The following is a 70,785-nucleotide window of genomic DNA, read 5'->3' as shown; positions in this document are numbered from 1 at the left end:
CATTTCGTCTTTTAGAACGAAGTTCTGCTAGCACTGAATCCTCTCCCCATATAGCGATCAGATCCAGTACCTCCCGTACGCTCCATGCTGGTGCTCTTTTTCGATTATCGGCCTGCATGGTTACCTGTGCTGATGAGCTATCTGTAGTCACCTGTGCTCTCCACACTGGGCAAACAGGAAATGAAATTCAAATGTTCCCGGGGCTTTTACTGTCTACCTGGCCAGTGCATCCGAGTTTAGATTGCTGTCCAGAGCGGTCACAATGATGCACTGTGGGATAGCTCCCGGAGGCCAATACCATCGAATTGCGGCCACACTATCCCTAATTCGAAATGTTAAAATCGATTTTGGCGCTACTCCGCTCGTCGGGGTGGAGTACAGAAATCGATTTAAAGGGCCCTTTATTTCGAAATAAATGGCATCGTTGTGTGGACAGTTGCAGGGTAAATTCGAATTAACGCTGATAAATCCGAATTAAAGTCGTAGTGTAGACCAGCCCTAGGAATCACAGTTCTGATGTCTATCATCCTAAATCAGGGCTGGAAAAGGAAGTGTCACAAACTAGGAAGGGAATTCAAATGAATCTGAAGGCACATTTTGACATTTCTGATCTTATAGCCCTGTTTTCATCTATTGGTAAAATTAATTCCAGTTTTTGTCTAGGCTAGTCCAGATCATTTGTAGATGGGAAGGTGTTCTTTTTTTTTTAATGATGCTGTTGAAACTTTTTAACTACCAGGACTAACTCATGAGATGAGAAGTAAAGCGGGTTTAGCCCCTTTAGTTGAAAATGCGTACTTATTTTCTGGATTTTGAGTCTTCAGATTCTCTGGGATTTCACTTTATGAATGTGAAAGTGTTTTATAATCTGCCCTGGATTGTGGGCTTTTCTCTGTTCCCAAAGGCCATTTGGTCACATACTTAGATATTAGATTAGTGTGACAGGATGTAGCTCAGATTTTTTGAGGGCTTCTTGAGGCAAATGTTCATTTGCCAGAACAGTCTTTTTCTAATTTATTTTTGAGCTTTTTCTACCCCTTGTTGTGTGATTGTTTTCTTTGAACAATGACAATGAACAAACACTGAGGGTGCGAGCTAGATTCAGACTCCCAGAGGCAGACACTGAAATGGAGAATGAAATTCCCGCCTGATCCCTGCAGTGATGTGAGACATAGCCAGGAGGGGGAGACAGGGCCAGTGGAACCACTAGGCGAACTAGGCGGTCGCCTAGGGCACCAAGTGGTTGGGGGCGTCCGAGATTTTTCCTCCCTCTCCTCCCTTCCCCTCACTCAGAGTGCAGCGTGGCTGATTGGGCACCTGGGCCTGATTTAGCCACTCCCATTGGCCTCCAGCAGGCAGAGTCCCTCCCCTGCTCCCCCCTCCTCTTGCCTCAGCGTTGCATCACCAGCACCCTGCAGGAGAGGGGCTGTGGGCTCTGCAGCCTGCCTGTTTTGGCTCCACGTGGAGCCAGCGGTGGGAGCGCCATGGTGGCAAGGGGAATCCGGGTGGCTGTCAGGGAGTGGGGGGCAGGGTTGGATGTGTCGTGAGCTCTGGGGGGCTGTCAGGGGGTGGGGGGAGGGTTGGATGGGTCGGGAGTTCTGCGGGGGCTGTCAGGGGTGGGGGAGGGTTGGATGTGTCGGGAGCTCTGGAGGGGGGGCTGTCAGGGAGGGTTGGATGGATCGGGAGGTCTGGGGGACTGTCAGGGGGCGGAGGGAGAGTTGGATGGGTTGGGAGTTCTGGGGGGGCTGTCAGGGGGCGGGGGAGGGTTGGATGGGTCGGGAGTTCTGGGGGGGCTGTCGGGGCAGGGGGAGGGTTGCATGGATTGGGAGTTCTGGGGGGTGTCTGTCAGGGGGCGGGGAGTGGTTGGATGGGGTGTGGAAGTCCCAGGGGTCTGTCTGGTGGCGGGGGTGTGGATAAGGGTTGGGGCAGCCAGGGGACAGCTAGGGGATCCGGTCCTAGGGGGGCAGTTAGAGTGCGAGGGGGGCTCAGGAGGGGGCAGTCAGGGGAAAAGGAGCAGGGGGGGTTGGGGGTTCTGAGGGGGGCGGAAAGTGGGAGGGAGTGGATGGGGGCAGGGCTCGGATGGGGCTCTCCCCCCGTTCTCTTTGATTGTTGAAATATGGTAACCCTAATAAAGCGGTGTTCTGGCTCGGCAGGGAGGAGCCGCCTTCTGGAGGCACCGGAGAGACAGAGCGTCGGTTTGTGGGGGCGGTGAGCCCCAGCCATGGAGGAGCCGGCACGGCACAGGGGGCAGCAGCCCTGCAAAGATGGTGGCGCGGCTAGTGGGGAGCAGCCGTGCCCTGCGCCCCTCCTCCCCAGGCTGCGGCCTGGCATGCCCCTGTACGGGGAGACTTTGACAAACCAGTAAAGTGCCTAAAACCACTATGGCTTATTCAGGGCTAGTGCAACCATTAAGCAAACTAGGCAACCACCTAGGGCGCCTAGTGGTTGGGGGCGCATAAAAGCAGGCTCAGTTCCAAATCCACGTGGTGCATGGTGCTCGGGGACGAGCAATATTCAGAGCCAAGGGCCCAACTCCAGCAGTACTTGGGGCCGTGTGTCCCCCCCGGCCCCATCTGCAGGCCTGCCAAGACTTCCCCGAGTGTCCCCTGGCCCCGACTTGCTGCCCCACCCCCTGCTCGTCTTTCACTGGTCCCTGGAGTCTCTATCCGGGAGCAGAACCTGTCTGTCTTTGTTTCCGCCATGCTGCTTCCCTGCAACAACTGCTGCTGCAGTGTCCTACTGCCCCCCTTTTCCACTGCCAGGGCAGACTGACTCTGAGCCTGCCTTTCCCCCTCAGACCCTTTCATTTTCCAATGGGTCCCTCCAGCAGCACAGGGGACCCCCCTGCCCGCAGTCACTGCTCCTGCCCCAAGGGGAGGAGGCACACACAGCGCCCTACCATGGGGGAGGCGAGGGAGATTCCAGAACCTGAGAGGGACCCTAGGAGCACATGCAGTGACAGTGGTGGGGGTGAGTGTGCTGCTGGGGGGGCGGGAAAGGGGGGCTCGTATCCCAGAGCTTGCTGCTGCTGGCAGGGAAAGAGCTGGGAGAGTCCTCCTCTCTGGCCCCTGTCCCAGAGCAGCCTGCCTGCGCCCCAAATTCATCCCCAGCTCTGCCTGACCCCAGCGCCCACACCCCTAGCCAGAGCTTTCACCCCCACTGCACTCTCTGCCTGGCCCCTGAGCCCCTCCAGCACCCCAAACACCGTATCCCCAGCCCCAGACAGAGCCCTCACCCCCTACACCACTACTCTCACCCTGAGCCCCTCACACACTCCAAACCCCTTATCTGCAGCCACACCCCACAGCCCTCACCCCTGCACCCCATCCCTCTGCACCCCTCCCATCCCAAAACTCCCTCCCAGAGTCTGCACCCCAATCCCCTGCCCCAGCCTAGGGCTTGCACCCCAAACCTCCTCCCTCACCCAAACTCCCTCCCAGAGCCTTGAGCAGGTGGGGGGCGGAGTTTGGGCAGGAGCGGGTTCTGGGTACCACCAAAATTTCTACAAACATGCCACCCCTGCGAGGACGTGGAGTGAAGGTGAGCTGGGACGGGAGCGAGGACGCGGGGAGGGCCGCCTGCAGTAACGGGGGACGCACAGGGGAACCGCTGCCCACCCCATATCACCTCCACTCTGCCTTCTCCGCTGAGCACACAGCCCCTGCTCTAAGTCTCCTCCAATCAGTGTCGCAAGCCTGGGAGGCGCGCCCGCATGCTCAACAGAGAAGGCGGAGCCGAGGTGAGCTGGGGGGGTGCTCCCTGGGCAGGGTTAGCTACCGCAGAGAGGGAGGGTTCTCCCTGGGCGGGCTTAGCTGCAGAGGGGGAATAGCTGCTACTGGGGGGATTTACCGGGGGGAGTTGGGTTAGCTGCCATGGGGGGGCAGGATTAGCTGGGTGAGAGGGGGGCGCAAGGTGGAAATTTCGCCTAGGGCGTAAAACTTCTTTGCACCGGCCCTGGGCTTATTGTTAAAAGCAACGCTGTCAGCAAGCTGTAAATTATCCATTCAGCAATCTCAACTTGGCCAAGACAGAAGGGGAGGGGGTTTTGGGTGCCACAGAAAGGGCAGCTTGACCCCGCATCCTTCCTGATAAGAATTGTGTTAAAGTTGCTGATACATTCATTTGAAAAGAGCAGGATGTACCCTCAGGAATGTCTATTGGGGTCTCAAGGCTCCAGGTTCTGGAAAGACCCACACCTGCTTAATCAATAATCAGAAGGAACCTCTTGCTCAATCATTAAAACTGCTTACTTAACAAGGTTTCTTAAAGGGACATATCATTCTATTACTAATGGATAAATAAGGGGGGAAAGCTTGAGATAGGGGGACTCCTCTGGGGGACTCTTCGGCACTGGTCTCTCACTCTGGATGCATCTTGTGTTCCCCACTGGCAAATGGGCTGCCACTGTGCCACTCGAGAGCCACACTGAGCTTTGGTAATTATCGAGGGTTGGGGGTGTTTTACTAACCTGTTGCGGACGTGTGTAAGTGCTTGAGACTAGTAAAGTTTAGCTTTAAGTGAAAGCAATCTTGTGTTGTCCTGTTTGTGCCAGCCATCGATCGGTCGCCGGCCGTGTCTACCCTGATTTATTTCCTGACACCTCCTTGCACAGAGAAACAGTTACCAAGAGCTTTGGGTTGAAATAACCCCGGTTAACACCCCCACCCAGGGGCTCCTGCAGGTTGCAGCAGATGCATGCGGTCGGCAGCCCCCATGGGCCCCCCGGCTCCTCACTCACCAGGTTCGGGCTCTGCGGCTCCCGGGCATGTGAGCCACCACCAGGGCGCAGGGCCCTGAGCCTGCTCCGGGAGGGACAATGTAGATCAATCTCTGATAATTTTCATATGACTTTACATTGTGCCTCTTCATATAACCTTGTGGTGGGTCTACCCACGTGTGATCTCTGTTTTCATGGGACTTTGTATCAAAGCCTCATTTAGAAACTTTGCATTGCCCTTGGTATAATATTATAGCCCCTAAGGATAAAATAAGATAGAAGAAAAATTTCTTTTTGCTAGCAATAGAACAAGAGCTCTCCCCCCTCCCCCCCCGCACTCTTAATCAATTGCCCTGTTGAATGAATGAGGTGTGGATGAGCAAGGCATGGAAGGCAGCACCTCCAGACAGCCTCAACTGTTGGAAAGGGGCTGGGAGCCAGACCCAAGGACAATAAAACGTGTCAAGTGGGCTCATTAAAGACAAGCAGACATACCGACAGCCTCGGGGGGGGGGGGGGGCGGGGGGGGGTTAGAAGCAAGCACCTTCTTTTGGAAACACCCTCTTTGCAGCATTGGGACAACACTCAAAAGAAAGCAGCACAAAGGACCAATGGACACAGACACAGAGTTTGAATCTGGTATAGATTTGCATAAGAGGAAAGCTGCTATAAAAGTAAGGTGTCTTGCAGAGGACCCCGGGTCTCGTCTTGTCAACATGGGAGCATCGATCCAGATCGGCAGAAACCCGGCTCCACCCCCTCCCCCATCTAACTCACCTGGCCAGTGAAGTTAAGGGGAGCAACTAATTGGTAACAACAAGACGGAGTGTGTTTGTGTGTGTGTGTGAGTGTAAGTGTAATATATTATATGCATATAATACAGTGTTAATGAATACATGTATTACTAATAAATGTGGCGTTTTGTCTTATTCCCCCTGAAAAGATCCTGTGCAGTACTTTAAGTACAACATTTTGGTGGAGAATGCGAAAGGGGGAGCAAGCATAAAATCCACAGTTATTATAAAACTGGTGTGCACACCGCCAGCTTTAGCAAGCCTGGCACTATAGGAAAAAGAGCGTAAACTTTCAGTTAATTAACCAAACTCTGAAGGATATAGGAGTTTAGGTTTAAATTGTGTTCATGACTAAGCTAAAGAGGAGAATTTAGTGTTTCTCTGATCCGGGAAAGGATTAACCAAACTCTGAAGGATATAGGAGTTTAGGTTTAAATTGTGTTGTAGAGGTACATACACCCTCAGCCATAGCAAGGCGGAGCTAAAGAGGAGAACTTAGTGTTTCTCACTCTGATCCGGGGAAGGATCTAATCCGGGGAAGGATTTGTATAATTGGTGTATAAACCCTCGGTGGTAGCAGACCGAGCAATACAGAGGGAGGCTTAGCGTCTCTCCCTCTGGCCCAGAGTGGGTTAAAAACATAAGATACAAATCTTGTTCTGTTAAACCAAACTCTGAAGAATATAGGAGTTTGGGCAGTGTAGTGTGGTTTATGTTTGTTTGGTTGTTTTGTAAGTAATATTGTGGTAATTTCACAATTTTGAAGAAAATGTTTAAGAAACGGAACCAGGAAGGGTGGGGGCTAGTTAAAAAGCCCACCCTCCTTGCTAAATTTGTAGTGGAACAAGGCTTGTGCCCATGGAAAGAAACTGTCTATTGAAAAAAGCAGGATCGGGCCCAGGCAAGCAATAAATAAAGAAACTGAAAAACAGGTTGGGTACAAAGAGTTAAAACAGCACTCTCAAATCTTACAGCAGCAGTAACATCAGGAGAAGAAACATTTGACACCCCAGAAGGGGGCAGACCTTTGGGACCCCTCTGGAGATTGGGAAGGGGGATATTTGGGTAAATTCCTCCTCCCAGGGCCAAAATGCCATTGAAACAGTTAACAACAGTGCCTGCTTCTGCCTCAGATCTCCAGGCCATGGCAAAATGGCTGGAGATTTTAAAACAGAAATTTTTTTTTCTAAATGAAGTGTTAACGCCCTTTTACTGAAAAAGAAAGGGAGGATTTACACTCACAAAAAATGCACCATTTAATTAGCATTTGTGCAGCCCCAAGTACCAAACACACTGTGGCAGAGACCAAGCAGGTTCTGCCATGGTGGAAGCACTGTGCTAATTTGTTTCCAAGCTTCTATCTTTCAGGCTCTGAACCAAAACATCAAGAAAGCTGGTACCAGCTGAAGAGTTATAAAATACCATGGTTATAGTGTCATGACAAAGTCTGTGTTCAGTGTTCTGTGTTGCATGTTCTGTGTCTGTCTCTAGTGGTGTCCTGTGTTAGCATTGGGTCCAGAGAGAGAGGGGATACTACACTAGACAGGGTAAATGTCTTTTCCTCTCTCTACTTCCCCCATCTCCATCCAACTTATCAATCACCCCGTGTGTCCAAAAGACTTTGGTCCCCAGTGCATCAGGGTTATTTTGTTTTGTTTTGTCAGGTTCTCTAATAATCATTTTGTTGTTAATTTTTGTTCTTAATACATTTGTATTGTTAGTTACATTTGCTTGTATTATTATTCATTCCACACTTTCCTCTATGCACTCTGGTTCTATTTCCCCAAGCCCTGAAGGGTAGTTCTTGGGCCCCCATAACCTGTAAGACCTTGGCCCATAATTGTATGGCCCCATCTTTCAGGTCCCCAGAAACCTCTAAAAACAACTGTTAAAAATAAAAAAATTCTACAACATTTTAGCAACTAAATGTTAGTTTAAGTCCAAATCAGCTTAACCTTGCATAACAACTGTGGTACTCCTACAAAATCTTATTTGTTGTGTGTGCTTAAAAAGGTCCTGACCTCAGTGACTTTTATTGTTTGATGGCTATTGCCGCATCAAACTTGGGCCTCATTTTGTTTGTCAATGTACCCAATTATTGTAATGGTAACGGTTTCGTTGTATTTCCAATTATTATAATTATAATTGTTTGCATTTTTGTTTATGTTATATCTGGTGTTTAGTCAATTGTAATGGTTTTAGTTATATTCACTTGGTTATAATTGTTTGGTTTGTTTGCAACAAATACAAAAGATTTATATGGTGACCACTCAAGAATTGTTCTTGAGAAATCAAAAGGGGGACAATGTAGATCAATCTCTGATAATTTTCATATAACTTTACATTGTGCCTCTTCATATAACCTTGTGGTGGGTCTACCCACGTGTGATCTCTGTTTTCATGGGACTTTGTATCAAAGCCTCATTTAGAAACTTTGCATTGCCCTTGGTATAATATTATAGCCCCTAAGGATAAAATAAGATAGAAGAAAAATTTCTTTTTGCTAGCAGTAGAACAAAAGCTCTCCCCCCCCCCTTAATCAATTGCCCTGTTGAATGAATGAGGTGTGGATGAGCAAGGCATGGAAGGCAGCACCTCCAGACAGCCTCAACTGTTGGAGAGGGGCTGGGAGCCAGACCCAAGGACAATAAAACGTGTCAAGTGGGCTCATTAAAGACAAGCAGACATACCGAAGGCCTGGGGGGGGGGGGGGGGTTAGAAGCAAGCACCTTCTTTTGGAAACATCCTCTTTGCAGCATTGGGACAACACTCAAAAGAAAGCAGCACAAAGGACCAATGGACACAGACACAAAGTTTGAATCTGGTATAGATTTGCATAAGAGGAAAGCTGCTATAAAAGTAAGGTGTCTTGCAGAGGACCCCGGGTCTCGTCTTGTCAACATGGGAGCATCGATCCGGATCGGCAGAAGCCCGGCTCCACCCCCTCCCCCATCTAACTCACCTGGCCAGTGAAGTTAAGGGGAGCAACTAATTGGTAACAACAAGACGGAGTGTGTTTGTGTGTGTGTGTGTGTGAGTGTAAGTGTAATATATTATATGCATATAATACAGTGTTAATGAATACATGTATTACTAATAAATGTGGCGTTTTGCCTTATTCCCCCTGAAAAGATCCTGTGCAGTACTTTACGTACAACAGCAGCGGCGGTGGTGGCTCACGCTCCCAGGAGCTGCAGAGCCTGAGCACGGCAAGTGGGCAGCCGTGGGTCGCATGGGGCGCTGGCGCCCACATGCATCTGCTGCAGCCTTCAGGAGCTCCCAAGGGGAGGAGGGGCACCGGGCTGCAGCCTGGGCAGGATGTGTGGCTGCCAGGGCCGGCTCCAGGCATGAGCTTGGCAAGCTGGTGCTTGGGGTGGCCACTCCGGAGAGGGGTGGCATGTGCAGCTATTCAGCGCGCAATTTGGTGGAGGGTCCCTCACTGCTGCTCAGAGCGAAGGACCTCTGCCGAATTGCCGCTGCAGATCGCGATTGCGCCTTTTGGGGGGGGGGCTGCTTGGGGTGGCAAAAACCCCAGAGCCGGCCCTGGTGGCTGCTCCCCACTAGCCGTGCCACTGCCTTTGCAGGGCTGCTGCCCCCCTGCACCGTGCTGGTTCCTCCACAGCTGGGGCTCACTGCCACCGCTACCGGGATGCTCTGGCTCTCCGGTACCTCCGGAAGGCGGCCCCTCCCTGCCGAGCTGCTGCAGCGGCCCAAGCCCGGCAAAGCCAGTGAGTGGGGTCGGGTCGGGGCCGCTGGAGTGGGGTGGGAGGGCTCATGGGGGGCTTTGCACCCTCCAGGTGAGTTCAGGGGGTGGGGAGGGGGAAACCTGGTCTGGGGAGCAGCCCCTGGCCACGACTGTCCCCTGGGGACTATAAAGGCTCATTGTGATTTGCCCCTCAATGAACTGATGTGCCGGGGGGGGGGGCGCAAGGTGGAAGTTTCACCTAGGGTGCAAAATATCTTTGCACCGACCCTGGGGGGAGAGGGTGGCAGATGGAGAGGAACATAGGTGGGAAAATGCTGGGTTTGCTCTTCAGAGCCGGAGAGGTGAGGCAGAGAACTGTGATCTCGCTGCATCTGAGCCAGAGAGAGACAGGAATTCTCCTGCGAGTGTCCGGTCAAGCTAAGCCTGAATTCGAATGTTGTAAATCCTGCCCAAGAGGAATGTTGTGGGGAGGGGCAGCATCTCCTGATTCTGAGAGGACAGGGTTGGGCAGAGGTGATACCAGACACCTCAGTGTTCCTGGGGAACCAGGGTGCAGTATCCAGCCAGACTCATGAAAGACACCTCCAGCCTCTGCTTAAACCAAAACCCATCAGAAAAAGAAAACTTGCAGAGAGCAGTGAAGGGTGTTGGGAGACACACATAGACCCCTCCTGACAAGGGTGACAAGATTAAGACATCTCCATTAGCATACAGAATGGAGAGCAAAGACAACTCCCCTAGCCTCATCTGCTTGAAAGATGGGACAGGAAGACATCTCAGAGTAGCAGCCGTGTTAGTCTGTATCCGCAAAAAGAAGAACAGGAGGACTTGTGGCACCTTAGAGACTAACAAATTTATTAGAGCATAAGCTTTCGTGGACTACAGCCCACTTCTTCGGATGCATATAGAATGGAACATATATTGAGGAGATATATATACACACATACAGAGAGCATAAATAGGTGGGAGTTGTCTTACCACCTCTGAGAGGCCAATTAATTAAGAGAAAAAAAACTTTTGAAGTGATAATCAAGCTAGCCGAGTACAGACAGACAGTTAGATAACAAGTGTGAGAGATTCAATGTTTGTAATGGCTCAACCATTCCCAGGTGGTAAGACAACTCCCACCTATTTATGCTCTCTGTATGTGTGTATATATATCTCCTCAATATATGTTCCATTCTATATGCATCCGAAGAAGTGGGCTGTAGTCCACGAAAGCTTATGCTCTAATAAATTTGTTAGTCTCTAAGGTGCCACAAGTCCTCCTGTTCTTCTTTTTGCGGATACAGACTAACACGGCTGCTACTCTGAAACCTTTCATTATGCAAGGCACTGCATTTAGCCGTATGGAGTGGAAATCCATCAACCTCATGAAAAAACTCGTACAGATACAGACAGACATCATCTTCCTTTCCAAATGCAAGCAGATGGACATCATACCAAAAGGACTAAAGGTAAAAAATCCATTACAATCTACATATCACACAGACTATGCTGAGAGACTGTGTCACACACTCTCAAAGAAACTGCGAAATCACCTGATCAGCATCCTATACAGCAAACAGGGAAAGATTAAGAATGAGCTCTCAGAACTGGATACTCTCATAAGAAACCAACCTTCCACACAAACTTCCTCATGGATAGACTTTACAAAAACTAGACAAGCCATTTACAAGACAAACTTTGCCTCTCTACAAAGGAAAAAGGACACTAAACTATCTAAACTGCTACATGCCACAAGCAGCCACAACAGTAGTTCCCTTAACCCACCCAGCAATATTGTTAATCTTTCCAGCTATACTCTTAGCCCAGCAGAAGAGTCTGTCCTATCTCGGGGCCTCTCCTTTTGTCCCTCCAGACCCATGAATATGATACAGTTCTGCGGTGACCTAGAATCCTACTTTCGACGTCTCCGACTCAAAGAATATTTCCAACATACCTCTGAACAGCATACTAACCCACAGAATCCTCCCTACCAGCACTCCAAAAAAAAGGATTCTGCGTGGACTCCTCCGGACGGTCGAAACAACAGACTGGATTTCTACATAGAGTGCTTCCGTCGACGTGCAAAGGCTGAAATTGTGGAAAAGCAACATCACTTGCCACATAACCTCAGCCATGCAGAACACAACGCCATCTACAGCCTCAGAAACAACCCTGACATCATAATCAAAAAGGCTGACAAAGGAGGTGCTGTCGTCATCATGAATAAATTGGAATATGACCAGGAGGCTGCTAGACAGCTCTCTAACACCACATTCTACAGGCCATTATCCTCTGATCCCACTGAGGATTACCTAAAGAAACTACACCATCTGCTAAAAAAACTCCCTGACAAAGCACAGGAACAAATCTGTACAGACACATGCCTAGAACCCCGACCAGGGGTATTCTATTTGCTACCCAAGATCCATAAACCTGGATATCCTGGACGCCCCATCATCTCAGGCATTGGCACCCTAACATCAGGCTTGTCTGGTTATGTAGACTCTCTCCTCAGACCCTACGCTACCAGCACTCCCAGCTATCTTCGAGACACCACTGACTTCCTGAGGAAACTACAATCCATCGGTGATCTTCCAGAAAACACCATCCTGGCCACTATGGACGTAGAAGCCCTCTACACCAATATTCCACACAAAGATGGACTACAAGCTATCAGGAACAGTATCCCTGATAATGTCACAGCTAACCTGGTGGCTGAACTTTGTGATTTTGTCCTCACCCACAACTATTTCACATTTGGGGACAATATATACCTTCAAGTCAGCGGCACTGCTATGGGTACCCGCATGGCCCCACAATATGCCAACATTTTTATGGCTGACTTAGAACAACGCTTCCTTAGCTCTCGTCCCCTAACGCCCCTACTCTACTTGCGCTACATTGATGACATCTTCATCATCTGGACCCATGGAAAAGAAGCCCTTGAGGAATTTCACCATGATTTCAATAATTTCCATCCCACCATCAACCTCAGCCTAGATCAATCCACACAAGCGGTCCATTTCCTGGACACTACTGTGCTAATAAGCGATGGTCACATAAATACCACCCTATACCGGAAACCTACTGACCGCTACACTTACCTACATGCCTCCAGCTTCCATCCAGGACACACCACACGATCCATTGTCTACAGCCAAGCTCTAAGATATAACCGCATTTGCTCCAATCCCTCGGATAGAGACAAGCACCTACAAGATCTCTATCAAGCATTCTTAAAACTACAATACCCACCTGCTGAAGTGAAAAACCAGATTGACAGAGCCAGACGAGTACCCAGAAGTCACCTCCTACAAGACAGGCCCAACAAAGAAAATAACAGAACACCACTAGCTGTCACCTTCAGCCCCCAACTAAAACCTCTCCAGCGCATCATCAGAGATCTACAACCTATCCTGAAAGATGATCCTTTACTCTCACAGATCTTGGGAGACAGACCTGTCCTCGCTTACAGACAACCCCCCAACCTAAAGCAAATACTCACCAGCAACCACACATCACTGAACAAAACCACTAACCCAGGAACCTATCCTTGTAACAAACCCCGATGTCAACTCTGTCCACATATCTATTCCAGTGACATCATCATAGGACCTAATCACATCAGCCATACCATCAGGGGCTCGTTCACCTGCACATCTACCAATGTGATATATGCCATCATGTGCCAGCAATGCCCCTCTGCCATGTACATTGGCCAAACCGGACAGTCTCTACGCAAAAGAATTAATGGACACAAATCTGACATCAGGAATCAAAATACTCAAAAACCAGTGGGAGAACACTTTAACCTGTCTGGTCATTCAGTGACAGACCTGCGGGTGGCTATATTACAACAGAAAAACTTCAAAAACAGACTCCAACGAGAAACTGCTGAGCTAGAATTGATATGCAAACTAGACACAATCAACTCCGGTTTAAATAAGGACTGGGAATGGTTGAGCCATTACAAACATTGAATCTCTCACACTTGTTATCTAACTGTCTGTCTGTACTCGGCTAGCTTGATTATCACTTCAAAAGTTTTTTTTTCTCTTAATTAATTGGCCTCTCAGAGGTGGTAAGACAACTCCCACCTATTTATGCTCTCTGTATGTGTGTATATATATCTCCTCAATATATGTTCCATTCTATATGCATCCGAAGAAGTGGGCTGTAGTCCACGAAAGCTTATGCTCTAATAAATTTGTTAGTCTCTAAGGTGCCACAAGTCCTCCTGTTCTTCTTTTTGAAGACATCTCAATTTACATACAGAATGGAGAACAGAGAACCACACTGAATTCTGGGACCAGAAAAAGCAGGGAAGCACTGCATCCTGGGAATCTCTGCTCCAGATGCTAATGAACCTATGCCTGCACACACACCCAGCTCAGCAGTTATCAGACCAATGCTAGTAATGAATCCTTAATTGATATCCAAATACTGAAGCAGCCTAGTTGCATTGTGAGCTCCCTGAAAGAAAACACCACCCATAGCCAAGAGTGATCAGCTCCTATTGTCTAGTCTAAAGAAAACCCTTGAGTCATCAGCTTACCTATAAACAAATCTAGTGTTCTCCCTTGAACCATTGTAATTTCTCTACAGAAATCCCTACTCACCCTCTAGTCAGGGTTCTGATGCTTAGATCCACACTATGCATCAGTTCCACTGGAACTCCATCTCCTGACTGATCCTGCTGGGGGCTCTGCCTGTGTCCAGCATTCAGAACCCTCAGCTACCACCATCATCTGGGAACCCTGACCAGTTCAAGCCTCATGGAGTGGGTGAGACCCCCCCCCTTTCTCTCTCTCTCTGTTTTCCTTTCTACCTTAGGTTTTAACCTTTAATCATGTATGTTATGTTGGTTTAGTCATAATCCATGATGACCAGCATGTACTGAAACCCAGCAATGCTTTTCAGACAGTGGCCCACCAAATCCATGGCTACTCGCTCAACAGCATTTCTACAATGGGTATGGGAATCAACGGGGCCTTGGGCGTCCGTGGGGGAGTAGGTAGCTGACATTCCGGACAGGAACTACAGTAGTTCCTCACCTCCTGGTGCACACCGGGCCAGAAGAACCGCGTCAGAATTTGGGTGAGGGTCTTTTCGCGGCCCAAGTGCCCTGCGGTCGGGATGTCACAGGTGAGTTTCATTATGGCTCGTTGGTGACATTGAGGCATGAGCAGTTGGGTCTGGAGCTCTCCGGTGTGAAGGCCGGCTGCTGAGTGAGTCGGAGGGGGATCCTGGTCACAACACACTGACGTAGGCTCTGGCAGTGCTGCAGCCAGACTAGGTCCGAATAGTGTCCCTCCAGGGGGTCAAGCACCATAGGCTCCTCTGGGTAACTGGCGAGGGGTAGGCTTGGCAGCTCCTCTGGGTAACTGGCGAGGGGTAGTCTTGGCAGTTCCTCTGGGTGACTGGCGGCGGGCAGGCTTGGCAGCTCCTCTGGGTAACTGGCAAGGGGTAGGCTTGGCAGCTCCTCTGGGTAACTGGCGAGGGGTAGTCTTGGCAGTTCCTCTGGGTGACTGGCGGCGGGCAGGCTTGGCAGCTCCTCCAGGCTCTGGTCAGCTTCAGGTGTTGGCAGCTCAGGCCAGTCTTCGGGTCCGCCGCCGGTTGTGGGGTCTCCCAACCAGGACCTAGGCCACAGGCATCTGGCCTCTCTGGCGACTGCTCCTCTAGTGAGCTCTGGGGTTGGGCTTTTATACTTCCTGTCCTGCACCTTGACCTCTGGGGGACGGACGCAGGATTCGCTGGCTCTGCCCACTTTGGTGTCCGGAGAGGCTCCTCCCTCTCCGGGGTGGCAGGGAACCACACCGCCTCGCTAGAGTGCCTAATGACCAGAATCTTTCAAAGCTGTATGAATCCACTGGCCTTGCTTCCGAAGGACCCACTGTGCATAGCTTGGAAAAGATTTCTTATGAAAAAAAATTTAGGGAGTTTGAACAACCCTATAAGCTTAGCCAGCTTGTTGGGGAGACAGTGTTGTTGGAACATTAATGTTTCCATGTTGATTCGCAGTCTGTGTCTCAGGTACGGAGGAAAGATCGGGTTCCTGGTTTTTCAGAGCTGAACAGCCTTATAACTGAATCCACAAGGATGCAGGGGAGAGCAGCAAACTCATCTCTAGACAATTTGAATATGACTTTTAGTTTCTTAGTGGACTTGACATCTGATTCCATGTGGAAGCAGAGGTTGGTAATGGAAGGTCAAAAGAACCTTGAGTCTAACATGCTAGTGAAAATGGCTGGTATCTCTTTAACACAGAGTCCAGCCTTTGAATTGGTAAAGCTTGAGGATCTGAAAACTAGTAAACTAGCTAGTGTCTGTGTTGATATAAATTACCTGGTTGACTGGAGGGAGAAAGACTTGCCATAGCCATTAGCAAAGAGGATTCACCAGTCAGCCAGTGGATTCTGTTACACAAAAGAGTTCAGATTTTGACCCTCAGGAACAGGAGAAAGGGAAAAAGTTTATCATGCTAATAAAGACAGGTTAACCCTAAAATGCCAAAACCCCAGTGCTATTGAGCCAAAGGCATAACAAAAACGATTGTGAATATACACTTGTACTAAATTTGTTGTTAATGTTAATGCTAATGCTAATGCTAACACTATGCAGGGCTTTTTGGAAAAACCCTTGAACATGTTAGGAGTTATACATAGGAACTCATTATGTTGTAAAAGCCTTCATGGTTATAGCCTTCATGGTTTCATTTCATGACAACACATTTTATGTGTAAAAGGCCCGATGATACTGATATTTCACAGTTAGTGCCCGTATCTAATCTTGAAACCGTACACAGCAGAAAAACCACTACAAGCTTGAACTGCTGTGCAAAAGGGGAAAATGAGATACAACACCTCACAGCCTTCATGGCTGAAGGCCAGAGTAGGTGCTCTCTGAAGAACATCAATGGCTATGTTAAGTCAACACACAGACAAAACCCTGGAATCACTCAAGTGTTTCACAAAGTAGGGACTAAGTTCCTGGCTGGGGCCAAAGCATGCCTCAATAACTTGGCCTTACAAAGAATTCATACAAACACAGCTCATATCAATGTTGGAAGGTCCTTAAGGTGTATCCAGGAGCTCTTATTTCGCCTTCCACACCTTTCTCACCTTAGGGGTGTGATGCATGGCTAGAAAGGGTTAAACATCCTGCAAACTAAATAACCCTCAAAAGACATGTGGGGAGATAATGTGTTTTTGTGAATTTACATATGTATGAGTAGGGTCCACAATGTAATCAACAGTCCCTGTCTATGCTGGATTCTGATAGGTCAGAGATCAAAAGAACATCCTATCACGTAAATGAATTGTAAACACGGAATATCTCTGTATTCATCTGTCTTTGCAATGTATAGCAAATAATCTGTGAATGGTGGAGGAACAAGCAAATGGCCTTATGTTAATTCTATAGCTAAGTACCTCCTTCAAAGTTTGCTAATTACCTTTTGTTCCCAGAGGAACTGCAACTTGTCAAGAAGACATGACATTGTAGAAAAGATCCTTGGTCCTGATTCTGTCATCTCAGATCTGCTTAGGCTTCATCAGGGGAAGTTTGAGTCGCAAGACTGAGGTCCCAGTTATGCTGGTACGCCCTGAATATGAGATTTGGACATTGGACTATAATATATGAACTATTTCTGAAAGAACTCTTTGCAACCCCAAAGCTCATCATCTTTGCTAGAAATCTGCACCTCAACACATTAAACTCATGTCTGCGTGTATATTGATCTTTTAACCATACTCTCTCTCTTTTGTTTTGTAATAAATTTTAGTTTAGTTAATAAGAATTGGCTGTAGCGTGTATTTGGTTAAAATCTGAATCATTCTTTAACCTGGGAGGTAATGTATCCGATCCTTTGGGATTGGTAGAATCTTTTGTTTTACACGATGAGATGAGATTTACAGAAATTTTCATCATATTTAACGTGGGTACCTGGATGGAGGGCTGTGGCTGAATCATTTTAAGGAAACTATGTTGTTTGGACTTCTGAGTAACCAGTAAGGTAATAAAGAAGCTGTTTTATGCTGGCTTGCTAAATCTAAGTATTGGAATATCCACCAGCTCGATGAGGATTTTCTGCCCCATTCTTTGCAGTTCACCTTAACTAAGTGACCATAGCTGGCTCCCCACTAGGATCCCGGTCACACCCATCTGCCCATTCTCCCTGCCCACTCTGCATTGAGACCGCACCATTAGGAGAGATGGGTTTCCACAGGGCCTTTTCTTGGAAGCCTGGATTTCCAACCTCTGCTACACAGCATCAGCCTCTGAGAGGGCAGCAGCACTGGCCTGGGACTCAGGAGACCTAAGCTCTATTCCCAACTCTGCCAGCAGCTTGTGGGGTGAGCTTAGAGAAATCTGTGCCTTCCAGAGAGGGAATAAATGGGGAGTGATATCAGCCTCCGAGCATCTGTCCAGGGCAGGAAAAGTGGTTGGGATTAACTAGTGCATCTCCTTTCTGCCTCCTCCCCCTTTTCTAGTCTAGACTGAACCTTAGTGGTTTATTACAATCCCCCGTTAGCAGAGTGATTGTTAGAGTCACTAAAGGCTTGTTTATAATGGCAATTTACTGTGATGCAACTGTCTCGCTCAGGGCTTGGGAAAAAAACACCCCCCTGAGCGCAGCAAGTTGCAGCACTGTAAAGCACCAGTGTACACAGTGCCCCTCGTGGAGGTGGGTTTTTTTAGAGCGCTGGGAGAGCTCTTTCCCAGCACTGCACCGCGACCACACAAGGCATGTTAAAGCACTGCCATGGTCATGGGAGGTCTCTAATAAAGGCTCATGTCACATTGTTCCTTATGAGCCTTACAACAAGTGTGGGCAGATGATCTTTGAGGAACTATGTTTATATACTGGAACATGTGTTTTAATGTCTGAATCAAAGCAGGGGTGAGAAATATGGTTTGCCAGACAAAGGGATACCTACTCATTTGTCTCCCCCATTCATATGAAGCATTGTAGGTGAACACATTGGAGGCCCAGTTTGCATATAGGACCAACAGAAAGACCACACTGGAGAACAAACAATGGGTGCGGGGCACATCAGTTGTTTACTGGACTATAACTGGGGCACAAAAACTGCACCCTGCAATCCTTCAGGCAGCAAACGGGAGAATGCGTTTTGCATTCATGAAAAGGGGGATCCCAACAAAGGTGGCTGGTGACCCTGGAAGAACGCTTTAGCCATGGATTTTACTTGTTAAACTCAGACTGTTATACCTGGTGTTCGATGTGTAACCTGTTGGTCTTATTTCTTCACTCATTATCTCTTAAATCTTAGTTGATAAACTCCTGTTTGTTTTCACTAAAACTATATCTCAGAGCTGTGATGTTATTTTGGGGCTGATCCTCTATTGAATCAAACCAGTTGGTATTGTCCCTTTGGGGCCGGCTTACCTGGGAATTTGAGTGTCCAGTGGAGAGGGGCTGGACACTAGAGAAGGACATGATGGAGAAGCTCCAAGACAAGGTTGTGCCTCGTGTTAACCTGCAAGGCAAAGTAAAGACTGGCAGAGCCTTGGGCAGTTTGTCTGGGGAGTTGAAGGCTGGAGGTGACAGGGAACTGACACCCAGTTCAGCAGAAGGACGTCCCCCTCACACTGAGGCAGGGGGGTAACAAGGAGATTCACAGTCCGGGGATCCCTGAGAAAACGTCATAGCCAGAACCTGCAGTCTATGGATCTCAAGGATGGCAAAATAACACCTCTAAGGGGCTTAAAAAAACAAAAGAAAACAAACAACCGACCCCCGTTCAATGCCGGGGATTCCACAAGCTCCTTTGGAATCTATTCCAGAGCTTAAATACCCGCACGGTTGAAAGTTTTTGTAACCTCTAACCTAAATCTCCCTTTCTGCAGTTTAACACTCTTTACTTCTCCTCCTACCTTCAGTGGCCATGGAGCACAACTGATCCCCAGTCACAACTGATCCCCAGCCCTTAGCATGGCTGCAGAACATCCCCAGTCTGCTTTTCTCAAGACTAATAGACCCACTGCTTTTAACCTTCCTCCACAGGTCGGGTTTTCTAAACCTTTTACCATTTTTGTTGCTCTCCTCAGGACTTGATCCAATTTGTCCTCATCTTTCCTAAGGTGTGGTGCCCAGAACTGGACACAAGACTCGAGCTGAGGCCTCCCTAGGCCCGAGGAGAGCGGGACAACGACCTCCCGCAACTGACATACAACACTCATGTTAATACATGTTAATACACTCCAGAATGATAGCAGCCTTTTCCCCAACTGCATCAATGGGTGACAGCCAGAAAACCTGGGATAGGGTGACCAGACAGCACATGTGAAAAATCAGGACAGAGGGTGGGGGGTAATCGGAGCCTATAAAAGAAAAAGACCCCAAATCGGGACTGTCCCTATAAAATCGGGACATCTGGTCACCCTAACTTCAGAGTCCATTAAAGACCATTTCCCCCTTCCCCCCATTATTGAAGACAAGGGACAGCGGGCGTTTGAGAAATTAAATTCTACTTTATTCTTTTCGAAGCAAGAAATAAAAGCTAAATCCCCCCCGCCGCATCTCCATCCAACGCCCAGCTCCACACGGTGCATTTCATACCCACCCAGTATGTTGCTGCTCCAGCCACACACGCGCCCCAGGGAAAGAGGAACAAGTGAAAGTTGGTAGAAAAGCGCTAACAATAAATGAGAGGCATTTGCCCTCCCTCCTCCTCTCAGCAATGGGAAGACGCTGACCCCTCTCCACATCAATCCTATTGGGACTTCATTGGTAGCCCTTTAGAGTTTCAGGACGACTTCAAAGAGCACTCGTAGGACATTTCCTCTCTATCCGGGACATGTGTAGTGAGTTCACAGTTCTCAGCCTCAGCTCTCAGGCTCGCAAGAACAAACAGTGCCTGTAACAGTGCCTCCATGGGTCACAACTGAAAATTCCAAATTCAGGATAAATTGCTGAGAAATGGGGCAGACACACTGCAAAACTGGTGATTATTCTCCCATGACATATATCAAACCAGCAACAAAAGTAAACTTCTGTTTCACCACACTGGCTAACAAGACATCCAAAAAGCATTGCAGCCCTTATATCACCACCAAAACCTCTGAACTTAAAGATTGCTTATTTACAACCAATTTCATGAAACAGCAGGTTCTTCTGATCCCAAAGGACCAGCCACACACCCAGGTCAATATATAACTCAGATCTTACCCAATAATCACACTGTTGCCAATCCTTTAGTATCTAAAATCTAAAGGCTTATTTATGAAAAAGAAAGAAAGGTGAGAGTTAAAATTTATTAAAGGAATCAAATACATACAATAAATGCAAAGTTCTTGGCTTAGGCTTGTAGCAGTGATGGAATAAACGGCCAGCTGAAAAATCAAGTCTCTGGTGGCTTCTGAATCATTGGAAATCCTCAGTCCTTTGGTTAGAATGCTCCCATTAGTATAAGTCCATAGTCCAGAGGTTTGAGCAGGAAAAAGGCAAAAGGGAGATGTTTCCAGTGCCTTTTATAGCTTCTCTCAAGTGAAGGGAACCCCATTGTTCTCACTGTGAAAAACCACCGTAACAAGAGGTGTTTGGAGTCACATGGGCAAGTCACATGTCCATGCCTGATTTCACTCAGTCACTCACAGTACAGGCCATTACCTATACTTCAGATGGAACGTTCACAGGAAAGTCTGTGCAGCGTAGGTGGGCATCTGCCATTGTGAGTTAAGTGTTCTTTTGATGGGCCACTGAACTTGAATAATTCCTCCAAAATGTACAGGTGAAAAACCTTGTGGGTGTTACCCAGGAGCAAACATTTTTGAAATACAGGTATACAGCCAGTAGTCATAATCTCAAATATAAAAATGGTACATACATACAAATAGCATAATCATATTCAGCAAATCATACCCTCTCCATTGACACCTTACTCAGCACACTTTGTATAAGATTCACTGATTATATAACAATGGTAGCAACAATGATCTACCATGGTCATATTTTAATCAGATAATGTCACAGATCATTTTCATTGTTCAAAGGACAAAATCTCATGACAAAAGCTAGGGAAATGTGAAAAGAAAATCAGAAAGGATCATTCTGGCAAGTGATCATTTGTCTTTTGAAGTCCCCAATAATTCTGAGTTACATCCTGTCAAACTAATTTAATATCAAAATACGTGGCAGAACAGCCTTCACCAGATAGAAGAAAAAAGCCCGCAAACCAGGGTGGGCTACAAACCACTTTCCCATTCATGAAGTGAAATCCAAGAGAATCTTAAGGCTCAAAATCTGGAGAACAATTTTACCCATTTCCTTCTGAACAGGCTAAACCGGCTTTACTCTGCACTGTCGCATTATTTGGCTGTGTTATTGTCACGGCTGTATCCCCACTTTGAACTTTAAGGTACAAATGTTGGGGCCTTCATGAAAACTTCTAAGCTTAACTACCAGCTTAGCTCTGGTCCGCTGCCACCATCCCAAGAATTCCCATCCGTGGGAAGCCTTGAGAAACCTTCACCAATTCCCTGGTGAATACAGTTCCAACCCCCCAGGATCTAAAACAAGGAGAAATTAACCATTCCCCCTCCTTCCTCCCACCAACTCCTGGTGAATACAGATCCAACCCCCTTGGATCTAAAAAAAGGAGAAATCAATCAGGTTCTTAAAAAGAAGGCTTTTAATTAAAGAAAAAGGTAAAAATCATCTCTGTAAAATCAGGATGGAAATTAACCTTACAGGGCAATCAAACTTAAAGAGCTCAGAAGACTCCCCTCTAGTCTTAGGTTCAAAGTACAGCAAACAAAGATAAACACTCTAGTAAAAGGTACATTTACAAATTGAGAAAACAAAGGAAAACTAAGACACCTTGCCTGGCTATTTACTTACAAGTTTGAAATAGGAGAGACTTGTTTAGAAAGATGTGGAGAACCTGGATTGATGTCTGGTCCCACTCAGTCCCGAGAGTGAATGCCCTCCCAAAACAAAGAGCACAAACAAAAGCCTTCTCACCCCCCCAAGATTTGAAAGTATCTTGTCCCCTTATTGGTCCTTTGGTCAGGTGCCAGCCAGGTTACCTGAGCTTCTTAACCCTTTACAGGGAGAAGGATTTTGGAGTCTCTGTCCAGGAGGGATTTTATAGTACTGTACACAGGACAGCTGTTACCCTTCCCTTTATAGTTATGACAGTTAATGATAAAAGTTTTAGCATTATCGTAATGGGGAAAAAAAGAGGAAAAAAAGACAAACCTCACCAAAAACTTCCTATCTACAAATTATCTGGATTTGGCTGGAAAAACCCCAGATGCCACTTCAGCAATAGGGATTGAAGCTCAAACTGTGCTTTGGGGTTCATTTGAATTCCCCCTTCAGGAACGTGACATTTTTGTCTCAAGTGCTCAGGGGCTTGACTGAGGATCAAAGAAATCAAACCCTGATTCCTAAGCATGGTGGAAAAGGACACTGTGGTAAATGACACACATGAAGGTGGAGGGGTAGAATGGGAAAACGATAAACTCTCCATGGCTTGGGCAGAGGCTGTTCAAGAAAAGACGTGTGAGGTTGATGGGGGGAGGAGGGAATCCCCCGGACTCAATCCAACCCTCTGCAATAATACAGAAGGTAAAACACCACATTATTTTACTATCCCTGCTCCAGATCTTTTAGAATCTATTGAATGCTGGTGTATAAGGGAGAAACAACACAAAATAATTAAATGCTTTTCAGCATAATCTGGAGCAATGTGAGGATGTCTGGGAATGAGACAATCTCACTCCATGGGGGCACTTAGTGACTCTAACAATCACTTTGCTAATGGGAGATTGGAATAAACTGCTAAGGGTCAGTTTAGACTAGAAAAAGGGGTGGAGGAACAAAGGAGACACGTTAGATAATCTCAACCAATTTTCCTGCCCTAGACAGAAACTAGGAGGCTGATATGATCACTCCTCATTTATTCCTAGTAGACTCCTGAGTCCCAGGCCAGAGCTCTATCAACTAGGCAATGCTGCTTCCTTCTCAGAGGCTGATGCTGCTGTAGCAGAGGTGGGAAATCCAGGCTTAGAAGAAAAGACCATGTGGAAACCAGGCTCTGATAATGGTGCTGTCTGAATGCAGAGGAGGCAGGGGGAAGGGGCAGAGGGGGTGAGTGATGAGAAGCAGCACCTCGGTACTCCTTGGCTCTCGCTCGCCTCTTATCCCATGATCCCCAAACACTTGATACCCCAGCACCCAGCTCCCCCTGCTTCCCAGCTCCACCAGCCCCAGCCATACAATCCTCAGTGTCCTCCCCAGAACCCATCACCCTGCCCCCTTAACATTTGATCCCCCAGAGACCAATGTCCTGGTGGATTCGGGGAGCGGAGGAGTTACCAGTCCTAGGGACACTCCCTCTGCAGGGGACAGTTCCAGGTCAGTGGGGGAGCCCCGCCCAGGGGCTGGTGGAAGATGGGGAAAGGGGTCTAGACTGAAGGTGGGGCCTGGCCCAAGTGTTTTTCTCCTCATCACCTTAGCAGGGGGATCCCGGCTGGGAGGGGAAGGGAGAGGGGGGAACTTCAGCCCGGCAGAGGGAGCATCTGGAGGAGTTTCTCTCTCCCCCTTCCTCCACCTATAGCCCATCAGCTCAGCAGCCAAGGCTGCAGCAGGGAGGAGGGGCTCATGGGGACTTTGCCACTCTGCCTGGGGTTTGCTTAGGCCAGGCAGAGCCAGTGGGTCACTGACCAGCTGATGTTCGGCTGCTCCTGTATCCTCACCTCAGCCATGGGCAGCTGGATCCTTCGGAGCCAAATGCCCCTGATGTGTTTGGGAAAAAGGAAATGGGTTTGTCACCAGGGCCAGCCCTAGTCAGGGCCCTGAGAGAATTTCCCTGCTGTGAGGAGGAGTCTGTAATGTCCAACAGGGCATTTGCTCCACTTGGAGCATTTTCCATACTGAGAACATCTCAGCAGTCACTTCCCTGCGTTGATTAGCAGATGCCTGATACTCTGGGAACACCAAATGTAGCTTCCCCCGCATTCACGGTCTCTCTGTTTTGCAGTTCACGGATGTGTGAGTTCAGACTGAATCTTTTCCTGCAGTCAAGCTACTGCTAGGGTCTCTCACACCTGGGTGGGTTCTCTGATGTTTAATGAGGTGTGATCGCTGAATGAAACTTTTCTCACAAGCAAGGCATATATGAAGTTATAACCATGATCTTGGGGGGTGGGGGCATACTGAGATTGCTCAGTTAAGGCAAACTGCAAAGAATGGGGCAGTCAATCCTCAAAATTGGTGAATATTCCAGTACTTGGATTCACCAAGCCAGCAACAAGACAGCTTTTACAATACCTTACTGGGCTAACACAGGCCAAAGCACAGCTCCCTTGAAGCAACCTAACCTGGCGCTCCCTCCCAGACAGCCCAGTTAAACATGATGGGGATTACTGAAAATCTTGTTCATTTTATAAAAAGTTCTACCAATCCTAAAGGATCATAGAATCATAGAATATCAGGGTTGGAAGGCATCTCAAGAGGTCATCTAGCCCAACACCCTGCTCAAAGGAGGACCAAATCCCAACTAAATCATCCCACCCAGGGCTTTGTCAAGCCTGATCTTAAAACCCTCTAAGGAAGGAGATTCCACCACCTCCCTAGGTAACCCATTCCAGTGCTTCCCCATCCTCCTAGTGAAAAAGTTTTTCCTAATATCCAACCTAAACTTCCCCCACTGCAGCTTGAGACCATTACTCCTGGTTCTGTCATCAGGTACCACTGAGAACAGTCTGGATCCATCCTCTTTGGAGTCCTCTTTCAGGTAGTTGAAAGCAGCTATCAAGTCCCCTCTCATACTTCTCTTCTGCAGACTAAACAATCCCAGTTCCCTCAGCCTCCCCTCATAAGTCATGTGCTCCAGACCCTAATCATTTTTGTTGCCCTCCGCTGGACTCTTCCCAATTTTTCCACATCCTTCTCGTAGTGTGGGGCCCAAAACTGGACACAGTACTCCAGATGAGGTCTCACCAATGTCGAATAGAGGGGAATGATCACGTCCCTCGATCTGCTGGCAATGCCCCTACTTATACAGCCCAAAATGCCGTTAGCCTTCTTGGCAACAAGGGCACACTGTTGACTCATATCCAGCTTCTCATCCACTGTAACCCCTAGGTCCTTTTCTGCAGAACTGCTGCCTAGCCATTCGGTCCCTAATCTGTAAGACTGAATGGGATTCTTCCGTCCTAAGTGCAGGACTCTGCACTTCTCCTTGTTGAACCTCATCTGGCTTCTTGTGGCCCAATCCTCTAATTTGTCTAGGTCCCTCTGTATCCTATCCCTACCCTCCAGCGTATCTACCACTCCTCCCAGTTTGCTGTCATTTGCAAACTTGCTGAGAGTGCAGTCCACCCCATCCTCCAGACAATTAATTAAGATATTGAACAAAACCGGCCCCAGGACCGACCCTTGGGGCACTCCGCTTGAAACGGGCTGCCAACTACACATGGATCCGTTGATCAATACCCGTTGAGTCCGATGATCTAGCCAGCCTTCTATCCACCGTATAGTCCATTCATCCAGCCCATACCTCTTTAACTTGCTGGCAAGAATACTGTGGGAAACCGTATCAAAAGCTTTGCTAAAGTCAAGAAATAACACATTCACTGCTTTCCCCTCATCCACAGACCCAGTTATCTCCTCATAGAAGGCAATTAGGTTAATCAGGCATGACTTGCCCTTGGTGAATCAATGCTGACTTTTCCTGATCACTCTCCTCTCCTCTAAGTGCTTCAGAATTGATTCCTTGTGGACCTATTCCATGATTTTTCCAGGGACTGAGGTCAGACTGACTGGTCTGTAGTTCCCCAGATCCTCCTCCTTCCCTTTTTAAAAGATGGGCACTACATTAGCCTTTTTCCAGTCATCCGGGACTTCCCCAATCGCCATGAGTTTTCAAACATAATGGCCAAGGGCTCTGCAATCACATCCGCCAACTCCTTTAGTACCTTCGGATGCAGCGCATGTGGCACCATGGACTTGTGCTCGTTCAGTTTTTCTAAATAGTCCCGATCCACTTCTTTTTCCACAGAGGGCTGGTCACCTTCTCCCCATACTGTGCTGCCCAGTGCAGCAGTCTGGGAGCTGTCCTTTTTTGTGAAGACAGAGGCAAAAAAATCATTGAGTACATTCGCTTTTTCCACATCCTCTGTCACTAGGTTGCCTCCCTCATTCAGTAAGGGGCCCACACTTTCCTTGAGTTACTCTTAACATCTCTTGCTAGCTGCAACTCCAAGTGTGATTTGGCCTTCCTGATTTCACTCTTGCATGCCTGAGCAATATTTTTATACTCTTTCCTGGTCATTTGTCCAATCTTCCACTTCTTGTATGTTTCATTTTGCGTTTAAGATCAACAAGGATTTCACTATTAAGCCAAGTGCCTGCCATATTTACTATTCTTTCTACACATCTGGATATTTTTTTCCTGCAACCTCAATAATGATTCTTAAAAATACAGCCAGCTCTCCTGGACTCCTTTCCCCGTCATGAAAAGCAACAGAGGGTCCTGTGGCACCTTTAAGTCTAACAGAAGTATTGGAGCATAAGCTTTCGTGGGTGAATGCCCACTTCATCTTGCGTCTGATGAAGTGGGCATTCACCCACGAAACTAATGCTCCAATACTTCTGTTAGTCTTAAAGGTGCCACAGGACTCTCTGTTGCTTTTTACAGATTCAGATTAACACGGATACCCCTCTATTACTTTCCCCCTCATGTTATTCTCCCAGGGGATCCTGCCCATCAGTTCGCTGAGGGAGTCAAAGTCTGCTTTTCTGAAGTCCGGGGTCTGTATTCTGCTGCTCTCCTTTCTTCCTTGTGTTAGGATCCTGAACTTGACCATCTCAAGCTCACTGCCTCCCAGATTCCCATCCACTTTTGTCTCCCCTACTAATTCTTCCCAGTTTCTGAGCAGCAGGTCTGGAAGAGCTCTGCCCCTAGTTGGTTCCTCCAGCACTTGCACCAGGAAATTGTCTCCTATGCTTTCCAAAAACTTCCTGGATTGTTTGTACACTGCTGTATTGTTCTCCCAGCAGATATCAGGGTGATTAAAGTCTCCCATGAGAACCAGGGCCTGCGATCTAGTAACTTCTGCTAGTTGCCAGAAGAAAGCCTCGTCCACCTCATCCCCCTGGACTGGTGGTCTATAGCAGACTCCGACCACGACATCACCCTTGATGCTCATACTTCTAAACTTAATCCAGAGACTCTCAGGTTTTTCTCCAGTTTCATACCGGAGCTCTTAGCAGTCATATTCCTCTCTTACATACAATGCAACTCCCCCACCTTTTCTGCCCTGCCTGTCCTTCTTGAACAGTTTATATCCATCCATGACAGTACTCCAGTCATGTGAGTTATCCCACCAAGTCTCTGTTATTCCAATGACATCATAGTTCCTTGACTGTGGCAGGACTTCCAGTTCTCCCTACATGTTTCCCAGGCTTCTTGCATTTGTATATAGGCACTAAAGATAACGCGCTGATTGTACCGCTTTCTAAGTCTGAGACAGGAGTCCTCCCGTCTTGCACTCTCCTGCTCGTGCTTCCTCCCAGTATCCCATTTCCCCACTTACCTCAGGGCTTTGGTCTCCTTCCCCCGGTGACTCTAGTTTAAAGCCCTCCTCACTAGGTTAGCCAGCCTGCTTGCAAAGATGATCTTCCCTCTCTTCGTTAGGTGGAGCCCATCTCTGCCTAGTGCTCCTCCTTCTTGGAACACCACCCCATGGTCGAAGAATTCAAAGCCTTCTCTTCGACACCTCCTGCGTAGCCATTCGTTGACTTCCACAATTTGGCGGTCCCTACTCAGGCCTTTTCCCTGCACAGGGAGGATGGACAAGAATACCACTTGCGCCTCAAACTCCTTTATCCTTCTTCCCAGAGTCACGTAGTCTGCAGTTATCTGCTCAAGGTCATTCTTGGCAGTATGATTGCTGCCCACGTGGAGAAGCAGGAAGAGGTAGCGATCCGAGGGCTTGATGAGTCTCGGCAGTCTCTCCGTCACATCGTGAATCCTAGCTCCTGGCAAGCAGCAGACCTCTCGGTTTTCTCGGTTGGGGTGGCAGATAGATGATTCAGTCCCCCTGAGGAGGGAGTCCCCGACCACCACTACCCTCTTCCTTCTCTTGGGAGCGGAGGTTTTGGAACCCTCATCCCTAGGACAGTGCATCTCATGCCTTCCAATCGGTGGAGCCTCCTTCTGCTCCCTTCCCTCAGATGTATCATCTAGTCCACTCTCCACATTAGTACCTGTGGAGAGAACATGAAAACGGTTGTTCACCTGTATCTCCATTGCTGGTACACGGACACTCCTCTTTCTTCTTCTGGAGGTCACATGCTGCCAAATTTCTTCACCATCCCTCTGTCCCCTCTGGGCAGCCTGCTCCAAATCTTCAGAACGTTGTGCCTGTGGAAGCATATCCTGACGTCTGTCCAGGAAATCTTCATTTTCTCGTATGCAACACATGGTCGATACTTGTTTCTCCAGACCTCGAACCTTCTCTTCCAATATGGCGACCAGCTTGCACTTTGTCGCTTCTCTCCTGTGGAAGAAAGACAAATATGGCACAACTTGTGCAGGTTACAACAACTGAATGCTCACCTTCCATAATTGCTTCCTTCTAAGAGCTTCCTCAGCTCTTGCAGCAACTCACAGAAGCCTGCAAGATGCAAGACTCAGTGGGCTCTCCCGAGGTGAACTCCCAGGCAAACTCCCTCTGCTAGCCTCCGCTGTTCACTGCTGACTGCCTTTTTATAACATTCAGGCCCACTCAAGGCCCACCTGAAACAAAGCACTCCCAATTCACACTGTTCAAACAAACAATCAAACACTCAAGCACATGGTCAAACTGACAAACTGTCCCCTGCAACAGACACTCAGAAACTCATCCACACAGCCCCGCAATGCAACACTTAGCGAACCTCCTCTCTGACAGATCCCGCTGTTAGCCTCTGCTGTTTGCCGCATTACTCACCAAGTTAATAAATACTTCAGTTCTTACCCAAATATACATTTACCGCCAATTCATATTAACTAAACTAAGATTTATTAAAAGAAGAAAAGAGAATGAGAGTATTGGTATACATACAGACATGAATAGAGTCCTTAGGTCAGTTTCACTGTAGAGATGGTGCTTTAAAATTGTAAAGAGTCTTTTTCAGAATCCTTTCATAGGTTATAGTCCATGTAAAAATGTTCGATATCAGGGCAGTCCAGATGGGACTGGAGATCTCCATCTTATGACTCAAACTTCCTCTGAATAAAGCTTAACAAGATCGGAGAGAAAAGGATCAGGTCCCAAGAGTTTTCATACAGATTTTTGCAGCCTCTCATCAGCAGGCAGTCCTTGGGAGAACTATTGTTCACTAGGCTTTTGAAGTAACCTTCTATTTCCTAAACATCACCAGTAATTAACTACATGGATTAACATAAGGTAATTTTCCATAAAGAAGTTGGTAGACAGTTTACCACAAACTTTAAAGAGACATGCAATGACATTATTACACCCAAGTTTTATCTACATGTTATTATTCCCTTTTGAACTCTGAATTAACAGAATACAGCCCGAGACAGGAACTGTTTGGTTTCATTGGTAAACTCTAACAAGATAAAGGAAAACATAGACTAGTACAAGTATCAAAGGGTTTAACGTGATAGTCTGGATCTGTAGAAAGCGACAAAGAGTTCTGTGGCACCTTAAAGACTAACAGAAGTATTGGAGCATGATTTCAACAGTTTCCACCCCACCATCAACCTCAGCCTGGACCAATCTACAAGGGAGATCCATTTCCTAGACACCACGGTACAAATAAGTGACAGTCACGTTAACACCATCCCACCCCACCGACCGCTATGCTACCTTCATGCCTCCAGCTTCCATCCCTGACACACCACATGATCCATCGTCTACAGCCAAGCGCTGAGCTATAACCGCATTTGCTCAAACCCCTCAGACACAGACGAACTCCTACAAGATCTTCACCAAGCATTCTCAAAACTAGGATACCCGCACGAGGAAATAAGGAAACAAATCAACAGAGCCAGACGTGTACCCAGAAGCCTCCTGCTGCAGGACAAGGCCAAGAAAGAAACCAACAGAACTCCACTGGCCATCACCTACAGTCCTCATCTAAAACCTCTCCAATGCATAATCATCTACAACTCATCCTGGACAAAGATCCATCACTTTCACAGGCCTTAGGAGAAAGGCCAGTCCTCGCCCACAAACAAACCACCAACCTTAAGCATATTCTCACCAGCAACCACACACCGCACCATGGTAACTCTAACTCAGGAACCAATCCATGCAACAAACCTCAATGCCAACTCTCCCCACATATTTCTACCAGCGATACCATCACAGGACCTAATCACATCAGCCACAACATCACCGGTTCATTCACTTGTACGTTCACCAATGTAACATACACCGTCGTGTGCCAGCAATGCCCCCCTGCTATGTACATCGGCCAAACTGGACAATCCCTACGTAAAAAAATAAATGGACACAAGTCAGATATTAGGAATGGCAATATACAAAAACCTGTAGGAGAACATTTCAACCTCCCTGGACACACAATAGCAAATTTAAAGGGGATCCTGAATCAAAAAAACTTCAGGACCAGACTCCAAAGAGAAACTGCTGAACTTCAGTTCATTTGCAAATTTGACATAATGAGCTCAGGATTAAACAAAGACTGAGAATGACTAGGCAACTACAAAAGCAGTTTCTCCTCCCTTGGTGTTCACACCTCAACTGCTGGAAGATGGCCTCATCCTCCCTGATTGAACTAACCTCGTTATCTCTAGGCAGATTCTTGCCTGCATATTTATACCTGCCTCTAGAAATTTCCACCACATGCATCTGACAAAGTGGGTATTCACCCACAAAAGCTTATGCTCCAATACGTCTGTTAGTCTATAAGGTGCCACAGGACTCTTTGTTGCTTTTTATAGCCTACTACAGTTACCATCTTCTTCCAGGTCTTTAACATAAGTTTACATTTCAAAGCTCAAACTAACATGGACACACTTTTTTAACATGTCTCTAAAGGTTGCACTGGGTCTATTATATGCAAGTTGCTTAACCCTTTCTCTCCCAGTGTCACAGAAGTTTAGCTCCTGTGTGGATTGCTTGATGTTTAGAAAGGGCTGATCTGTTCCTGAAACTTTTCCCACAGTCTAACCACTTATGTGGTCTCTCTCCTGTGTGGATTGCCTGATGTCTAATAAGGTCTGACCTCTGTATGAAACTTTTCCCACAGTCCAAGCACTTATGTGGTTTCTCTCCTGTGTGGATTGCCTGATGTCTAATAAGGTTTGACCTCTTCATGAAACTTTTTCCACAATCCAAGCACTTATGGGGTCTCTCTCCTGTGTGGATTGCCTGATGTTTAGTAAAGTATGACCTCCGTATGAAACTTTTCCCACAGTCCAAGCACTTGTGGGGTCTCTCTCCTGTGTGGATTGCCTGATGTTTAGAAAGGGATGATCTGTTCCTGAAACATTTCCCACAGTCCAAGCACTTGTGTGTTCTCTCTGCTGTGTGGATTGCCTGATGTTTAGAAAGGGATGATCTGTTCCTGAAACATTTCCCACAGTCCAAGCACTTGTATGGTCTCTCTCCTGTGTGGATTGCCTGATGTTTAAAAAGGTGTGACCTCTGTATGAAACTTTTTCCACAGTCCAAGCACTTGTGGGATCTCTCTCCTGTGTGGATTTCCTGATGTCTAATAAGGTGTGACTTCTGTATGAAACTTTTTCCACAGTCCAAGCACTTGTGGGATCTCTCTCCTGTGTGGATTTCCTGATGTCTAATAAGGTGTGACCTCTGTATGAAACTTTTCCCACAGTCCAAGCACTTGTGGGGTCTCTCACCTGTGTGGATTGGCTGATGTTTAACAAGGTGTGACCTCCGTATGAAATTTTTTCCACAAACTAAGCACTTGTGGGATCTCTCTCCTGTGTGGATTGCCTGATGTCTAATAAGGTTTGCCCTGTGTATGAAACTTTTCCCACAGTCCAAGCACTTGTGGGGTCTCTCTCCTGTGTGGATTGCCTGATGTTTAGAAAGGGCTGATCTGTTCCTGAAACTTTTCCCACAGTCTAAGCACTTATGTGGTCTCTCTCCTGTGTGGATTGCCTGATGTCTAATAAGGTTTGACCTCTTCATGAAACTTTTCCCGCAATCCAAGCACTTATGGGGTCTCTCTCCTGTGTGGATTGCCTGATGTTTAGTAAGGTATGACCGCCGTATGAAACTTTTCCCACAGTCCAAGCACTTGTGGGGTCTCTCTCCTGTGTGCATTCCTTTATGTTCAATAAGGTTTGACCTCTGTATGAAACTTTTCCCACAGTCCAAGCACTTATGTGGTCTCTCTCCTGTGTGGATTGCCTGATGTCTAATAAGGTGATACCTCTGTATGAAACTTTTCCCACAGTCCAAGCACTTATGTGGCCTCTCTCCTGTGTGGATTGCCTGATGTTTAACAAGGTGTGACCTCTGTATGAAACTTTTTCCACAATCCAAGCACTTATGGGGTCTCTCCCCTGTCTGGATTCTCTGATGTGTAATTAATTCTGACTTCCAATTCAAACAGTTTCCACACTCGAGGCATTGATAGGGTTTCGCTCCCATGTGGCTTTTCCCATGGTTATTAAGATCTGAGCAGTTATTGAAGCTTTCCCCATGGGCCAAGTATTGAAGGGGTTTCCCTCCAGTATGGACTGTCTGATGTGTCACAAGCTGTGATCTGAAAATGAACCCTTTTCCACATTCGAGGCACTGATAGGGGTTCTCTTCCTTAGGATTGGTCTGCTGGGCTGTGGGATCTTTGTCTCCTCCCCCACATATAATAGATTCATCCACTTTCTTCCTTGGGTGGTTTTTCAGTCGCCTCTCTGACTTGTGCCAATTTCCCCAGGCTTCTATCTCTTCCAAGCACTGGGATAAACTCCCTTCAGCTCTTCCCACAAAGGTCCTCTGTGGTTCCACTTGCCCAGGAACTTCCTCATGATGATTCCCATCCTTCTTCTCATCCACTTTCTCATCACCTGCTGGGAGATAGAGACAATCCAGACAGGAGTCATTGTGCTGAGGAGAAAGAGGAAAAGCACCAAGGGAAAACCCAATATGCTAACATAGTGAAGACTAAGCAACTGGATTTTGCCTCCAGATCCCACCCAAACACTCCCAGGGATGGAAAGTTGGGAAGGAAACTCCTGCAGCTAACAGGATGGTTGGAAAGCCATGAATGGTACCTGTTGACTACAGCCCTGGTTGAGGTGAAGAAGAACAAAGGGCTCTTACTCACAACATATTTTTGGGATTCTCAACTTTTTCCTTCATTCACCAGATGGTTTCTGTTTCAGTCCTCACCTGTGCAATTGCCTCTCAGGATCTGTCTTTCCTCACAGACCTGGAGATCCGGGACCCACAGTTCTTCCCCTCGTTCCAGGTGGGAGATCAGTTCAGGTTTGGGAATGGGAAATCCTGAACAGGGAGTGAAAAGAGACAAGGTCGGGGCACATGGAGGATTGGAAGAGTGTCTGTCACAAAGGGCATTCTGTGAGTGGTACCTCTCACCATGATCTGCTGGAGGAACATGGAATCCAACAGCACGGGAACATGATCACTGAGGCCTCTTGGGAGAAGCAGACGTCTGGGGAGGTGGGGGGAATTGTTACGCGCTCACAAGGAGTTCCCAGGATCTATGTGCTGTTGGGCCTTGCTGACGCGCACACAGCTCTGGATTTCCTATTTCTAAATCTGCAGAGCCCACAGTCTTCCCCAGGGCTGGAGCTATTCCCAAAAAGGGAAATGAAGAGGGATTTTGTGCATCAGTAAGAAACAATACAGACAGGACAATGAATGACTTCTGCCCCCCTACCCCCCGAATGCTGGAGGGGCGGGCATGGTTTCGCATGTCCATTAGGTTTTGATTCCCGTGTCCCAATGAAAGTCCCTCTCACGTGGCAGCTGCGCATTATGGAACCCATTCCCCTCCAATCTAACTGACCAGGGAAGAACCTGCCCAGAGTCAGAAATGAAGACCTCACGGCTTCTAATAACCGAGGGGACAGGAATCCCTTACCCAGCGAGGTCACCATCTCATAGTTCTCCTGCATGACGTCCCTGTAGAGGGCTCTCTGACTGGGGTCCAGCAGAGATCCCTGACCCTGGGTGAAATACACAGCCACCTCCTCGAAAGTCACCGGCAACTGAAACAACAAGAGACCCCCACTCAGCCCCTGCTGCCCCAGCCACAATCCCACTAGTCACATTAGAGGAAAAAAGAAAAAAACTTCTTGGAAGCTCTGGGAGGACCAGAGTAGCAGAATCCCACCCCCACCCTGCTCGGAGCGCCAGGAGTTATCATGAGGCAGGGAGAAGGTGATAATTCCTTGTGTCCCCCCCCCCCCCCGCAGCAGATGGAGGAGGGCAGGGTCTTCTCATTTACCAATTACCACACACTTGCCAGCCACAGGCTGATATGGCAAGCAGAGCACTGAGCCAGGGACAGGGACAGGAATCCCAAAATCTTCCCTTCGTATTTCACAGCAGCCTCTGGCCACTGGGTTCAGGCTCCAGCACTGGGAGTATGGAAAATGTTCCCAGCACTGCCCAGGAGGGCTATGACCTCTTTGACAAATGGTGGTATGCCCCTTCCTACTCAGTAAATCAGCAGGTTTATCACACCCTGTCTCCTCCCTGCCTCTCCCTCCCGCCGTCCAGCAGCTCCCTGAAAATCAATACCTGAGCTGACTCCATCACAGCCATTTCCCTTCCCTGTCCCCTGGAAGAAGGGACGATCTTGAGTGAAATCTGGATGTGATTCCTCAGCCTGTCGGGGCGATTGGGAAGGTTTCAGAAGGGGCTTGAGTGCATGTCACAGCCCGATTGCCCCCAGGCTCTCTCCCTGCAGACAGACGCTCTGGACTCTGCCACGATGCAAAGAAACCCAGTTAGTTGATTACCACCCAGGCCAGGGCCCTCCCAGAAGAACTAAACCCCACCGGGCACTTTTAAACTCTCCTCATAAGAGAGTCTCTGAGCCCAATGCTGGAAAAAGAGCAGAACCAAAGGAGCCACCATGGGGGATTCCCCCTGACATTGTCTTGTCACCCCTCTAACTCTCCCTTTTCCCCCCGAGTCAGGAACTGGCTTTTCCTCGCTCAGCTCTTCCCCTTGTTTCCAGGAGGATGCAGGGAATGGATCTGGGCAGGTCTGGGATCTGGGAGCCTCCCTCCCCATTTGTTGTTCCTGGTTTCCCCTTCCAGTCTCTCCTCTCTCCCTTTTTATCCTTTTCCCTTAGGAGAACCGGCGACTGCACCATTGTCCGGGGCCTTTGCTCTCATGCCAGCAGATCGAGGAAAGTGATTGTTCCCCTTTATTAGATATTGGTGAGGCCTCATCTGGAATACTGTGTCAGAACAAGGAGCAATGGTCTCAAGTTGCAGTGCAGGAGGTCTAGGTTGGATAATAGGAAAAACTTTTTCTCTAGGAGAGCAGTGAAGCACTGGAATGCATTACCTAAGGAGGTGGTGCAGTCTCCTTCTTTGGAGGTTTTTAAGGCCCGGCTTGACGAAGCCCTGGCTGGGATGATTTAGTTGGGAATTAGTCCTGCTTTGAGCAGGGGGTTGGACTAGATGATCTCCTGAGATCCCTTCCAACCCTGATATTCTTTGATTCTATGATTAGGCAGCTCAGTCACTGCCACTGCTAACAGGGGTTTGAACCTGGCTGTGTCCATGGGGACAGCAGCTCTGGGACTCGCAGACACACAGAGAGCCCCCTCCCCTTGTAGGCCAAACTCACCAGCCAGTCCCTGAAAGGGGCCCTTTGTGCTGAGTCACTTTCCTGCCCAGTCCCAGCCCTTTACCCCCAGGTCTCTCCATCACCTGCAGGCTGCGGCTCGGGGGCTGGTGTGGGCAGAACCCGGGGCTGCACCAGGGGCTGGTTCCAGCCACCACAGCAAGTCCCCACCTGGGCTGGGCACAGAGGGGATTTAACAAAGGTCTCTCCTCTGCTGGGTAAGAAGCAGCTTGTAGGTTTGGGCTCCCAGATCAAAATACAGGAGGCAGCAGCTTCGGACCCAGGGAGCTCAACTCCAGAGCTCTAATATCCTGAGAAGAGACACACACCCGCTGCCTCCTCTCCCTTAGCAATAACCAAAGCCCTTTCGTGGCAACCCCCGATTAACTGTCTGCCCTGGACTCTAAACCCAGCCCGAAGGGAGAGCCAATGTTAGCTAACCAGGGCACAGTATGCAGCCTGTTTGACTCATCAAGGACCCCGCCCCTCCAGCCTAGGGTGACCAGATGTCCCGGTTTTATAGGGACAGTCCTGATTTTTGGGTCTTTTTCTTATATAGGCTCCTATTACCCCCATTCCCTGTCCCGAATTTTTGACATTTGCTGTCTGGTCACCCTACTCCAGCCTCTGCTTGAACCAAGTCAGAAGAAAGACTTATAAGAAAGCAATGAAAAGGTCATGGGAGACACACTTAACCCCTCCAGACAAGGGTGACAGGATTAAGGCAACTCCGCTAGCCTCATTTGCATAGAAGATGGGACAGGGCGGCACCTCCATTAGCATACAGACTGGAGAACAGAGATTCCAAGGCAAGAACTGCACTGAACTCTGGGACCAGAAAAACAGGGAAGCAATGCAGCATCGGGGAATCTCTGCTCCAGATGTTAATGAATCCACTCCTACAAATTCTCAATTACTGAGAGACAATTTACGCTCATTGATATATTTGCTTTTGACAAACAACTCTCTGTATAACTTTTCATGAGTGACTTACCCAAGTATTCGGATTCTAATATCTAAACTGTATTGTTAAATTTATTCCCCTAAATTTGAGTTATTGCTAATTATGTACTTCATTATCTTTGACTTTTAAAATGAACTTTGTATTTGTGGATAATCTGAGCACTAAACCCAGATGTACACACACTCTTTTCTTAACCTGTGTGTTATGTAATTTTTTTATCATTAGCTTTAATAAATCCTTTATTGGTATCCAAAATATTGATGCTGCCTAATTGCATTGTGACCTCCCTGGAAGGAACACCACCCATAACCAGGAATGGTCACTTCCTATTGTCTAGCTTGAACAAAACAACTTTGGTATACGCTCTTGAGCCATCAGTTTACACAAAAACAAATCTAGTGATCTCCCTTGGACCATTGTTGTTTCCCTACAAAACCCCCTACCCACGCTCAAGTAAGTGCTCTGATGCCTGGATCCAAAATCTGCATCAGTTCCATTGGGACTTCATCTTCTCCTGACTGATCGTGCTGGGGGCTCTGCCGGTCTCCAGCACTCCAGACCCTCAGCTACCACCATCACCTGGGAGCCCCAATCGATTCAAGCTTCATGCAGTGGTGAGAACCCAGCTCTGTCTCTCTCTCAGTATAGCCTTCTGACCCTGACTTGTATGATCAGTTATAGTTTTCTCAACCTGACTTTTATAATAAAAATTAAGTTAGATTTAATATTATAACTGTTTTGTTTGGCTCCCCTACGGTTATTACCGGTCAATAAATAACTTTCATGGTTAAGCTGGTTGCTTCGCTCTCCCTCTCCCCACGCCCCCTCACTGCCCATGGGTGTTTGTGGCTACCCCAGTTGTGCTGCAGCAATGCTCCTTCTCATACATAAACTAAAGAACCCCGCAGCACCCAAAAATCCTGTGGGGTTTGCTCATCAAGTGGGTTACTACCAGAACGACTGTAACGTGAAAGTGGAGACAGGGACGTGCTGAACCTGGGGCATATGAGGGTGGGAGCTTGGAGGTGCTGCTCAACACAGCCTGCTGAGTCCAGGGATATATAAGGGGTCAGCTTGGGAGTGCTGATTAACCCGGTCCTGTGTGTGTGTGCGTGCGCGCATCTGATTCTGGGGCTGGAAGAACCCAGCCCTGGGGAATCTAGGTCCTGCAGGATAGCTCCACTGGGAGCGGACTTGCAGCAGGGAGAAGTAGAGCACTCTATGAGAACACAGGTGACACAAGCAGTACATTGATAGAATTACAGAATTCCCCCCCCCCCCCCCCGAAGAGTAACCCTAATAAACGAGTGTACACCAAAGTAACGGGCAAAGCTGGTAACGGCAGGCAGAGACCGAGCCCATTGGCCCATCCGCACTCACCTCCCCTGCCATACCCAGCAGTGACTCTTGTCTGTCACCAGCGTGGCTGAGATCTGAATCCTGCACGTAAATCAGACCAGGGCCCTGGGCAGCCTGGGTGCCTGTGGATATTTGCCTTGTAGCTTCTGATCCCTGAGGGGTTAGTCCCCTGCTCACCCCAACGCTCGTTTAACCAGTTCCAGGAAAAATATTCAGCGCCTCATGCTCTCCTACCCCATGGGGCAGAGGGGCTACCATTGCTTGTATCTCTTACCATCCCTGTGACCAGTTACTGCATCGAGTACAATTCCCTTCCTGATGCCGTGAATGAGGGATTCCACTGATTGATTCTGTAAGGATAAGGCCCTTTCCTGTACCCATATTGTGAGGCCTACGGCCTTTGTCTGCAGCTATATTTCGAGAGCAGGAGCTATGAGCTAAGAAGCAGGAAGTCACATCACCACATTCCATCTAAATTGCATTAAATCAATGTAGTATCAGGCTGTTAAAAAGGAGACCCTGTCCTAATAGCCCCCACTATCACCAGATAAAGAAACAGATCTTAAGATGGTTAAAGAAAACTGAGTTTGGTAGCATTCCAAACCACTTATCAATAGTTGTGGTTGTGAAATCCTCATTTCTTTATTGTTTTGTCTCTATGGTCCCCACTTCCCTATTGTTTGTCTGTATGATCTCTGTCTGGTTCTTTGATTGTTTCTGTCTGTTACATAATTGATTTTGGTAGGTGTAAATTAATTAAGGGAGTGGGGTATGATTCGATGGAGAATTTTGTTACAATGTTAGGATTGGTTAGTAAAATTTTAGTAAAATGATTCGTTAAGGTACAGCTAAGTGCACAAGGGCATCGAATGTTACAGGATTGTACAGCCATTCTAGATATATGGATCCTTTGGAAGGGGTAGCTGTAAAAGCATGAAGCTAGTACGCCCCAAAGGCTCAGATACAACAAGGTAATAAAATTAAAACAAAATTTATTTATGTATTTAAATCAGTCAGCACTGAGCTCAAATTACAATAGTGCAATAGAAACAGGAACTGTTACAGTGTCACCCTGAGATGCGATTGTCAAGCTACGAGCAACTGTTAATATTTCCCATGATTATTTGGTATTAAGAATATGAATTCCATGGCACAATGATGTCCCTCTGCACAATGTTAATAAAGTTTAGGATGAAGAGCTCTGAGTAATAGAAATAATATTTTTAAAAGGAACTAATTTAAAGGCATGAGACTGCACAGACTGGATTCCCAGGGGAGTCAAACGCAGGGGACCAGGCACCCTGGCTAAGACACATTTATGAAGCGCTGGGCGGCTTTACACAGACATAGAAACTGTGAACTGGATTCTTTTAAACACTAAAAGTAAGTACCTGTGACAATGATATTTTTTCGTGGGGGGACTGTAAATATTTCCCTGGATCAAGTCTTCATTAGCAGCTGGATGCACTGGGCCTTTAAGGACACGGCTCTGGGAAATGGGAGCTGAGATCCTGGCAAGGGGGCAGGAAAAGCCCCTCTGCCCCACCCCCCTTATTTTTGCAACCACTGCAGCTGGCTCACCCCATCTGGGGGTGTTTTACCCCCCCTGCACCCCGGCTCCCACCCTCCTCTGTCCCCCCACATGCCTCTGTCCCAGCCCCAGCACGGCCCGGCCGGGCTCCCCCCGCCCCGCACACACCGGGAGCTGGCGGCAGTTGCCCCGGGCAGGGAATCGCAGCCAGCTCCGCTGGGAGCAGCCCGGGGGTGACGGGGGGGGGTATCTCTCTTACCGTCCCTGCGAGCGGGGTGAAACTACACAAACAGCTCTCGCTCCCAATTCCCTACTTGGGTGTACTGAGCATGCGCACCCAAACTGAGCATGCCCAGTACCCTTCGCTGTAGCCACTGCCCTCTCTCTGCCCTTACTTCTGCTTACGATTTGCTGCCTCCTCTTTGGAGGAGTTAAAAGGATTAAGGGGGCAAAGTGCAGCGCGGAGCTGTCAGGGTCTGAGCAGGAGACAGTAATTTACTGGCGGGGAGGCTCAAGCTACTGTAGCGAGCGGCAGAAGAGGGGCTGAAGGGGAAAACTAGTGGGTGGGAGCTGGGGTTAAGCCCGGGGGGGGGGGGTGTGGAGACGCTGCCAGACCCCGTGCTGGGACAAAGCCCCCGCTTAGGGAGGGGAGAGGGGGGAACAGTGACCCCGTGGGATGAGCCACCCACTGTGCTCGCTAATCTAGGGGTGTCGGGGGTGCAGAAGCTGTTTTCATTCTGCCCACTGGATGCTGCATGTCAGCTCCGGAGCAGGGGGCTGGTTCCTGGGACTGGGGTCTTAAAGGCACAGGTCTCCAATTACTAGCCTATCAAAGTTTAATCACCGCAGCTCCTCTCTATCCTATACAAGTGTTGCAGGGCCAGGGCCAGGGCTGTCCGGGGCAGGGGCAAGTGGGGCAATTTTCCACGGGGGCCCCCACGAGTATGTCGGAGGCTGCCCCCGCCTCTTGTCATCCCCCAAGCCCCTGTGCTACCCCCCTGCCCAGCACCCCTCTGACTTCCTACGCCCAGTGCCACACCACCCAGAGACCCCCACAAACCCCCATGCCCAGTGCCCTCCCACAGACCACTCCCCCACCCACTCAGAATCCCCCCACAGATCCTCTCACTGCCCAGTGCCCCCTAGCTGGAGACCCCCCACAGCCCTCCCACAACTGCACAGTGCCCTGCACCTCCCCGCCCAGAGCTCCCCCACAGATTCCCTCACTGCCCAGTAACCCCACCGCCCCACTGCCACAACTGCACAGTGCCCCGCACAGACCCCCCACACTTCCCAGCACCCCGACACACACTGATCTCCCCCACTGCACAGCTCCCCAACACACACAGATCTCCCCAACCCACACTGCACAGCACCCCCCCCAGACCCACTAGAGACCTACTCTCCCACACCCTAACCCCCAGCCACAATAGCTATACAGGTGTGACGACACGTATAGAAACTCTCCCGTTTTGCAACTGGGTGTGGTTTCTGTCGCTACACCCGACCCGACCCGCCAGCGACGCGACCCCCCTAGGCTAGGAGCCAGAGCGGGACCTGCCTGCTGGATGCTTCCTGGGAGCCGCTCCAGGTAAGCACTGCTGGGTTCACCTGGCCCCCTGGCAGGTCCCTCTAGGGGGGACTCCCCTCAGACCCACTGCCCTCAGCCCCCACCCTGACCCTGTTCCCTCTGCCTCCCCAACAGTTGCTCCCCTCCCCTGATCATCTCACCTGACCCACTGCCCTCATCCCCCACCCTGACTCTGTTCCCTTAGCCTCCCCAGCAGTGTCCCCCTTGTGCCCTCCACCCTCAATCCACCGCCCTCAGTCCCTGCCCCTGTTCCAACAGCCTCCCCCACAGTCCTTCCCCTCCCCTCCCTCCGATCATCTCACCCTGCATGGATGTGGAAATCTGTCCCTGATTCCAGGCTGTCCTTAGCCCCTGGGGCAAAAGATCAGCAGAGGTTTCCAAAGGGAAGTTTGCAGCCTTTGCTCAGACCCAAACATTTTCACTTAAATAAATAAATAAATAAATAAATACCCAAACCCATCCTGACACCCATCTGCTCTGTCCAGATTTGCTGTTATCCCTGTTGAGGCCAAAGTGGTTTGAAAAATTAAAAATCCTTGACACCATTGTGTTGCTTCCCCCTGTGTTGCTTGTTAATCTGACGGACCTGCCGATAATGAATAAAGATGAATGCCCTGGGAGCAATGTGTCAGGCAGACAGTTTGTCAAGTAGGAATGTGAATGCTGAAGCCCTCACAAAATGCAGAGGCTTTTCTTAACCTGAGAACTGAAAAAGAGCCAGGTACCCTGCATGGGTTTGAAAGTGACAAGAGCCCAGCGACTGACCAGAGCAGCATCAGGATTAAAGGGACGAGGAGGGTCTGTGTCATGAAGTCTGCGTTTCCACTGAGGACTCTTCCATTGCCAGGGTAGCGTTGGCGCAGGTCTGCCGCCCGGCACAGCAATGCTGAGAGGTGCCAGTGTAGACCCAACCCACTGCCCTCAGACCCCACCCTGACCCTGTTCCCTCAGCCTCCCCGGCTGTCCCCCCTGTACCTCCCACCCTGAACCCACTGCCCTCAGTCCCTGCCCTACCCCAAATCTCTTCTTCAGCCTCTCCCGTCATCCCACCCCCATCGCTCCCCCTGCTGTCCCACCCCCTCCACTTCCCCCCATTCCAGTCCTGCTCCCCTCTGTCTCATCCCCTCCAGACCCTGTCCCTCTCCCCAACCCCCCGACCCTCCCCAGCCCAGCCCCATTGTCTCCCCCGCCCCGCCCCACTCTACGCAGCTTTTTACCCTGTCCCATTCATACTCCCCTCAGCCCCTACCCTGCTAACCCCATCCCAGTCCTGTCCCATCCCCCTTAGCCCGCCAGACTCCCCCAGTCCCAGTCCTGTCCCCCTCAGTTCCTCCACCCTGCTTCCCCTGGTCCATCCCCACACACCCACCGACTTCCTCGACCTCCCTCCCCCCACTCCCACCGCCTGGACTCACCCCCGTCCCACTCAGGACATGCAGGAAAAAGAAGCAATCGGCTTAAATTGTAGCAAGGAGATTTAGGTTAGACATTAGGAAAAACTTCCTAACTGTAAAGGTAGCTAAGCACTGGACAAATTACCTAGAGAGGTTATGGAATAGCAGTCATTGGGGTTTTTTAAGAGGTTAGACAAACACCTGTCAAGGATGGTCTAGTGTTGTTATTATTCAGTCCTGCCTCAGTGCAGGGGTTTGACTAGGTGACCTGTTGATGTCCCTTCCACTCCTACATTTCTGTGATTCACACTGAATTGCCTTGTGCCACTGTCTAGTAGTAGTGGCACACAGTTCTCTGACATGCAGGTTTATAAAATTGCAGTTAATATACAGTTTTGAGCATAGCAGTTTTAAAGCTCTGCATGTTCAGACCAACTGAGCTGAAAATTGTGATCTATAGTATTCAAAACTATTAAGATGTGGGCTGAAATAAAATCAGCATGAATTGCTCAACAATATCAATGGAATCAGTATTGCGCTACTATATATTGTAAAACATTACAGTGAAATCTTGCAAGAATTACATTGCACGCCGCCTTGCCCAAGTGGTAACTAAGCATAACATCTTCCTGTTTCAACATTCTTAACTTGTATCCCATAACTCCTAAAAATTGTTTTTTTTTTTCAAAAACTAAATACTGCTGAGTTATGAGTTTTAACAAGTTTTTTTTCTTTTAAACCACAGCACTGAATGTTATTCTAAACTTGTTTTCCAAATATTCTTAAACTCTCAGTTTATCCCCCGCTGATGTTCACTGTGAAAAGTATTGCAGGTCTAATAATAATATTTGGCACTTTTGTAATTCACTGTCCAACCTGTGTTTTGTGCCCTCCTCTGATGGATTTTTACAGGATAACTGTATAGCTACCAGCTAAGGGAGTTATATCTTGAACTCAAGTAGTAGAAGCTCATGCTTTTAAATCTGGATGGCTCGGGTTCAATCTTTGGTGACTAGCTGTGATGGAGGTTGCTACACTTATAATCCCTTTAATCAGAGGTTCTGAATATGCTTTGTTGTAGGCAGAACTAGCCTAGAGTTAAGCAACCAAAAATTTAGAATGGGAAGTGTTGAAATGTTGGGAAGCCTTATAATTTTGCCAGTCTGGAACGAACATCCCATCTGAGGGATGGGGCGGGGATAGAGGAGAGTGAGACAGGACCAGGAAACTAGGACAAGGAATCCAGAGCGGTAGTGGGGGGCAGTTGAAATCAGATGAGGAGCTGGGGCGGGTTAGACAGCAATAGGATAGACATAGACTGGAGGGGACGGGGAAGAAGGGTCTTTGACTACTAGAGACCACTCCATTCAAGAGCCTGGAATAGACCCAGGATTCCTGAGTTTCACAGTTCCTCTTCTGTGAGCAGATATCTGTGAAACGCAGTGGCAAAGAAAGTGTCTCATCCCTCTATAGAGCTTATTTATCACATATAGGATGACAACCTACTCCCTCTGCCATCACTTACTCCATTAGCTCAAGTGGCAGAAGTCTGTGCAGTGGATCTAAAGGTTCATCGGCAGGGTTGGAGCCATGCGAGTTTCACGATGATTCCACATGCCAGAATTTCTGGGGCAGTTCGGTTTTGATTTTTACAAAAAAACCTGGGGAAATGCATACAGAAATAGGGTGACCAGATGCCTAAATAGGGGAATCTCAAGCAGGAGTAGAGAGGTTATTTTATCTCTGTATTTGGCACTGGTGCAACCACTGCTGGAATACTGTGTGCAGTTCTGGTGTGCACAGTTTAAGAAGGATATTGATAAATTGTTGAGTGTTCAGAGAAGAGTCACAAGACTGATTAAAGGATTATAAAACATGCCTTATAGCGATCGACTCAAGGACCTCAATCTATTTTGCTTACCAAAATAAGGTTAAGAAGTGACTTGGTTATAGACTGTAAGTATCTACATGGGGAACAAATAGTTAATAATGGGCACTTCATTCTAGCAGAGAAAGGTAGAGCATGAGCCAACGGTTGGAAGTTGCAGCTAGACAAATTCAGGCTGGATATCAGGCATACCTTTTCGATGGTGAGAGTAATTAACGATTAACAATATACTAAGGGTCATGGTCTTTTTCTAAAAGCTTTTTCTAAAAGCTATCCTCTAGGAATTATTTTGGGAAAGTTCTATGTCTGTGCTATACAGGCGGTGAGACCAGGTGATCACCGGATCCCTTCTGGCTTTATAATCTCAGAACTAGGTACATCAATTCACATGCAAAATTCTCATTGAATTCAATAGGTGTCCTTGCCCTGTGGCTTGTGGTGTGGGCTGCAGCAGGGGCCGTACAACCCCTCTCGCAGCTTCCTAGGGCCCCCTCTCATGGCTCTGTGCACCTGTGTCTGTCATTGTCGTCCTGTCCCCTCCTGCCGCCCCGCTCACCCAATGTGTCCTGATATTTCACTCTTGCGATCTGGTCACCCTAGTGTTCGGTCGGGACGCGGGACAAAGGAGGAAATATCGGGACAGTCCCGATAAAATCGGGACCTCTGGTCACCCTAACCTATTGGATGATTGAGGTACGCTGTTTCACTTTTTTGTGTGTGAATCTGTGAAAAGGGAGGTAAGGTTTGGGGGTACAGAGCATGCCTCTGAACCCAAGGTGATACCAGAATCGCCACTTCCACTTTTTTCACTGACTTCCTCCTTGCTTATTTCCAATGATGTGGCTGCTCATGCACCTGTCACTGGTCCATGAGGTTGCGAATCAGGAGGGAGGGGGTTTGTGGTCAAAAACACTCACGATCTGCTTCCTCCTGGCTAATGTGCCAAATTGATCTATTGGACGATTGTTATATCCTGAATAGTGGTGACTGGGAATGTGGGGGAGGGAGGGCGGGGAGTGTAGCAGATGCCAATTTGAGGTGAATATTCTCTTGGCCAGATTCTACTGGGTTTGTGGTGCTTTGTGCTATGGACTGGAGCAAAGTGGCTGGTGAATAACCAAGAATCTGGTTAATAATTATTCTCTAAATTCAGCTTTTTTCTTTCTCTCTCTCTGAATTATCACTAATTCAAAACAGTAGTGTGCAAGTTGACTGGATAATGGTAATAGAATAATCTCTTGTTAAAGCATTGTAAACCCTACTACCTGATAACACTTACTATACATAATACAATAAATCCGACAGAAACAAAACCTAGGAAAGTTTGTTTTCTGTGTCTTATTGAAAGTTTTCCAGTAATCTCCTCTTGCTTCAGAATGCCTCGTGTCTCACCCATACTGTTTGCAATAGGATTCAACCTGTGGCTTAGCTGATGACTCTTTACTGCTTCCTGAAGAGCTGGGAGCTCAATATTCATCTCAGATACTATATGCAGAAGCACAACTCTGTATATATGGGAGGAATTATTGACCTTGTGCATATGTAATGGTGTTTGGTGTTTGTAAGACAAGGTATAATAATCACACTTCCCAAATTGCAATGAACTGTGGAAAAGTTCCTGTTTGCTGTGCGAGATGTTACTTGTACCTAGATGCACTACCCTTCCCCACCCCCAGCCCTACGCATGCTGGCTTGGGAATATCACTGCTGTAGTGTCAGCTTTTAAGAAAGCTTCACAGGCACCACTTCTAGTATTACGGTAAGTTAAAACAAGCTACAGTACATTGGGACATTAATACTCTATTACAGTGTTTGCATTAGCATATTAAAAGCAATAACACTTAACAGACCAGTATATCAAGGACATTACTAGCACACTTTCCCCCACCAATACCTAGTAGTTGCACTGTTATCTCCCATAGCTACTTACATTGCAGCTTTCTTTGTTAAAACTAAATTGGGAAGAAAGACTACTGATTCAGAACTTGTTTAATGGTTACGTTATTGCCAAAGGGGGTGTAGTAAGTGAAGGCCCTGATAAAGGCCCAGTATCAGGCCTGAACTAAAATAATGGTCAAGACTTTGCTAACATAAAGCAAAGTTAAGCTGTGAGCCAGAGGCAGGCCCTGCTCACAGAAGCTGGCAAGGAAAGAACTGATGCTGCAAAAAGAGACATACCTAAAAGGTACTGGACACCAGATATCAGAACACACACTATACTGGAACATTCCACAGATAACATGGAACAGGCCGACCCATCCCAATGACAGGGGCAAAAGGGTAATATGATGGATAGAGTTGTTTTGATCGAACCAACATGTACAAGGTGAGAGGCGGCACCTTACTACGTAGAGGGGTTGTACCTTGCTGCGTAGAGGGGTTGCACCTCAATACGTCAGGAGTGATGTGTAATTTGTTTGTACCTGTCTATAAGAATGTATCCCTGGGGTAGTGTCTTTGTGCAGCCGAGGGGGCAGTGGAAAGTCCCGCCACTGACTGAGCTGAGTCAATTGCTGAGAGGAACTTTCTCGTAGTATGCCCGGTAGACTAAGTAATCTACGGGGAACTGCAATTGTGTCAGGGTCGCAATAAACCTGGCCGAGGTGCCTTCGTACCTTACTAGAGTCTGTGGTCATTGGGGGTTCTCATCGGGTTTGCGGTGTCAACTATCTGCAGAGCTGGGGCCGTACACAGAGGGAACACACGCACGCAGCCGAGTGATATCAACATAGGAGCAACCAGAGCACCACACCGGTAGCATCTGACAACAGGGGGTAGTGGGGTGTAGGCTTGGAGGGAGGAAGGTTTCTATGATGTAGGCAATATCAGGTGTTTTATCCAAAACCAGAATATGAATGGTGCTGGTCTTCTTGGTCTTCTTATTGATAAAGGGATTGGCCTCAAATACCGGGTTGTAGGACTCTTCCATGGTGTAGTTTTCATCTTGGGTGGCCTGGTCCTAATTATATTAAAACATGTACTTTAGTCTCTGTAATTATCTGTTATATCTCTGTAGCTCTTTATGAAGGCAGGAGTAAAATAAAAGTAGCTGCAATAGTTCCACAGTTAACTAAAACTGAAAATTTACATAATTGAAATCAGACGCCTAATCTTAATTTTTGCTTAATAAATAAGTCCATAAGAAAACTCTATTGGGAAACTGCTACAGTTTACTAAGAAAGTGCACTTCTCCTATATAGGTTTCAGAGTAGCAGCCGTGTTAGTCTGTATCCGCAAAAAGAAGAACAGGAGTACTTGTGGCACCTTAGAGACTAACAAATAACTTCAAAAGTTTTTTTTCTCTTAATTAATTGGCCTCTCAGAGTTGGTAAGACAACTCCCACCTGTTTATGCTCTCTGTATGTGTGTATATATATCTCCTCATTATATGTTCCATTCTATATGCATCCGAAGAAGTGGGCTGTAGCCCATGAAAGCTTATGCTCTAATAAATTTGTTAGTCTCTAAAGTGCCACAAATACTCCTGTTCTTCTTTCTCCTATACAGGTCATAAGGATCCTGTCTGTCTGAATACTGGCTGCTCTTTCTTTCTCTGATCTGCAGAGTGACTGATGCTTTTTAGACATCAGTCGTGGGTACAGAAGGGTTACATTGCACCTTCTCTCTTGGCCCCAGCTACTGTTCTCCCTCCTTGTTGCATTGATAGTGGGTGGGTGTGTCTCACCTCTTTTTTAATCATATATGCTAGGGACAGTCTTGTCCTCTTCTCCTCTCCTGATGTCAGTGTAGATGCAGGCAGTGCAAAATGTACTACAGTCATATAGTATCTCAAATGCACAGCTGCATGTCAATGATCTGAGGTTTGAAGAACAATGTGGAACTAGCTATTCTTCTTCGAGTGATTGCTCCTGTGTATTCCACAGTAGGTGTGCGTGCTCGCCACGTGCACCGGTGCCAGAAGTTTTTCCCTTAGCAGTACGCATAGTGGGGGAGCACCGCTGCGACCCCTGGAGTGGCGCCTCTATAGCGCGCTATAAGGGGAGCTGCACACTCCCCCTACCCTCAGTTCTTTCTTGCCGCCAGTGAAGGTAGTGGGAACTTTGTGCTCCAGTCTTGCTGTAGCCCTTGCAGTAGCCTTGGTAGTACTCATCTTCCCCTTAGTTGGATAACTTCTTTAGTTTGTTCCCCGGTGCCCCCGGCTTCAAGTCGTGTGACTCCTGTCACACTTCTATGCCAAGAAGCGACTTGCACACTCAGTGTCTTCGCTGCTTGGGCGAGACTCACGTAACCGATCACTGTGAGATCTGTCGGTTGTTCAAGCCTCGAACGAAACGTGAGAGAGATATCCCGTTCCAGCCCTGCTGATGGAATCTGCGTTGGCCCCAGCACTGGCATGCCGATCGGATTCGGCACCAGGTGCCTCATCCTTGGTGCGGAGTGAGGCGCCTTCCACCAGTGGGCACCGCTCACCTGCTAAGAAGCAAGGGAAGACTCAGCGGCGCCGACAAAAGGACAGGGCTGAGGCCGGACTTGAGTTGGGCAGCCCACGATCCCTCCCGGGACCCAGACCTCCGACTGGCGCCGAGTGGAGTAGTCCGGTCCCGTCCACGCATGCCTCTCCCGCAGTGAGAATGCCGTCGATGCCAGAGGCTGCACAGGCTGTGCATGACATCCTTTCCCTCCCGGTGCCGGGTGCGCCACCCGAGATGGGCCCCCGGTATGAGGGAAGTGGCCATTGGGAGCACATCAGCCCTCTAAAGCAAAAGACAGCCCGCACTCCGAGAACCATGTGCCAAGGTCCTCACATAGCTTGCGTCAGTCCTCCACTCCGATCAGACCAGCTGATTTGCCTGTGCAGGAGCCTCGAAGGTTCTCCACTCCCCATTGGGAGCGCAGGCACCGAGACAAGCGGCATCGACGCTCCTCTTTGGATAGGAGCTAGAGGAGCAGATTCTGATGCCATCGTTATGGACGCTCAGGCTCAAGTGCCCGCTCCGCTAGACATCATAGACGGAGCTCTCCTCGGGCTTTAACGGCACCGAAGCCTCGAAGCTATGATCGCCGGGATGACTATGAAAGCAGCACTTCGGTGGACTGCCACTCCTAATCGTCATCAAGGTCCAGATCTCGAGGTCGGCACCGGTACGACCGTAGACGCTCCAGTCGCTCCTACGGCACCGTGCGGTCAACGGTGACCTCTGCCTCGGCACCCAGCCACCCGTCCCCGAGCCCTGGTAGCCGGAGAGGCCCCCTCGCCAGCACCGGAGGAGAGCATAGTGGCACCTCCGTCCGTTGTACAAGAGGTCTTTAAAGCTCACCAGGAGCTCCTCAAAAGGGTAGCCTTGAAGATGGAGAAGCTGTTGGACACCCTTTTCAATGTTCTGTCCTCCTTGGCACCGGGCCATGTGGCCTTACCCCTTCACCAAGGTGTGGCCAACATATCGACTGCCCTGTGGCAGACCCCAGCTTCCTTGGTGCCCATTTCCAAGAAAGCAGAAAAAAAGTACTTTGTTCCGGCTAAGGGACATGACTACCTGTACTCCCACCCAGCGCCTAACTCCCTGGTGGTGGAGTCAGTCAACCATCGGGAACACCATGGCCAGCCTGCACCCACCCCCAAGGACAAAGACACCAAGAGACTTGATTCTTTTGGCAGGAAAGTTTATTCTTCTGTGAGCTTTGAACTTCGGGTGGTGCTAAAATTTGCCATATAATGATGGTCTCTTCATATAGTGGTAGAAAGACATACAATATTTGTGGTGTTTTAGGGCACTGGCTCTCAACCAGGAGTGCACATACCACTGCGGGTACACCAAGGTCTTCCAGGGGGTACATTAAATCATCTAGATTAGGGTTACCATATTTTAAGTGTCCAAAAAGAGGACACTCCACGGGCCCCGGCCCCGACCCAACTCCTCCCCTTCCCCACCCCTTGCCCCAGCCCCGCTCCAACTCTGCCTCTTCCGCTGAAGGCTTTGCCCCCCGCCCCTCCCCCTCCCCTGCTTCCCGCAAACATTTGATTCGCGGGAAGCCTGAAGCAGCAGGCAAGCTGGGGTGGGGGGGCACGGCCCAATCCGGCCCCCCCCGGTGTCCGGCCAGCCCAGAGGCTCTGGCCCCGGCGTCTCCTGCCCGGCTTGGCTTGGGCCCTGCGGCGCCGGTCCCCGGCCAAGCACCACCGGCCCTGCCCGGCCCCCGGCCCCACCCAAGCACCCCCGGCCCGAGCACCACCGCCCCCATCCAAGCACTCCCGGCCCAGCACTGGCTCCCGGCTGAGCACCCCCGGCTCCACACTGCCGGCCCCTGGCTCTGTACCGCTGGCCCCAGCCCGGCCCCCGGCCCCGCACCGCCAGGCCCGGCCGAGCACCGCCGGCCCGGGCCCTAGACCTGCACCACCGCCCCCGGCCGAGCACCGCCCAGCCCCGCACCGCCAGCTCCGCCGAGCACCCCCGGCCCGGCCCCGGCTCCCGGCCGAGCAGCCCCGGCTCCGCACCACCGGCCGCTGTCCCCGGCTGAGCACCCCCGTCCCCGCACCACCGGCCCCAGCTCCCAGCCGAGCACCGCCCGGCCCCGGACCTGGCCCCCGGCCGAGCACTGCTGGCCCCGGGCCCCGGCCCCGCACCACTGGCTCCGGCCCTGCACCGGCGGCTCCGGCTGAGCTCTGACGGCCCCAGCGGCACTGGACCCGGCCGAGCCCTACCGCTCCCTCCCTCTCTATTTTCCCGGACATGTCCGGCTTTTTGGGATTTCCTCCCGGACGGGGATTTTAAGGCCCAAAAAGCCGGACATGTCCGGGAAAATCCAGACATATGGTAACCCTAATCTAGATATTTGCCTAGTTTTAAAACAGGCTACAGAAAGCAGTAGCAAAGTCAGTACAAACTAAAATTTCATAGAGTGACTTGCTTATACTTATTTATATGCTATACGCTGAAAAATAAGTACAATATTTATATTCCAATTGATTTACTTTAGAATTATATGGTAAAATGAGAAAGTAAGCAATTTTTCAGTAATAGTGTGCTGTGACACTTTTGTATATTTATGTCTGATTTTGTAAGCAAGTAGTCTTTAAGTGAGGCAAAACTTGGGGGTATGCAAGACAAATCAGACTCCTGAAAGGGATACAGTAGTCTGGAAAGGTTGAGTGCCACTATTCTGGGTGATAGAGTTTATTTCTTTACTGAGTGTGGCATGTCTGGTCGTGGCAAGGCATAGTTCAGTTAAATCATATTGCACGTATATTTTGATGTGTAGTTGAGGGACACTTCCTTTATTTCTGACACAATCTATAAAAAGTATAATGATTAAAGTTAAAAATGAACTTCAGTTTCTTCTTCGGGTATGTGTCTGTATGAATCCCACTGTAGGTGCATATGTGCCTTATGAGTGAGGTTTGTTTTTTTTTGAACAGCATTGTCTGGGGGTGCACATGCACCCTATATCTCCTTAGGCTCCCGCGTGAGGGCATAACGGGTAGAGTGGGTGAAATTTATTTCTCCCCTTGCAGTTCCCTCTTATCAACCATGATAGTGAGACAAAACCTGGCGAATGTCTGACACACTGCTTTCTCTGATCCTCAAAGGCCTATTCTCAACTAGTTTGCTGGGGGAAAAAATCTCTTTTCACCCTCCTTATCCCTTTAATTTCTTTAATTTGGATGTTCAAAAAAAAATACAACCTCCCCCACACCCCACCCCGATAGAGGCGGGACAAGATGCTTCATGACAAACAGACTCTAAACCTTCATGGTTTGAAACCTGCCTGACGTGCGAGAGACTCATCCCCCTTGGTCATTGGGCAGAGCTGATGCCTGTTCTCTCTGGGGGAGGGTTAGATCCTTAATAAATGTTCAATTTCTAAATCCTCTTCAGGGATTCACAAATTGAGGGCCATGCAGCTGAAACTGTACCTGCTTAAGCAATGTATGTGCATCATCTCAGACCTGGCCTGCCCCAGGCCCCCTGAATCTCTGGGCGGCCCTGGAATGTCTCACTATAAAACACTGGAAAGCTGTAAAAAAGTTGGAGGCTACTATATACTGGCATTGATCTATGTGCAGACCTCTCATGGACATCACTGGTTTTGTGCAAAAATTTAGGATAGAATGTTAAAGACTTTTTTTTTAAAGAGAGAAATACTTTAGTGCACTCTTTTATACACAAAGTGTACTCATTTCCCTGAGACCCAGAAGTGTAACAGATACTATGGATCATATACAGCAGGGGTCGGCAACCTTTCAGAAGTGGTGTGCCGAGTCTTCATTTATTCACTCTAATTTAAGGTTTCGCATGCCAGCAATACATGTTAACGTTTTTAGAAGGTCTCTTTCTATAAGTCTATAATATATAACTAAACTATTGCTTTATATAAAGTAAATAAGGTTTTTAAAATGTTTAAGAAGCTTCATTTAAAATTAAATTAAAATGCAGAGCCACCCCCCCCCCCCCCCCGGACTGGTGGCCACGACCAAGCAGTGTTAGTGCTTCTGAAAATCAGCTTGTGTGCCGCTTTCGGCACATGTGCCATAGGTTGCCTACACTACCCCTGAGATACAGTATCTAAACTGTGCTTAGTGCAGTTTGTGAAGGAAAGAGGGGTAAAGGTGCTTTAAGGTTTGAGTTATGTCTCCTGTGTCTCACTGCTGACTAGCTGCAGACCTAGTGCTCAGAATTAAGGAATGTTCTCAGGGCTAGCTACATAACTCTATACTAGTTTTCAATGGTCTGCTAAATGCTTCAGACATGCCACCTTTTCACTTAGCTATATCCTGAATAGCAGGGCCGCCCAGAGGATTCAGGAGGCTTGGGGCAAAGCAATTTAGGGGGCCCCTTCCATAAATAAAAGTTGCAATACTACAGTAACATGTATTTGGAAATGTAAAAAATAACCAGTGAAATACATTCAAAAATTAATTTGTAATAATTTGAAAAAATACTAAATACATTATTTAAAAACATTACATGCTTTAATGGTATGTATACATTTGCAATTACATAATGGGCTGTTGCTGGGTGATGGTGATGGTTGGGATGGGGTTGGGGAGGTGCCCGGCCCCTCCCTTAAAATGCTTCTTACCCCCTCTCCCAGAGCCTCAGCGCACCACATCCAGGACGCCGGGGGATGGGATGGGGGAGGACGGAGGCGGGGGGAGCCTCCGACATACTTGGGGTCTGTGGGGCCCCCGGGGCCTGGGGCAAATTGCCCCCCCCGGGCGGCCCTGCTGAATAGTGGTGACTGGGAATGGGGTGGGGGGCGGGGAGTGTAGCAGATACCAATTTGAGGTGAGTATTCTCTTGGCCAGATTCTACTGGGTTTATGGTGCTTTGTGCTATGGACTGGAGCAAAGTGGCTGGTGAATAACCAAGAAGCTGGTTAATAATTATTCTCTAAATTCAGCTTTCTTCTTTCTCTCTCTCTGAATTATCACTAATTCAAAACAGTAGTGTGCAAGTTGACTGGATAATGGTAATAGCATAATCTCTTGTTATAAAATTGTAAACCTTACTACCTGATTTTTAGATTAAACACTTACTATACATAATACAATCAATCCCTGATGTTAGAACCAGGTTATGCTGCTGCTGTAGAGGACTCGTCACCCAGCAGCTGGGGGCCACCATGTGGGCTCGTCAGGGCTGCTGGCCACGGGGCCAATGGGTGTGGGTGGTAGGGTGACCAGATGTCCCGATTTTATAGGGAAAGTCCCGATTTTGGGATCTTTTTCTTATATAGGCTCCTATTACACCCCACCCCCGTCCCGATTTTTCACACTTGCTGTCTGGTCACCCTAGTGGGTGGAATCTCGGGAGTCACGACCCAGGGATCTGCTCCACTCCCCAGCTCTGCTCCAGCTCTGAGCTGTCTCCACTGCCTGGGACCTGTGGGGCCCCACCTGCCTCCTCAGGGAAAGAATCACCTGGGACTGGTGCAGAGCCTGGGCCAGTCTCAGCCAGTGACAGGGGAAGGGGTGGGGTGGAGGCTGAGTTGGGTCCTGCCAGGCATGTGGGTCCTGAGGGAGCCTGGCCCGGGTAGGCTCTGCTCCTTCTCCAGCCTGGCTGATTGCACCCCCAAGGGGCCGGAGTTATCCTGCCCCAGGACCAGCTCTGGCTGAGCTGCCGACTCAGCCTGGCAGACACAGTCACCTCCCATCAGGGCCGGCTATTGTGGCTGGGGGTTAGGGTGTGAGAGAGTAGGTCTCTAATGGGTCTGGGCAGGGGTGCTGTGCAGTGGGGGGTGGGGAGATCTGTGCGTGTTTGGGTGCTGTGCAGTGGGGGAGATGTGCATGTGTCGGGTGCTGGGAAGTGTGGGGGGTCTGTGTGGGACACTGTGCAGTTGTGGCAGTGGGGCAGTGGGGGGCACTGGGCAGTGAGGGAATCTGTGGGGGGGGCTCTGGGCGGAGAGGTGCAGGGCACTGTGAAGTTGTGGGAGGGCTGTGGGGGGGGGGTCTCCAGCTAGGGGGTTCTGGGCCGTGAGAGGATCTGTGAGGGAGTTCTGAGTGGGTGGGGGAGTGGGCAGTGGGAGGGCACTGGGCATGCGTGTTTGTGGGGGTCTCTGGGTGGTGTGGCACTGGGCGTAGGGAGTCAGAGGGGTGCTGGGCGGGGGGGGTTAGCATGCTGCAGCATGGTACTGCCCCGAAGGGGAAGAAGCATGATGGGAGCGCAGGGCCAGGCTGGCCAGTGTGTGTCTGGCAGCTCCCTGTTTGTAAACAGTGCCCTTGTACTGCGCTGGGTGGAACGGGGCTGTCCCTGCCATGCCATGACCCATCTCATCTCCTATTGCCCTCGGCCAGCCAGTCGCTCTGAGGACTCTGCCCCCCTGCCCCACGTCCCCATTTCCCCCATGGGGGATCACAAATATGTTTAGCACCAGGCCCACAAAAGGTTAATCCAGCCGTTTTTGGGGTGCAGGCTCTGGGATGGAGTTGGGGTACAGGAGAGTTGCAGGCTATGGGGAGTTTGAGTGAGGGGTGTAGGCAGGGCCGGCTTTAGGCCGATTCAGCCGATTCGGCTGAATTGGGCCCCGCGCCAAGAGGGCCCCGCGCTGCAGCTGTCCGCCCCGCCCCCAGCTCACTTCCCCCTCCTCCACGCCCCGCCCCCTCCCCTGCTTCCCACGAATCAGGGATTCGCGGGAAGTCTGAGACAAAGCAGGGGCGGGCCAGCAGCATGAGGTAAGCTGGGGTGGGTGCGGGAGAAGGGCTCCAGCCCGGGTCCCGGTCCCGGCCCGGTCCCCGCGGCTCGGGTCCCCCCCCCCCGGAGCGGCTTCCACGGCGCGGCTCGGGTCCCCCCATCCCCCCCGCGGCGCGGCTCGGGTCCCCCCATCCCCCCCGCGGCGCGGCTCGGCTCCCCCCCCCCGTGGCGCGGCTCGGCTCCCCCCCCGTCCCCGCGGCGCGGCTCGGCTCCCCCCCCCGTCCCCGCGGCGTGGCTCGGCTCCCCCCCCGTCCCCGTCCCCCCCGCGGCGCGGCGGGGCTCGGCTCCCCCAGTCCCCCGTCCCCCCCCGCGGCGCGGCTCGGGTCCCCCCGTCCCCCCCGCGGCGCGGCTGGCGTCGTCCCCACGGCGCGGCGTGTCTTGGGTCCCCCCGTCCCGTCCCCCCCCGCGGCGCGGCTCGGGTCCTGGGGGCGGCTAGGATCCCCCCGTCCCCGCGGCGCCGGTCCCCCCCGTTCCCCGTCCCCCCGCGGCGCGGCTCGGGTCCCACCCGTCTTTCCCCCCCCCCCCGCAGCGCGGCTCGGTCCCCCCGTCCCGTCCCCCCCCGCGGCGCGGCTCGGGTCCTGGGGGCGGGGCTTGCAGCAAGCCCCGCCACCAGAAATCGGGCCCCGCTCTTGCTAAAGCCGACCCTGGGTGTAGGCTCTGACCTGGGGCAGGGGATTGGGGTACAGGAGGGGTTGCGGTACAGGAGGGGTTGCGGATATATGGGCTCTGGGAGGGAGTTAGCAACTCAGCACGTTATATAAGAGAAATGAGCTGCAGTGATTTCATATAGACATAAAAACTGATAAAAGACATTTTTACATATTCAAAATGTGAGAGGCAGAGTTTGAGGGGGGGAGGGGGTGTCTGTACAATATTTCACCGCATCAGTCTCTTGGCTGGAGCAGTAATGTAGCCCTGCGCAGGCCTGCCCAGAGGATTCAGTGTCCAGGAGTGGCCTCGGACAGCGTTGGAGCCACTGCACTGCAGCGCGCCAGGACCGCTCCTGGATGCGGCTTGCTGAGACACAGGGGCTTGGGGGAAGATGGAGGCGGGGGCAGCCTCCGACATACTCATGGGGGCACCTGTGGAAAATTGCCCCACTTGCCCCCGGGCAGCCCTGGCCCTGGCCCTGCAACAGTTGTATAGGATAGAGAGGAGCTGCGGTGATTAAGCTTTGATAGGCTAGGAATTGGAGACCTGTGCCTTTAAAACCCCTGTCCCAGGAACCCGCCCTCTGCTCCGGGGCTGACATGCAGCGTCCTGTGAGCAGAAAGAAAACCTCCTCTGCACCCCCGACACCCCTAGATTAGCGAGCACAGTGGGTGGCTCATCCCACAGGGTCACTGTTCCCCCCCTTCCCCGTCCCTAAGTGGGGGTTTTGTCCCTGCACGGGGTCTGGCAGCGTCTCCCCCCGGGCTTAACCCCGGCTCCCACACCCCACCCCTGACTTTTCCCCTTCAGCCCCTCTGCCGCTCGCTACAGTAGCTTGAGCCCCCCGGCCAGTAAATATCTGCCCCCTGCTCAGACCCTGACAGCCCCACCCCCGCTGCGCTTTGCCCCCTTAATCCTTTTAAACTCCTCCAAAGAGGAGGCAGCAAATCGTAAGCAGAAGTAAGGGCAGAGAGAGGGCAGTGGCTACAGCGAAGGGTACTGGGCATGCTCAGTTCGGGTGCGCATGCTCAGTACACCCAAGTAGGGAATTGGGAGCGAGAGCTGTTTGTGTAGGTTCACCGGCAGGGGGCTGAGGCAGAGGCAGCAGTGGCTGTTGTAGGTCAGGAGGGGGGAGGGGGGAGGGGGGAAGAAGGCACATGTGCTTTGCAGCCTTCCCCTCCCCTCCCCCCAGCACTCCCCTGGAGGAGACAGGGAGGGGGCTTCCGGTCCGGTGGGAGACAGGAATCTCTGCAGTGGACCTCACTCACCTTAGCAGCTGCTGGGTCTTTGGTGGTGAGTGTTTGACCCCGTGATTTCCCCATAGGTTTGTAATATTGGGTTGGTTTTGTGGTTTTCGGTGGTGTTGCTGTTTGAGGGTGAGTTTGTGCCTGCCTGCGTCTGTTGATGTTTCAAAACTAAACTCGGGATCATGTAACCCAGGAAAAAAGCCCCGAGCCGGTGCTTAGTGCTGTGAATTCCAGGTGAGAGAGAGAGAGGGAGGTTTGGAGGAGGAAATCAAATACATCAGGAGGGGAGAATGTGAAAGGTCTGCAACACGGCAGGCTGAGACTTTTATCTCTCCCTTCTCCCCCGTGAGAGAGGGGAAACTGAGGCAATGAGTGATCTGATTCCCCTCCCCAAATTATTTTGCAAAGGAGGGGGACGGGAGCTCCTATCCAAACCAGTTCCCTTTCCATCAACTCTGCTTCCCCTGCTGCAAGACCACTGAAGGGGCTGAATATTTCCATTAAACTCTGGCTCCTTCATTTGGCCTGCAACAATAAAATAGACCGGCTTTGGCGGGGAGGAATATCCCCCCCCCAAAGCTGTGTGGACATTAAGGTTTTTTTTTTTGGCGGGGGCGTGATAATATTCCGGATCGATCAAACACCCAGCTCAGCCTTCTAGCCATTCAGCAGCTCTAGGGCAGGGAAGGAAGGTGCTCTTGGTGCAGAGTGGTCACAAAACAGGGGTGAATTTAGCGGGGGGGGGGTCCGGTTGAAATCCCGCCCGATGCAGCCACACAGAATCGCTGGCGGCGCTGGGAGAGGCCAGGAGTGGAAGCAGGTGGCCTGGGGGTGGGGGGACATTTGCCCTCAGTCCTGGGCTCTGGGATGGACTAGACTGGGTGGGTGGTGGGTTCAGTCTAGTCTTCCAGCCTGTTGCTCTCGCTGGGGTGTGTGGTTTTCATCTGGCTCCACCGAAAAGATCAAACAAGCCCAGTAGAAAAGGTGGGTGAGAGAGGCGGGAAGGAGTTTGTAAGGGGTTAAAGTGACCCATCAATGAAAGAGTAAAACCAGAGTTTGACTGGGTTTCCCCCTAGCCACCACTCCTGCAAACACTGGGCAAGGGGCAGCCCCAACCCCCACCGAGGCTATGGTGAGAGGCAGCAGGGGAGGAAGGAAGCCACATGTGATGGCAGTCCCCTCCCCCCCAGCACCCACCACCCCCTCTCCGGCCCCCAAACTCTGTCCCAGAGCCTGCACCCACCCCTCCGCACTCCCTCCCAGAGCCTGCACCCCTCCACCCATCCTGCACCCCACACCGTGCCCCAGCCGGGAGCCTGCACCCAAACTCTGTCCCACTCAGCCCTGGGCAAAGCTCTCCTTGGCTGGCTCCCAGCCCCTCTCCAAGGGTTGCAGCTGTCTGGAAGTGCCTGCCTTCCACACCTTCCTCATTCATACCTCATTCATTCAACAGGTCAATTGATTACAAAGTGGGTGGAAGAACTTGTTCTACTTCTAGCAAAAAGACATTTTTCTTTTACCTTAATTATACTACCTTAGGGGCCAGCTATAACATTACCAAGGTTCAATACAAAGTCATATGAAAGTTATACAAAAATGCATAATGCAGAGATTTATCTTCAACTGCACTGATTGACTGCTGTGTGCAGTAACATAGTGACCCCTGGGTCTTTGAATGAGGCTTTATACTTGGGGGGGGCGAGCGGGTGGGCAAGCGGTGGGTGGGCAAAGAGGCAAGCAGTGAGCCAGCAGGGGTTCTAGGGGTGGGCATGGGGGTTTCTGGCAGGGGAGGGAGAAGGTGAAAGGAGGCAAGTGGTGGGTGGGGCACTGACTAGGAGGGACACAGTAAGCCAGCGGGGGGTTAGGGGGTGAAGAGGGGTGTGATGGTGGGGCCGAGCGGGGAGGGGTCGGGTCCTATTTTACTGCTGTGATCTGGTTATCCTTTGTCACCCCCCTCCCCAAACCTTCCTTTTCGGCCCACAGCTGTTTCGGCGGGGTGGCGCTGGGGAAGCAGGATTTGTTTCCGTGGGCCGGGAGGCGCTGGGGGGGGGAGGAGGGCACAATTTTATATTAATAAGGAAATATTTTATAATTTTTAATAAAATAAACATTATTGAAGAAAATCAGTTGTACAACTATCAAAACATGAATTATTTTCCTAATATGAAAGTGAAAATCAGCTAATTAATATATAATTTTGTTGTTATGTATATAGTCATGAAAAGTAAATAATACATGGAAGAAATGAAAGGGTTCTTTTTAAGTGGCTTTTTTTTAGTCATCCCTGCTGGGGCCCCGTCAAAACTGTTCGAATTGGGCCCCGCACTTCCTAAAGCCGGCCCTGGGCCCGGGAAAACTGCCGCCAGCTCCCGGTGTGTGAGGGGAGGGGGGAGCCCAGCCGGGCCGTGCTGGGGCTGGGACAGAGGCATGTGGGGGGACAGAGGGGGGTGGGAGCCGGGGTGCGGGGGGTAAAACACCCCCAGATGGGGTGAGCCAGCTGCAGTGGTTGCAAAAATAAGGGGGGTGGGGTAGAGGGGCTTTTCCTGCCCCCTTCCCAGGATCTCAGCTCCCATTTCCCAGAGCCGTGTCCTTAAAGGCCCAGTGCATCGCAGAGCCTGGACAGGGCCCCTCTCCTGTATAAGATGCTACTGAGCTGCTAAAGGAGACTTGGTCCAGGGAAATATTTACAGCCCCCCACGAAAAAATATCATTGTCACAGGTACTTACTTTTAGTGTTTAAAAGAATCCAGTTCACAGTTTCTATGTCTGTGTAAAGCCGCCCAGCGCTTCATAAATGTGTCTTAGCCAGGGTGCCTGGTCCCCTGCGTTTGACTCCTCTTGGAATCCAGTCTGTGCAGTTTCACGCCTTTAAATTAAAGTTCCTTTTAAAAATATTATTTCTATTACTCAGAGCTCTTCATCCTAAACTTCATTAACATTGTGCAGAGGGACATCATTGTGCCATGGAATTCATATTCTTAATAGCAAATAATCATGGGAAATATTAACAGTTGCTCGTAGCTTGACAATCACATCTCAGGGTGACACTGTAACAGTTCCTGTTTCTATTGCACTATTGTAATTTGAGTTCAGTGCTGACTGATTTAAATACATAAATAAATTTTGTTTGAGAATTTGCAGGCGTGGATTCATTAACATCTGGAGCAGAGACTCCCCCATGATGCATTGCTTCCCTGTTTTTCTGGTCCCAGAGTTCAGTGCAGTTCTTGCCTTGGAATCTCTGTTCTCCAGTCTGTATGCTAATGGATGTGCCGCCCTGTCCCATCTTCTATGTAAATGAGGCTAGGGGAGTTGCCTTAATCCTGTCACCCTTGTCTGGAGGGGTTAAGTGTGTCTCCCATGACCCTTTCATTGCTTTCTTATAAGTCTTTCTTCTGACTTGGTTCAAGCAGAGGCTGGAGTGGGGTGAGCAGACAACAAAATGTGAAAAATCGGGAGTGGGGGTAATAGGAGCCTATATAAGAAAAATACCCAAAAATCAGGACTGTCCCTATAAAACCGGGACATCTGGTCACCCTAGGCTGGAGGGGCGGGGTCCTTGATGGGTCAAACAGGCTGCATACTGTGCCCTGGTTAGCTAACACTGGCTGTCCCTGGGGGCTGGGTTTAGAGTCCAGGGCAGACAGTTAATCGGGTGTTGCCACGAAAGGGCTCTGGCTATTGCTAAGGGAGAGGAGGCAGCGGGTGTGTGTCTCTTCTCAGGATATTAGAGCTCTGGAGTTGAGCTCCCTGGGTCCGAAGCTGCTGCCTCCTGTATTTTGATCTGGGAGCCCAAACCTACAAGCTGCTTCTTACCCAGCAGAGGAGAGACCTTTGTTAAATCCCCTCTGTGCCCAGCCCAGGTGGGGACTTGCTGTGGTGGCTGGAACCAGCCCCTGGTGCAGCCCTGGGTTCTGCACACAGCAGCCCCCGAGCCGCAGCCTGCAGGTGATGGAGAGACCTGGGGGTAAAGGGCTGGGACTGGGCAGGAAAGTGACTCAGCACAAAGGGCTCCTTTCAGGGACTGGATGGTGAGTTTGGCTCCCTATGTGTCTGCGAGTCCCAGAGCTCCTGCCCCCATGGACACAGCCAGGTTCAAACCCCTGTTAGCAGTGGCAGTGACTGAGCTGCCTAATCACAGAATCAAAGAATATGAGAGTTGGAAGCGATCTCAGGAGATCATCTAGTCCAACCCCCTGCTCAAAGCAGGACTAATTCCCAACTAAATCATCCCAGCCAGGGCTTCGTCAAGCCGGGCCTTAAAAACCTCCAAAGAAGGAGACTGCACCACCTCCCTAGGTAACGCATTCCAGTGTTTCACCACTCTCCTAGAGAAAGAGTTTTTCCTATTATCCAACCTAGACCTCCCCCACTGCAACTTGAGACTATTGCTCCTTGTTCTGTCATCTGCCACCACTGAGAACAGCCGAGCTCCATCCTCTTTGGAACCCCCCCTCAGGTAGTTGAAAGCAGCTCTCAAATCCCCCCTCATTCTTCTCTTCTGGAGACTAAATAATCCCATTTCCCTCGGCCTCTCCTCATAAGTCAAGTGCTCCAGACCCGTAATCATTTTTGTTGCCCTTCGCTGGACTCTTTCCAATTTTTCCACATCCTTCTTGTAGTGTGGGACCAAAAACTGGACACAGTATTCCAGATGAGGCCTCACCAATGTCTCATAAAGGGGAACAATCACGTTCCTCGATCTGCTGGCATGAGAGCAAAGGCCCAGGACAATGGTGCAGTCGCCGGTTTTCCTAAGGGAAAAGGATAAAAAGGGAGAGAGGAGAGACTGGAAGGGGAAACCAGGAACAACAAAAGGGGGAGGGTGGTTCCCAGATCCCAGACCTGCCCAGATCCATTCCCTGCATCCCCCTGGGAACAAGGGGAGGAGCTGAGAGAGGAAAAGCCAGTTCCTGACTTGGCTGAACACCGCACTACCTGGGGGGGGAAGGGGAGAGTTAGAGGGGTGACACAACAATGTCAGGGGGACTTCCCCAAGGTGGCTCCTTTGGTTCTGCTCTTTTTCCAGCATTGGGTTCAGAGACTCTCTTATGGGGAGAGTTTAAAAGTGCCCCGTGGGGTTTAGTTACGCTGGGAGGGCCCTGGCCTGGGTGGTAATGAACTAACTGAGTTTCTTTCCAGCGTGGAAGAGTCCAGAGCGTCTGTCTGCAGGGAGAGAGCCTGGGGGCAATCGGGCTGTGACATGCACTCAAGCCCCTTCTGAAACCTTCCCAATCGCCCCGACAAGCTGAGGAATCACATCCAGATTTCACTAAAGATCGTCCCTTCTTCCAGGTGACAGGGAAGGGAAATGGCTGTGATGGAGTCAACTCAGGTAGGGGATTTTCAGGGAGCTGCTGGACGGCGGGAGGGAGAGGCAGGGAGGAGACAGGGTGTGATAAACCTGCTGATTTTCTGAGTGGGAAGGGGCATACCACCATTTGTCAAAGAGGTCATAGCCCTCCTGGGCAGTGCTGGGAACATTTTCCATACTCCCAGTGCTGGAGCCTGAACCCAGTGGCCAGAGGCTGCTGTGAAATACGAAGGGAAGCTTTTGGGATTCCTGTCCCTGTCCCTGGCTCAGTGCTCTGCTTGCCATATCAGCCTGTGGCTGGCAAGTGTGTGGTAATTGCTAAATGAGAAGACCCTGCCCTCCTCCATCTGCTCCGTGGGGGACAAGGAAGTCTCACCTCTCCTCCCCGCCTCATGAAGACTCCTGGCGCTCTGAGCAGGGTGGGTGTGGGATTCTGCTACTCTGGTCGTCCCAGAGCTTCCAAGAAGTTTTTTTTCTTTCTTCCTCTCCTTTGACTAGTGGGATTGTGACTGGGGCAGCAGGGGCTGAGTGGGGGTCTCTTGTTGTTTCAGTTGCCGGTGACCTTCGAGGAGGTGGCTGTGTATTTCACCCAGGGGCAGGGAGCTCTGCTGGACCCCAGTCAGAGAGCCCTCTACAGGGATGTCATGCAGGAGAACTATGAGATGGTGACCTCGCTGGGTAAGGGATTCCTGTCCCCTCGGTTATTAGAAGCCATGAGGTCTTCATTTCTGACTCTGGTCAGGTTCTTCCCTGGTCAGTTAGATTGGAGGGGAATGGATTCCATAATACGCAGCTGCCACGTGAGAGGGACTTTCATTGGGAAACAGGTATCAAAACCTAATGGACATGCGAAACCAAGCCCACCACTCCAGCATTCGGGGGGCAGGGGGGCTTAGAAGTCATTCATTGTCCTGTCTGTATTGTTTCTTACTGATGCACAAAATCCCTCTTCATTTCCCTTCTTGGGAATAGCTCCAGCCCTGGGGAAGACTGTGGGCTCTGCAGATTTAGAAATAGGAAATGGTCTAACTCCAGAGCTGTGTGCGCGTCAGCAAGGCCCAACAGCACATAGATCCTGGGAACTCCTTGTGAGGGCGTAAAAATTCCCCCCACCTCCCCAGACGTCTGCTTCTCCCAAGAGGCCTCAGTGATCATGTTCCCGTGCTGTTGGATTCCATGTTCCCCCAGCAGATCATGGTGAGAGGTACCACTCCAGAATGCCCTTTGTGACAGACAATCTTCCAATCCTCCATGTGCCCCGACCTTGTCTCTTTTCACTCCCTGTTCAGGATTTCCCATTCCCAAACCTGAACTGATCTCCCACCTGGAACGAGGGGAAGAACTGTGGGTCCCGGATCTCCAGGTCTGGGAGGAAGGAGAGATCCTGAGAGGCAATCGCACAGGTGAGGACTGAAACAGAAACCATCTGGTGAATGAAGGAAAAAGTTGAGAATCCCAAAAATATGCTGTGAATAAGAGCCCTTAGTTCTTCCTCACCTCAACCAGGGCTGTAGTCAACAGATACCATTCACGGCTTTCCACGCGTCCTGTTAGCTGCAGGAGTTTCCTTCCCAACTTTCCATCCCTGGGAGTGTTTGGGTGGGATCTGGAGGCAAAATCCAGTTGCTCAGTCTTCACAGTGTTAGCGTGTTGGGTTTTCCCTTGGTGCTATTCCTCTTACTACCTAGCACAATGACTCCTGTCTGGATTGTCTGTTTCTCCCAGCAGGTGATGAGACAGTGGATGAGAAGAAGGAGGGGAATCATCATGAGGAAGTTCCTAGGGAAGTGGAACCACAGGGGACCTTTGTGGGAAGAGCTGATGGGAGTTTATCCCAGTGCTTGGAAGAGGGAGAAGACTGGGGAAATTGGCAGAAGTCAGAGAGGCAACTGAAAAACCACCGAAAGAAGAAAGTGGATGAATATTTTATATGTGGGGGAGGAGACAAGGATCCCACAGCCCAGCAGACCAATCCTAAGGAAGAGAAACCCTATCAGTGCCTCGAATGTGGAAAAGGGTTCATTTTCAGATCACAGCTTGTGACACATCAGACAATCCATACTGGAGGGAAACCCCTTCAGTTCTTGGCCCATGGGGAAAGCTTCAATAACTGCTCAGATCTTAATAACCATGGGAAAAGCCACATGGGAGAGAAACCCTATCAATTCCTCGAATGTGGAAACTGTTTGAATTGGAAGTCAGAATTAATTACACATCAGAAAATCCAGACAGGGGAGAGACCCCATAAGTGCTTGGATTGTGGAAAAAGTTTCATAGAGAGATCACACCTTATTCAACATAAAGCAATCCACACAGGAGAGAGACCCCACAAGTGCTTGGACTGTGGAAAAAATTTCATATGGAGGTCAAACCTTGTTAAACATCAGGCAATCCACACAGGAGAGAGACCCCACAAGTGCTTGGACTGTGGAAAAAATTTCATATGGAGGTCAAACCTTGTTAAACATCAGGCAATCCACACAGGAGAGAGACCCCACAAGTGCTTGGACTGTGGGAAAAGTTTCACACAGAGGTCAAGCCTTGTTAAACATCAGGCAATCCACACAGGAGAGAGACCCCATAAGTGCTTGGACTGTGGGAAAAAGTTTCATAGAGAGGTCACACCTTATTAAACATAAAGCAATCCACACAGGAGATAGACCCCACAAGTGCTTGGACTGTGGGAAAAGTTTCATACAGAGGTCAAACCTTATTAGACATCAGGCAAACCACACAGGAGAGAGACCACATAATTGCTTAGACTGTGGGAAAAGTTTCTTTGACAGATCATCCCTTTCTAAACATCAGGCAATCCACACAGGAGAGAGACCCCACAAGTGCTTGGACTGTGGAAAAAATTTCATATGGAGGTCACACCTTGTTAAACATCAGGCAATCCACACAGGAGAGAGACCCCACAAGTGCTTGGACTGTGGGAAAAGTTTCATAGAGAGGTCACAACTTATTAAACATAAAGCAATCCACACAGGAGAGAGACCCCACAAGTGCTTGGATTGTGGGAAAAGTTTCATACAGAGGTCACACCTTGTTAAACATCAGGCAATCCACACAGGAGAGAGACCCCACAAGTGCTTGGACTGTGGGAAAAGTTTCATAGAGAGGTCACACCTTATTAAACATAAAGAAATCCACACAGGAGAGAGACCCCACAAGTGCTTGGACTGTGGGAAAAGTTTCATACAGAGGTCACACCTTATTAGACATCAGGCAATCCACACAGGAGAGAGATCCCACAAGTGCTTAGTCTGTGGAAAAAATTTCATACAGAGGTCACACCTTATTAGACATCAGACAATCCACACAGGAGAGAAATCCCACAAGTGCTTAGTCTGTGGAAAAAATTTCAAACAGAGGTCACACCTTATTAAACATCAGGCAATCCACACAGGAGAGAGACCACATAAGTGCTTAGACTGTGGGAAAAGTTTTAGGAACAGATCAGCCCTTTCTAAACATCAAGCAATCCACACAGGAGCTAAACTTCTGTGACACTGAGAGAGAAAGGGTTAAGCAACTTGCATGTAATAGACCCAGTTCAACCTTTAGAGACATGTTAAAAAAGTGTGTCCATGTTAGATAAGTTTGAGCTTTGAAATGTAAACTTATGTTAAAGACCTGGAAGAAGATGGTAACTGTAGTAGGCTATAAAAAGCTACAAAGAGTCCTATGGCACCTTATAGACTAACAGATGTATTGGAGCATAAGCTTTTGTGGGTGAATACCCACTTTGTCAGATGCATGTGGTGGAAATTTCTAGAGGCAGGTATAAATATGCGGGCAAGAATCTGCCTAGAGATAATGAGGTTAGTTCAATCAGGGAGGATGAGGCCATCTTCTAGCAGTTGAGGTGTGAACACCAAGGGAGGAGAAACTGCTTTTGTAGTTGCCTAGCCATTCATAGTCTTTGTTTAATCCTGAGCTCATTGTGTCAAATTTGCAAATGAACTGAAGTTCAGCAGTTTCTCTTTGGAGTCTGGTCCTGAAGTTTTTTTGCTGCAGGATCCCTTTTAAATTTGCTATTGTGTGTCCAGGGAGGTTGATGTGTTCTCCTATATGTTTTTGTATATTGCCATTCCTAATATCTGACTTGTGTCCATTTATTCTTTTACGTAGGGATTCTCCAGTTTGGCCGATGTACATAGCAGGGGGGCATTGCTGGCACACGATGGTGTATGTTACATTGATGAACGTACAAGTGAATGAACCGGAGATGTTGTGGCTGATCTGGTTAGGTCCTATGATGGTAACGCTGGTATAAATATGTGGGGAGAGTTGGCATTGAGGTTTGTTGCATGGATTGGTTCCTGAGTTAGAGTTACCATGGTGCGGTGTGTGGTTGCTGGTGAGAATATGCTTAAGGTTGGTGGTTTGTTTGTGGGCGAGGACTGGCCTGTCTCCTAAGGCCTGTGAAAGTGATGGATCTTTGTACAGGATGAGTTTTAGATGATGATGCATTGGAGAGGTTTTAGATGAGGATTGTAGGTGATGGCCAGTGGAGTTCTGTTGGTTTCTTTCTTGGGCTTGTCTTGCAGCAGGAGGCTTCTGGGTACACGTCTGGCTCTGTTGATTTGTTTCCTTATTTCCACGTGCGGGTATCCTAGTTTTGAGAATGCTTGGTGAAGATCTTGTAGGTGTTGGTCTGTGTCTGATGGGTTGGAGCCAATGCGGTTATAGCTCAGCGCTTGTCTGTAGATGATGGATCATGTGGTGTGTCCGGGATGAAAGTTGGAGGCATGAAGGTAGGCATAGCGGTCGGTGGGGTGGGGTGGTGTTAACGTGACTGTCACTTATTTGTACCGTGGTGTCTAGGAAGTGGATCTCCCTTGCAGATTGGTCCAGGCTGAGGTTGATGGTGGGGTGGAAACTGTTGAAATCATGCTCCAATACGTCTGTTAGTCTTTAAGGTGCCACAGGACTCTTCGTCACATTTTACAGATCTAGACTAACACGGTTACCCCTCTGATACTTGTAGTAGTCTATATTTGCCTTTATCTTGTTAGAGGTTAACAATGGAACCAAACAGTTCCTATCTAGGGCTGTATTCTGTTAATTCAGAGATCAAAAGGGAATAATAACATTTAGATGAAACTTGGGTGTAATAATGTCATTGCATGTCTCTTTAAAGTTTGTGGTAAACTGTCTATGAACTTCTTTATGGATAATTACCTTATGTTAATCCATGTGGTTAATTACTGGTGATGCTTAGGAAATAGAAGTTTACTTCAAAAGCCTAGTGAACAATAGTTCTCCCAAGGACTGCCTGCTGATGAGAGGCTGCAAAAATCTGTATAAAAACTCTTGGGACCTGATCCTTTTCTCTCCGATCTTGTTAAGCTTTATTCAGAGGAAGTTTGAGTCATAAGATGGAGATCTCCAGTCCCATCTGGACTGCCCTGATAGCGAACATTTTTACATGGACTATAACCTCGTGAAAGGATTCTGAAAACGACTCTTTGCAATTCTAAAGCACCATCTCTACAGTGAAACTGATCTAAGCACTCTATTCATGTCTGTATGTATAATGATCTTTTAACCAATACTCTCACTCTCTTTTCTTCTTTTAATAAATTTTAGTTTAGTTAATAAGAATTGGCTATAAACGTGTATTTGGGTAAGAACTGAAGTATTCATTAACTTGGTGAGTAATTCAGCAAACAGCAGAGGCTAACAGCGGGAGTTTGCCTGGGATCTGTCAGAGAGGAGGTACGCTAAGTGCTGCATCAGGGGGGCTGTGCTGGTGAGTATCTGAGTGTCTGTGTTGCAGGGGACAGTTTGTCAGTTTGACCATGTGCTTGAGTGTTTGTTTGTTTGAACAGTGTGAATTGGGAGTGCTTTGTTCCATGTGGGCCTGACTGTTATAAAAAGGCAGTCAGCAGCGAACCAGCTGTGTGGCGAACAGCGGAGGCTAGCAGAGAGAGTTTGCCTGGGGGTTCACCTCAGGAGAGCCCACTGAGGCTTGCATCTTGCGGGCTTCTGTGAATTGCTGCAAGAGCTGAGGAAGCTCTTAGAAGGAAGCAATTATGGAAGGTGAGCCTTCAGTTGTTGTAACCTTCACAAGTTGTGCCATGTTTGTCTTTCTTTCACAGGAGAGAAGTGAGAAAGTGCAAGCTGCTTTCCATATTGGAAGAGAAGGTTCGACGTCTGGAGAAACAAGTATCAACCGTGCGTTGCCTACGAGAAAATGAAGATTTCCTGGACAGACGTCAGGATATGCTTGTACGGGCACAACGTTCTGAAGATTCAGAGCAGGCTGCCCAGAGGGGACAGAGGGACGGTGAAGAAATTTGGCAGCATGTGACCTCCAGAAGAAGAAAGAGAAGCGTCCATGTACCAGCAATGGAGATACAGGTGAACAACTCTTTTCATGTTCTCTCCACAGGTACTAATGCGGAGAGTGGACTAGATGATACATCTGAGGGAAGGGAGCAGAAGGAGGCTCCACCGATTGGAAGGCATGAGATGCACTGTCCTAGGGATTGGGGTTCCAAAACCATTGCTCCCAAGAGAAGGAAAAGGGTGGTGGTGGTCGGGGACTCCCTCCTCTGGGGGACTGAGTCATCTATCTGCTGCCCCAACTGAGAAAAGCGAGAGGCCTGCTGCTTGCCAGGAGCTAGGATTCACGATGTGATGGAGAGACTGCCGAGACTCATCAAGCCATCAGATCGCTACCCTTCCTGCTTCTCCACGTGGGCAGCAATGATACTGCCAAGAATGACCTTGAGCAGATCACTGCAGACTACGTGGCTCTGGGAAGAAAGATAAAGGAGTCTGAGGCGCAAGTGGTGTTCTCGTCCATCCTCCCTGTGCAGGGAAAAGGTCTGGGTTGAATTGTGGAATTGTGAAAGTCAACGAATGGCTACACAGGTGGTGTCAGAGAGAAGGCTTTGAATTCTTCGACCATGGGATGGTGTTCCAAGAAGGAGGAGTGCTAGGCAGAGATGGGCTCCACCTAAGGAAGAGAGGGAAGAGCATCTTCACAAGCAGGCTGGCTAACCTAGTGAGGAGGGTTTTAAACTAGGTTCACTGGGGTAAGGAGACCAAAGACTTTCTGGGCTCCAGCTGGCAGGCACCTCCAGAGTTTCAGAGGGATCACAGATACAGCATAGAGCCTGGACAGCATCAGACTCCAGACACTTATGAACAGCAGGGTGCTGGTGCACCGGTGAGATGTCATGGCTCGTGTACGGGACCTGTGAGGGGGCAGAGAAGAGAGAAAAACCTCCCACACTCCCACCGTATATACTGGGAGTGACGGGGACCAATATTACAGGGTGAACATGAAGCAGTGACCTACGTAAGGGTGGCCATAATAAGTTAAGGACTTTTCTGGCCTTTTCCTGTCTCAACATCGGGGTAGGCAGTGACCAGCCCACTCGATGCGTATTTTCCAACAGCTCAAAGCCGTTCCTTCTTCCTGGCCAAGAAGGGTGGCCGACTGGATGGAGAAGACAGTCTTGAGGGTCAGGTGGTTTATCCTTCCATTCTTTGAGCTGTGAAGAATGAAAACATTTCTACCAGGGTTTTCCATTTTTCCCATTCAGGATTTCTACCTGACAAACACTGGGGCTGGCCCGTGTGGATTGCCACGGGCACGCAGGGGCGAAAGAAAATGCAGGCCTGTTATTTACCAGGCTGCACGTGGCAATAGACGATATTGGTAAGGGATGC

General features: G+C 49.4%; 2 protein-coding genes across 5 annotated transcripts; one reads left to right on the top strand and one right to left on the bottom strand.

Annotated features, from left to right (window-relative positions):
* Positions 1-20,468: 20,468 nt before the first annotated feature.
* LOC103307085 (zinc finger protein 420-like) lies at positions 20,469-40,275 on the bottom strand. 4 transcript variants are annotated; one of them, XM_065564887.1, is made up of 7 exons: positions 40,124-40,275; positions 34,952-35,136; positions 34,290-34,416; positions 33,575-33,688; positions 29,285-33,252; positions 27,773-28,738; positions 20,469-26,293 (listed from the first exon to the last, which is right to left on the bottom strand). In XM_065564887.1, the coding sequence occupies exons 2-5, from the start codon at positions 34,973-34,975 to the stop codon at positions 31,301-31,303; spliced, it is 2,217 nt and encodes a 738-aa protein (XP_065420959.1). In that variant the 5' UTR covers positions 34,976-35,136; positions 40,124-40,275; the 3' UTR covers positions 20,469-26,293; positions 27,773-28,738; positions 29,285-31,300. The 4 variants fall into 4 exon arrangements, with proteins under 4 accessions (XP_065420959.1, XP_065420962.1, XP_065420961.1 ...); XM_065564890.1 differs by having other exon boundaries at positions 29,285-33,249; XM_065564889.1 differs by lacking the exon at positions 40,124-40,275 and adding an exon at positions 39,725-40,075.
* Positions 40,276-57,383: 17,108 nt separating this feature from the next.
* LOC122173298 (zinc finger protein 34-like) lies at positions 57,384-65,903 on the top strand. Its single transcript, XM_065565051.1, has 5 exons — positions 57,384-57,828; positions 62,925-63,117; positions 63,648-63,774; positions 64,386-64,499; positions 64,822-65,903. The coding sequence occupies exons 2-5, from the start codon at positions 63,094-63,096 to the stop codon at positions 65,727-65,729; spliced, it is 1,173 nt and encodes a 390-aa protein (XP_065421123.1). The 5' UTR covers positions 57,384-57,828; positions 62,925-63,093; the 3' UTR covers positions 65,730-65,903.
* Positions 65,904-70,785: the final 4,882 nt, after the last annotated feature.

The sequence above is a fragment of the Chrysemys picta genome, chromosome 12, assembly GCF_011386835.1.
Source record: "Chrysemys picta bellii isolate R12L10 chromosome 12, ASM1138683v2, whole genome shotgun sequence".
NCBI lineage: Eukaryota > Metazoa > Chordata > Testudines > Emydidae > Chrysemys > Chrysemys picta.
The sequence above is the reverse complement of the archived record's forward strand: the minus strand, read 5'-3'. Positions and strand labels throughout refer to the sequence as shown.

Bases quoted from the DNA above. Each gene is read 5' to 3' on its own strand.
- LOC103307085 (XM_065564887.1), bottom strand. From the start codon at position 34,975: ATGGCTGTGATGGAGTCAGCTCAG. The intron at 33,689-34,289 runs GTAAGGGATTCC...CTCCCTGTTCAG, and splicing joins TGAGATGGTGACCTCGCTGG to GATTTCCCATTCCCAAACCT. The intron at 33,253-33,574 runs GTGAGGACTGAA...TCTATCTCCCAG, and splicing joins CCTGAGAGGCAATTGCACAG to CAGGTGATGAGAAAGTGGAT.
- LOC122173298 (XM_065565051.1), top strand. From the start codon at position 63,094: ATGGCTGTGATGGAGTCAACTCAG. The intron at 63,118-63,647 runs GTAGGGGATTTT...TTGTTGTTTCAG, and splicing joins CTGTGATGGAGTCAACTCAG to TTGCCGGTGACCTTCGAGGA. The intron at 64,500-64,821 runs GTGAGGACTGAA...TGTTTCTCCCAG, and splicing joins CCTGAGAGGCAATCGCACAG to CAGGTGATGAGACAGTGGAT.